The 72,089-nt window shown below is 44.6% G+C and overlaps 1 protein-coding gene and 2 long non-coding RNA genes across 3 annotated transcripts; all 3 read right to left on the bottom strand.

Annotated features, from left to right (window-relative positions):
• Positions 1–33,748: 33,748 nt before the first annotated feature.
• LOC124952243 (protein escargot-like) lies at positions 33,749–37,724 on the bottom strand. Its single transcript, XM_047501793.1, has 2 exons — positions 37,134–37,724; positions 33,749–36,960 (listed from the first exon to the last, which is right to left on the bottom strand). Exons 1-2 carry the CDS (start codon positions 37,252–37,254, stop codon positions 35,444–35,446), a joined length of 1,638 nt encoding a protein of 545 aa, XP_047357749.1. The 5' UTR covers positions 37,255–37,724; the 3' UTR covers positions 33,749–35,443.
• Positions 37,725–43,222: 5,498 nt separating this feature from the next.
• On the bottom strand, positions 43,223–49,392 carry LOC124952681. The gene is made up of 3 exons (XR_007101975.1): positions 49,279–49,392; positions 49,061–49,187; positions 43,223–45,022 (listed from the first exon to the last, which is right to left on the bottom strand). It is a non-coding gene; the product is annotated as an uncharacterized LOC124952681 (long non-coding RNA).
• Positions 49,393–49,511: 119 nt separating this feature from the next.
• On the bottom strand, positions 49,512–63,944 carry LOC124952682. The gene is made up of 3 exons (XR_007101976.1): positions 63,717–63,944; positions 52,553–52,973; positions 49,512–49,563 (listed from the first exon to the last, which is right to left on the bottom strand). It is a non-coding gene; the product is annotated as an uncharacterized LOC124952682 (long non-coding RNA).
• Between the last annotated feature and the right edge of the window lie 8,145 nt (positions 63,945–72,089).

The raw sequence follows: 72,089 nt of genomic DNA, 5'->3' as shown, positions 1-72,089 counted from the left end.
CTTCGTCTTCTCGAAAACTCTTCGGGATCGTTAACGCGCCTACTCTCTCCATCGAGAATCCTCTTCTTATTATCATCTTCGCGTTAACAAATGGAGAATCCTCAAGCTCATATCGCTCCCGTGCATGCTTAAGTTCGCTCGTAATCGAATTCAAATACGAATCCTCTATACTGGCTTATTAGGGCGAGTCAGAGAGAGAGAGAGAGAGAGAGAAAGAAAGAAAGGGTGGGAGGGAGATGAAGACAAAGAAAGAGGGAGAGAAACGTAGATAGAAATCCCAGAGAGGAGGTACGGCGACGACGTTAACCGATCGGAAGATACGATAGCTCGATACAGTCTTCCACTTCTCGCATCGTGATCGATGCGTCGGGTATATAATTGGTCGCGCTGCCTTTCGAGGAAGAACCGTTGCAAAAATGATGCCGGCTTACGTTCGCCGACGATAATTTTATTTAGAATCATGGAGAAGGTCAACGTAGTCGTGCACTAGGTATAACGTAGTCTCGGTAGATGAAGCTATTTCCCCGTGATTTATAGAGACTCGGCCGGAAAGTAATGAGAAATCTCCAAGATTCTTGCAAACTTCTCGAGAAAAGTAGATACGTTCTTACATCTCTCCCGTACGAACGAAAAATATATATATATATATATATATATATAATAACATTACGATCCATGGGATTTCTTGATACGATATGGCATTTGATATATATCTACGAAATATAAGCGACGAAATAATTAACCGTGCGATCCTGGCCGAGAAGAAAAAGCAATTCTTAAAATACAGCAGCATCTCGACAATGAGAACGGAAGCGTTCCCTAGTTGAACGAGGGAAGGAGAATCCACGACGAATCGGACGATTATGTCTTGATTTGTGAAGAACCGTCCCGAGGTGGCCGACCCTGACTAGACGACCTTTTCTTTTCATGCTTTGCGTCACTCACGATCTACCGTTGGTGCTTTGACTCGCTGCACGATTCGAACATTATCGTATATTACGGGCAAGCTATGGTACTCGGACGCATCGCCGAAAAAAAAGTTTTCATGACTTACATACCAGCGCATGTTTTTGTGAAGCAACAATAAGATCGTGTTAATAAACACACACGTCGTATGGAACAGATCGATCTCGTTGTTCGAACAAGGAAAAGAAAAGAAGATGAAAAAGGAAAGAATGTCGAGCGATAAAGAGAGAAGGATAATAATAATAATAATAATAATAATAATAATGAGAAGAAGAAGAAGAAGAAGAAGAAGAAGAAGAGCGAGAGAAAGATCCCCTTGGGCCCTTTGAAGGGAGAGGGATAAATGGAGTACACGGGAGCTCGAGTCGGTAGCTCATCCGTAGGCACGCGCGGCCTCTGGCACGCGCACACTCGCGCGAATACGCACGAACTCTCGTGGTGCCTTTGCTCGTATTTGCGCGTACGCAGGCATACACACCACTCGCACACATGTCTAACTTGGTACGCGGCTTGGTACGGGAGATTATATCATCAATGTCGTTACCGCATTACGCCTCTCTTAGCCTCGGGCTCCCGCCTTGTAAGAAACTCACGCTAATATCCCGCCACAAGACGATAACGACGGATTCTAGCGATATCGCGTGATTATGTTCGCGCTGGAATCTACGTGACCGGAGTCCCACGAGTTATCCTTTCTCGTCTTCGTTCCTTCTTCCTCGTGAAACTCCGTTTCTTCCTTCTTCCTCCTATCTATCCATATTAGTATACGTACTTACATTATCTTACACTACCACGTACCATTTCGAACCGTTTCTTTTTATTTTCGTTGGACGATCGAACGAATCGCTTTATTCTATTATTTCGTTTACCATATATTTTTCATAGAGAGAGAGAGAGAGAGAGAGAGAGAGAGAGAGAGAGAGAGAGAGAGAGAGAGAGAGAGAGAGAGAGAGAGAAAGTTCTATCAACGAGAACAACACACGATTATTTCAATACTCCTCCTTATTCGTGCTACGCTTTCCCGAGGTAGACATAAATTATTCCGAGAGATCGCATCGATCTTTATATAATCTAAGTATAGCCGAGTACGGTTAAAAATATTCGAATAAACGTCGAAAGGGGAGGCGATTGCACGATGGAAAATATTCGCACGGTATATACGTCTTATGCATATGTTCGATAAGAACAATTGAAGGATTAGATAAGAAATTAGATATCCCGGACAATTTTCGCCAAAGTAAATGATAAAAGAAAGGATATTTCAGGTAGCCGTACGTGGATATAAGCGATATCGATGACTCCCCCCATACAACGAGAGTACACCTGCTATAACTTGTGACCACCGAGGGCCAAGGTCCGGTGACCTCATTTCCTTCCTACTCACCTAGACCCCTTTAGATCGTTTCCTCTTTCTCTGTCCTCTGTTCCTTCTTTCGTCTCTATTTCGATCCATTCCTCGTCACCTGCGAATTCCCCGGCCACACTTCCTTGCAACCCCTTTTTCCGGTCCTCTCCCCCCCCCCTCTCTCTCTCTCTCTCTCTCTCTCTTGCTCCCACTCGATCGAACGATAGCTCTCGAAGAATCTTCTCTTGTTTCAAAGTACCCCCACGACCTCGTCGTTACACCTCGATAGATTCGCAGCGTTTGAACGACACGCGATGGCGTTCTTGTGGTTATACAAAAACGAACATGTGTTTACATCGGCAAGGACAATTCCTCGCTCTTATATACTAGAACGTAATTATCTTTCCGTAGGTATATTTTTTTATCATATTGTTATATCCAGCTCGTAAGAAAGAAACGATCAATAGAGACGCTACATACGTTGATCTTTGTAACGCGAATGAAAAGTTCGTATAACAGTATTCGAAACATTATCGTATTCTCTTCCATTCAGATCCACGCAATATACTCATATATTATTCTCGAATAATCAATGATGTGCTTTCTTTAGTATTCTGATTAATACGCGCGTACGTAATTATAGCAGTGGCACGGGTTCTATTATCGACGCATGAAACATCGTCACGACGATGCGATGGTACGTTCGTATAAAGAAAAGGAATTAAAAGGAGGTAGCACGCGTCGGCGATTCGTCATCTGGCATGCATAAACCGAGTTTACCGCCGCGGGGTGGCGAACTTTAGCTTTACGTGGCACCTTACTTTAGAACGCACCTGCGATTATTCGAAATAGTCAAGCTTATAAAATATACAAAAGTTTTTATTAACGTGTTATCATTGAATCAAAGAAAAATCGTTCATTCGAACTATATCGAAAGATATAGAATTTACGAAATATAAAGTTGATCGATTCGGCTTCTATTGAAATACTCGTAGATTCGAAACGAAACCGCTCGTACATTTTTAAGCAACGATATATGGGGGCTTCGACGTTCGGAAAGCTACGCGTAAAAACACGCGAGAACGAGACAACTCTATATAGATCTTTTCGAATACTCTCGCGGTAACGATCGTAACTTATACGATTATTTCTACGAGTACATCTTTGTACGTACAATGAAAGGGGTACGCGCCGTAAACTGTCCCGAATATTGGCTCGCGATAAAAGGGAACTTTAAGAGCGTAGTTTACGAGATGCCGAAAGGATGGGGTCCCTCTTATTAATGACGGTTTTATATTCGCCAAAAGGATAAATCGGTTCTTCCATCGCGTCGTTCACTTCCGGGACGCGCATTGTTGTTCGCGTGTGCTCCTTAAAAAGTAACGAGTAATTTCTCAGTTCACCTTTAAAGGAGATTTAAAACTTACGTACCGCGTAGCTTTATAATCTCGACGTACGAGAGGACACGCGGCAACTTCGCCATGGTGCGCACGAGTTCCTCTCGTATTTACGATCCTAACTTTCGCATTCTCAAAGAAATATAAGCAATTTCAAAATTCGACGAACGTGCAATTCTTTCGTACGATAACGTCTTTTGAACAATAACGTTCGACGAATGACGGCAATTTGTATTCGCGTTAAATTCGATTTTCTTTTCTTTTCTTTTTCTTTGTTTTTTTTTTTTTTTTTTTATTTCTTTTTCCTTGAATTTTTCTTTTTTTTTTTTTTTTCCTTGATTCAGATCAAAGAATGAAAGAACATGTAGACGGGCGACCTCGTTCGGCCCTAAGTCCTGTCCCCCTTTTCCTTCGGAAAAGGATAAGTAAAACGTAATATCGGTTCAAGGATGGGGAAGAAAATATATCGAGGATATTGTCGACTCCGTCATCGCGCCCCGTCTCGTCGTCGCCGACGCGCTCTTTATCCCGCGTAGAATCATTTCCGGGTGTGGAACGTAAGAACCAAATACTCACCCGCATTTTCGTGCGCGACATGCCGCGAACGAGTACGGCGATCATTTAGACTCTCGACTCCTCTCGACCCTGCTCGAAGCGCTTTCTTTCGAGGCTGGCGCCATGCGTAGGCGCCGTTTTTTCTCGTGACGTTCGAGAGAGAGAGAGAGAGAGAGGAAGAGAGGCCGGTGATATAATCCGGAGAGATCGAAGGAGATAGAGAGGATCGACGATATTTGTGTTACGCGGTGAGTACCGCTACGCGACCCGAAATCCATGTCAGTGAATGTTTCTCGTGAAAAGCAATAGTAAAATTGGTGACACTGATAATGCAGAGATAATTGAAATCCGGTTCGTATCGCAACGAGACGAGCTTCCGACGGCACGTGCGGACCAAGAACGATCTCTAATACGTTTTAATATTGTTTACGACAATAGCAAGATATCTCGATTCGTATTATTGTTTTAATAATAATGGAACCTTCGTTGATAAGAAGATTATAAAAAAATCTACGAACGTACAAAATAATCTCTTGAAAATTGATTTAACTCATTTGTAATAACTCGATCGATAAAGAGTTGAAAGCATTATTGGAAAGAATAAAAGGAGGATATGTTTACGGTACTAGATATTCAATGTGTTCTCTTTACCGTAGCTATCGACGCTATCGTTCTCGGAGGAATGCCAGATCGTTAAACGATATACGCTCTCCGCATGCCGTATTCCTTGTTCAGCAATTGTATTACACGTCCTGGCGAAAGAAGGATCGATTCGAGTTGAGCAATCGCTCACGATGACACCGACTCGTAAGTTTGTCAGTGCCCGGCGCGCTTCCAAGTGCTGCGATAAATCGACTTTTACCCGAGGACCAATTTCTCTTGGCCGATCTTCTCGCGATCTGTGACGCCGAATGACGCCGTGGATCGTCACGAGGAGATTTATGAATCGTACGAATCTTAAAGATAGAAAGAGAGATCGTTTCGTCTCGCTTCGTCCAAATGCGCTCCCGCGTATATCGAACGAAATGGACCGAGTCTTTCTATTCGTACGAGAAGATTCTCTCTTTCGATTCTTTAGTATTTTTACAACTGTACAAACTTTCTTCGAGATAAGTGTGCTTCGGGGTTGGAGGTCGAGGCGAGGATAGTAAACGATATACTTTCTCTTTCCGATACGGCGAACAAGGCCGATCGCGTTGCCCGAACGTGGACAAAAATACGAATGACACGTAATATCGTCAGAATTTTATTTAATTAATCCCTCTCCTAAAAATTACATTAAAACGTGTGTAAGATGGGTGTGAAGTGAAAAAAAAAGAAAAAAGAGAGGACGAAAAGGAGATAGAAAGAAAAAAAAGAAAAAAGAAGAAAAATATGAGTCTAGTAAAAACCTGTTAGCTCAGAAATGTGGAAATTATCGTAAGCCCAGCTGAAAGCCACGAAACGATTCACGTTCTCCTATCATAATAGCGACTTATTATCGGTGGTACGGCTAAAAGCGTTGCACTTCCTATCACTAGATAAGACCGTTTCCTCAATGGCGAGGAACAATGTACGGACGTAAAGCCGTCCGGAAACTATGCGTACGAAGGCAAGTCGACAGGTAGCCAGCCACAAAAATTCCCATCGGCTCTGCTACGAATACTCACCTGCCATCGGCTTCGTCAGCCTGGCACCATATGTCGACTCGCAATCCGAACATTTCCCAAAGGCGACACACAGCGTACGACTTATTTCGTGCCCATGTTCGCAGAGTGTTTGGCAAACATGTGGATATTCAGCAACGAACATTGTCACAACAATTCGACCATAGACCCAACCTTCCTCGTAGATTTTCTCAAGCGTTGGAAAAGCGTGCACATGCATAAATCTCATAAAGTTTGACCTTGCATTCGTGAAACATCTTGAAATGTATAAAACTTAAAAATACCTGCTTGAAACAATTTAAGTAAAAGTTAACGATAATTGCTTATTACAATTATAAATACAATAATAATGGTTAGTGAAAATCAACCTTGGTCCGACCATTATTTCGATTGAGGACGCTTTGTAAGATTTGAAATTTTGTTTCGAGCACGTTTAAGGTATTCCATGTGTCTGCACTTGGTTACCTTAACTTTATTAAATGGTACCTTGTGGTGCGTTACGGAACTATACCAAATTGGCCGGTCTATCGTGCAAAGTCCCTTAATCCTGCAATATATCTCAGCAGGTATAACGGAATCTAAAAAGACAAACGGAAAAACCAGAATCTTCAACCTGGTTAGTTTTCAACAATGCCCTTAAGAAACGACAAGATTATAAAAATAAAATATGTACAACTACTCAATATAATCCCGTTTATTAGGGATCGTTTAATAATCCATTTAATTATTTTTATATCATGAACATTTGTGCATTTTATATATAAAATACGATGCTAGTGGTCATCCAGTTCTCCTCTTTCTCGATAGCCTCGGAAAAGTTTTAAAAGTACAAAGGGAGAATACGAAAGGAACTTTTAAACTCTCTGTCACGTTCGTGGTAGAAATCGAATTGTCTTAGGAATCCCAACGAAAGATTAAAACGCACAATGGCGATAACATTTATTCCATCTTTTTAAGATTCAATTAAAGAACGACATATGAGAGTTACTTATATGCTCAAGGACTTTCGATATATAATCATCGATATTCTAATCACTATCTGAAAGGGTAAAGGAAGGAAAAGGAAGAAATCGGCGAGCGTATTTAACGCGTTTTAATTCAATCGTTCGTATGCGGCGAAGTGAGGCGCGCAGGGTCACTGCGCAGGGTCAATCGTATGCTAATTGCCGACGAAAAGACGAGCTCGCGCGCGAGTCAGAGAAGGTGGTAAGGGGGTGGAGAGAAGGAAGGAAGGAAAGAAAGAACAAGAGAGAGAGAGAGAGAGAGGCGAGAGAGAGAGAGAGAGAGAGAGAGAGAAAGAGAATTTCTCGCGTCCTCCGACGATCGTGCCTATATTCTCGACGTTCGCGCGCGCGCGCTTGCTGTGTGTGTGCTGCGAGGTCTTTGAACCGGCGCCGCGCGCGCACGCTCCGTAATGCACCGTCGTCGTTGAATTGTTCTGCATAAATTGATGATGAGCGAATGTGAGACGCCGCGAAGAAGGTGCACGCACCGTAGGACGAAGACGAATCGTCTCGGAGAAAGAGAGACGAGCCGAGGATGCCCCCGAGGAGGCCACCACGCCTCCGTCGACGTTAATTACCGGAGATCTCGCGCGCTCTCGAGAGTCAAAGTCTCGAACGATGCCCTCCACTTGCGGCCGATCGAACGCTCTTTCTCCTATCTTTCCACTGGGATTGAATCTTTCATACGTGTCTTTCTCCCTCTCCCTCTTTCTCTCTCGTCCTCTTCTTTCTTCCTGCACTTCTATCTCTTCGTCTTCGTTCATCTTCCAATGCAGAGTACCGTATCGCTGATGGAAATGCGACGTATTTCGCAGTGGGAAGCCACCGTTGCCCGCTTTCACGAGATTAACCTCTGCGCCCTCGATCGCACGGTGAAAAAAAGAGCTATGAATTCGAGACGTAAATATGCCAATATGAATGGGCGTACGCGAAAAATCGGCATTCGAGAGGAAGAGAGGATTGTAGATAGGTAGGTAGGTAGGTAGGTAGGTAGGTAGGTAAGTAAGTAGGCAGGTATAAGGTAGTGGTCGATTATTAGGACGTATGTAGGTGTGGTTTGACTTTCTACGTTGAAACGGTGCGAACGTTTCATCGCACGAGCCATTAATATTAATTAAAATCTTCGCTCTGTTGATTTCAAGACTAAATGAAGATTTTGCTTCTTCTTCAGCGCAAACGACATTCTTTGGAATCGACGGAGATTCTTCATTCTCATTCTCGAGAAACGTTCAAGTATCGAGAATCTTCGTCGTGTTCGATGGACTCGTTTTTTCTTTTTTTTTCTTTTTTCCTCTTTATCCTTCGCCGATGCGCTTCTCTGGAAACGTGCAGCACGCTCACCTTCCACGCGTCCTTGGTGGTACGTGCTCGAACGCGAAGCCCGAACGAAGCCACGGCCGGAGGCTGGCCATCACATGTTTTTCGGGCCCTTACCTGTTCTCCTCTCTCTCTCTCTCTCTCTCTCTCTCTCTCTCTCTCTCTCTCTCTCTCTCTCTCTCCCTTTCTCTCGCTCTACCCCTCTTTCTCCCGCTCTTTACCTGCGACACACATGGCGAGCATACACCACCGTCGAAATTCTCTCGAAGCGCGAGCTCACGTTATGTACCTGCACCTGCATTAATGAGCTGGCCAGGGCCACCGACGGTAACGGACACCCAACCTCTGTGCTGCTCCACCATGTGGACAACATACGTTTGCGACAAGAGAAAAAGAGAGTTTACGTTCCTGGACACGTTCGAGACGAAATCGAGTCGGCCGAAGCGATTCTCAGAAATATCCCGATGGATCGACTCACAGAAATGAGATCACCCGAGAGAGCTGATTTCATTCCTCGGAGACGACGAACGGATCGTTCTCGTCCGTTCGATAAGAGAATCGACGTCTCGAGCGTGCCGAGTACGTGAGAAGCTGCCGTCAACAAGTGACGATGCCGAGTAGGTTCCAATCGCGCGACTTTACTCAGGGCTTCCTCGGTTGACGCATAGTTGTACGTGCTCTTCGACCGTATCACGATTCTCGCGATTGATTCCACAACCACGAGATATCGCAACTAGGTCGAAAGTGCGACTTATGAAAATCAAACGAAATCGTATGATCATATGAAAATGTGATCGAGATAATAATACCCATTAACATTCTCTTAGTGGAAATAATCTAGTAAAATGGAAAGAGTTACTTTTACGTAGACGATATAGGAAAGTATTAAGCAATATCGCGCCATTACGATATTCCTTCGAGTCTAACAGAGCCCTTTGCTTACTTTGAAATTCGATACGACGCTATCGAGTAGGTATTTACATATATATATATATATATATATATATCCGCTCGCACAAGTCTGTGTGCGTCTATGTATGCGCGCGTACGTACGTCTCTCTTTCTAATCCGCAAAGATTCTTATATTCAAGACTTCTTTTCTCGAGTCGCTATCTGCCGCGAGAGAAAGGTCGTCGCGAAGGGAAGGTTGAAGAAAGAAAGGATAAAAAGTAGAAGAGCGTCCATCGACGACACCTGCTATCGAAATAGCCAGCGCGTGCTGCATCGGCTGCAAGAGGATACGTTCGAACGAGCGACGTCATCGTTGCGGGGACCGTTTTATCGGTGCCTCCAGCACTAAAATTCTCGCGTAACATCGCCTTGGGACCGATGCGTGCGCGCGCTCGAGCGGGTTCCTAGCTCGTTATCGACACCACGACGCTCTCGCGAGCTCCCCATGTTAATATTATTCAAATATCTTAATAGCTCGTGCCCACGGGCTTGTCGTCTCTCTCTCTCTCTCTCTCTCTCTCTCTCTCTCTTTCCCTCTCTTTTTCTTTCTTTTTTCTCAGGTCCAGGCTCGCTCGATTGTGCCACGCTCGTAAGCACGTACTTTATACACCGTGAATCGTGAATACGTTGTCGGGTATATTGCGAATAACCCCACGAAGTTGAGACTGCCGAAGCTGATCTCGAGAGTCGCTTCTCTCTCCTCTCTATCTCTCTCTCTCTCTCTCTCTTCTTGCATTTCTCTTTGGGACCACTCTTCCAGAACCCGTACAATCGTGTAAGGCCTTTAAACGGTCTCGAAGTTGCTCGTATGCGTCGCTCGGAGTCATCCGTATTATCAAAGGAACGCTGAAAACGCTCATCTTCCTTCACAGAACGCTAAAGACTAAGTAAGGTTAACGTTAGAATCGTTTCTATTATTCGCGTTCCAAAACGCAATCAAACGGAATATAGTTGTTTTCGTTCTTCGCTCGACATAACCTTGAATAGATCGAAAAAGAAGACTCGATCGGAGTCACGAGTAGATTCCGAGAAACGAAGCGAGTTCGAAGAGAAAGTACACAGGGCGAGTTCTCTCGCACCTCTCACCCACATAAACGCACGAGCGCGCGCGCGCGCGCGCGTACCGCGAAGATATCTCACGACTCATCGACGCCGCTCGTCCTCTTTATTTCGTAACGCCGAATTGTGTACTTTCCGATGCCCCACGAATATTGCATTCTCGATGTAATTTTAATAAATGACCCTCGCGTAGATACGTAATTTCACGATCGGCGTGAATCTTATCGTACGTCACTCGTAAACGATATAATTTAACGCTAATTTAAAAGATCACAGATCGGGCTTGGCCAATCCTCACGAAATAGTTTCGATGAACTAGTTTCGTAGAAATTTCTCATCTCACATATGTATCCACGTATATATGTAGCTATATATATTATGAACGCGCGTGCGTACGTATTATAAATCAGTCGGCAAACTTCAATAAATTTGATCGGTCGATACGATTCAACGTCGAAATCGAAAGGCTTGGAGCACGGTCGAAAATAGAAAGGGCGATGTAATTTCTTTCCTCTCCGTTTCTCCGGTTCTACGACGCGAAATCGCTTCTAATTAACCACCCACACGGTCGGATCCCAACGTACGTAGCGCAGTCGATGTTCATTGATTTCAAGTGCGAGCCGGCGTATACGGACTCGTGAGCACAGCTAATTCGTGCGCTGAATCGAAAGAAAAAAAAAAAAAAAAAAAAGAAAAAGAAAGAAGAGAGAAAGAGAATTGAGCGGCGCGCGCACGGGTGGGCCCAATGTGCCACAAGTCCCACGCGGAGAGAGCCTTACTCTCCTCGCACCACACACGCACCGGCATTAACACCTGACCTTACGCTATCTACGGAGTGCAGGTTCATTATCGGGCATAAATTACAGCGGAAAAACCCGAAGGAACTCGATGCGCTTTGCCAACACTCGGTTTCGATGTATCCTCTTTTTGTAAACCAGCTGCCTCCCTCGCACACACCTATCGTGTTTGTGGCAGCTTTTCTGCGAATCCTTCGAACGCGACGCCCGCGAACTTTTACTTTTGTTACCTCGAAAGCGATACCGAGCTTACGACGGACGAACTCATCGAATATATTACTTTTACCTCTGCCCGTTCTTCTGCAATTTTATTGTGCCAAGGGATATTATTTGTCAAAATTATGTTTTTCCTTGTATCACAGTCGAGAGGAAGATAACGATATTACGATATACAGGGTCAAAGGCTATATAAAAATGATGTATACCTAACGCTAAACAATAGCAGATATCACGAATGAGAGTGTCTTTAAACGTCAGGTAGGAAGAAACAACTTAATCTCGAAAAGATATCGCACGGGCACAATCGTCGGAGGATTCTCGATCTCCGACATTCGACGTTTACATATATCGGTGGCCGGTCGAGATCGGCCAAGAGGGGTTCGCGTTAAGAGGCGCGCTTTCCAGAAATGCCCCTCGTCCGACGGGATTGAAATTCAACCATAAAGGAGAATGATCTTGCTTGTAAAGGCGCGATTGCCGTCGTCCGTAGAGCCAACGGCGCCCGTCAAAGTAATAAAACTGACGGCATAAACGCCCACGTCCTCCTAACCAACACACACGTCAGAAAGAAAAGAAGGAGAGAGAGAGAGAGAGAGAGAGAGAGAGAGAGAGAGAGAGAGAGAGAGGGAGAGCCACCTAAAGCTCGCAATGATTTTTCAGATATTCTTTGCATTTCGAAAAGTCGAGCAACTTGCTAACGTTGAATTTTTCTCGTCGTTTTTTCATTTTTATCTTTCCACGAAATTCAAGACATATTAGGTTGCTCGATCTTACCGTAAAACGACTGGCCGAATTAAAATATTCGTAAATCCTTTGGAAAAAAAAATTGTCCTCGATATCAGATATGTATACGTAAGTACGTACATAAACGTTCCGTTAAACTTCGCTCGGTCTTGGGAATTTACGAACGTAGGACTTCATCGTCCGGGTACTTATTTCAATTTTTATCGACGTCGTTCCACGCCTAATACCTTAAATCTTCCAAAAGCAGAACGCGGATGCGACTTACGAAACGTATCGCCAGAATGTATTTCACGGCGTATGTGCACGCGAGATTACATATCTCTTTTCTCTCTCTCTCTCTCTCTCTCTCTCTCTCTCTCTCTCTCTCTCTCTCTCTCTCTGTCCTTCTCTCTTTCCATCGATGTCATTCGAATATTCTCTCCCATAAAAAATGGTTTTTCGTTCCTGGAAGAGCGCGTCGTTTCTCGCGCGGATGACCGCGACACGCCGGTTTCGGTGCGGGTCAGAGCCTTTCGTAAAATTTTGCGAGCAATAAATCCTTGCGTGTAAATCACCTGTCGGACGTTAAGAAGGAGGAGGAAAAAGAGTGAGGAGAGATGGAGAAGAAGAAGAAGAAGCAGCGCGGGAGGATGATGCTCGAAGGTGGAAGGGAATAAAAGAAGAAAAAAATGAAGAAAGAGAAGATGGGGAAGAAGATGAAGAAGGGAAGAAGAATAGGAGGAAGAAGAGAAAAAAAAAAGAAAAGAAAAGAGTGAAATCGGTGATACGTAACGGTCGCGTTTGGATTCTACATTTTCAAAAGAAAAACTCATTTTGCAATGTGTGCATTCCGTATGGCGAACACTCTATGCTCTTTTCGTGACACCTTCGAAAACTCCATTTTACGCTCCTTTCCTCTTCCCACGAAGAAAAAGAGAAAAGAAGAGAGAGAGAGAGAGAGAGAGAGAGAGAAAGAACGGTATTACACGTAAATTCCATTATTCTCGGTAGTATCTGGAGAACACATGGACCCCGCGTGGTGTCTTAGACACCATAAAACTTTAAGTCATGGACGGGCCGAACGTGCTTCTAGCTTGCCCTTCGCAACTAGACAACTGGGTAGGCCCACTGGATAGTTTCCGTTCGACCATAGCAAACTCTTTAACCGACTTGAATATTTTCGAAAAAAGAGAAATTTAAGACGGTAAGAGAACGAAAAAGATCGATTTCTTAAATCGATCCATTTCAATCTAGATTCTTTAGAAAAGTATTTCAAACTCTCGCGATCTCGACGATGGGAATGAAGACATCAGAATCGGGACGATGGTCAATCGCTCAATTATGTCACTCCTCGCAACCGAATCACTTTCACTATTATTTCATTCGGTTGAGTGCATATACTTAAATATCTATGCAAATCGAGTTTCTCTCCGAGCATAAATCTCAACTAAAGGATCACGATTCTCTATTGGCTAAATTATCTTAATACGGATAACTTGAAAAAAAGTGCGACGATTCTGATAATAGACTGTTTTCGTTCGACGGATATGATGGAGATAGGAAGAGAGAAAGATAAAGCGAGTAGAGAAGGAAAGAGTAAAAAAGGGAGAAGGCTGAGGATGAAGGCGCCGAAGATCGATATCGGGGTATCATCGGTTCGACGAAGGCCTTCTCTCGATCGAATCCTCGCGGAAGAAGCGCGACGAAGACGCGAACGCAGAGCTTCGGCACTGGGAGGCACACACAGGAGCTGTCAGCGCCGTAACGCGCTCGGCTACTCGATAACATCTTGGCTTTTAGCATAAATTTGTGTTTGACGTGGGCGCCAATTAACATAGTAAATAACGTGAGAGTTTTATGGGGCCTCTCTTCTCTCTCTCTCTCTCTCTCTCTCTCTCTCTCTCTCTCTCTCTCTCTCTCTCTCTCTCTCTCTCTCTCTCTCCCAAGCCCTGCCTCTACAACGGCGGTCGATAAAAGCGAACGAGCGGCCAACTCTGCCTATCCTCTCGTGCTGCTTCTTCTGTTACTTCTTTTACTTCTTCTTCTCTCCCCCCCCCCTCTCCCCCTCTGCTCCTTCTCCTCTTTATTCTTCCTCCCCGCCCCCGCAGCTGCGATTCCCTCTGAAATGAGGGCCCTGGCGTCACGAAAAGTGTATCGCTTCGATTACCGTGCCGCGATTTAATGGAGCCGATCGATTAACTTTACGATCGCTCGCGAAATCAAGACGTTTCGTCGAGTCCGGCCCCTCGAACCTGTCCAGGCTCGTCTACCTCGCTTAAACGCGCTCTTGAGAATTAATGCGACGATCGATACGACGCGCGATTAGCATGGAAATACGTCTCACTTCGATCACCTAAGGAACGAAAATTTATCTCCCTATTACGTCGAGAAATTACGTTACTTTTTCACAGAGTATATACGTATGTTTAAATTCTGATATCATCTTGATGGTTTTGAAAAAAAGAAAAAACAAAAATAAAGAGAGAGAGAGAGAGAGAAACGTTCTTTCCGCGCTCCGTCGACGATATCTTATCTTCGAAATGAACTAAAAAAAAATAACGATCGATCAAATTAAACGTTTCTAGGGACGTTGAGAGATCAGGTGAATTCGTTCAAGTGAACAGGAAGTACAGTTATTCGGGTTTGACAAAAAAAAAGCACTTCGTGTATGAAACGTCATGCGTTATTAACGCACCGACTAGCCATCGATATTCAGGGGTACGTAAAACTAATGACACGATGCGATTCCGAAATCCCTCATAGTCGTCGGGGCTATGGGAACCACCGTTGAACTTATGACAGGCAGGTGACGTGAATCGATTTTTTACCCCGCATAACACGAGAACGTATCGTTTAGGTGACTTGTAGTTACCAATGATGTTCCCTCGCAAGCAGGTGTCATTGCGATAATTGGGATAATTCGACTAAATAAAATAAATATTTCGTCTAATCGATTTTGAAAATATTCCTCGCGGTCTCTTCTTTCGACGACTTAAAATAAACTGACTTGGAAATAAATCTTATATAAATTGTTGACCTCGATAGATTTGAAAGTTTAAATATAAATTGGTGGCAAGGTCTGGGCTTTATTATTCAAACACCTGGAGAAGCGAGAGACGTTGAACGAGGAAGGCAAAACCTTGGGATTAAAATTCACGAGGAACTCTTCTCGAAGATTATGCGACAGCGCGACATCGTTTACGCCCTCGCGCGACCTTCCGCGGGACTTTCAGGGTGGCTTATAAATTTGCGATTAGACGTGTGGCAAAGCGCGCATGGACTAATTAGCGGCCGTGAAATCAAGCAGAGCCGATGCGGTCGATCTCGGTTCTCCTCTACAAGCGTCTGCGGTCGCAGTGCGTCACAGTTGTTAGCCCTTAACCACCTTAACCGCCGCCGTACCAGGGCCGTTCTCGCCCATCTCGTTACCCCTGTCTATCGCGAAATTTAAACCGTTTCACCCATCTCCCGTCTCTCTCCTTCGTGAATTCTTTTTACTCGACGAAATTAACGTCGCGTTCATTGATATATTTCTTCGTTGCGTCCTTCATCCCGTCTCATTCAAAACGATATAATATATTCAATACCGTAATATATTCTTGAACCATTCAAATATCAATGCGCACGTTAGTGGTTTCTTCGGCGAGACGTTAATATCGTTATAAATTCGATCGTTTAAAATCAAGAATAAGGTATGAATTGTTGGTCGACGGGAAGAAAAAAAAATGTCGAATATCTTCGACACAAAGTTTGATCGTTTCATCGAGTTCGTGCAACGTCCTTTTTTTTCCTTTTTCTTTTTCTTTCTTCCTGTTTTTTTTCGTCTTTTTTTTTTTTTTTGTCACAGAGAAATCTGATTCGCAGAAAAGCAATGGGGCCAGCTTGTGCCGTACCTGGAACTGCGAGGAGACGTCCGAGAGTACGGGGATACAGTAAACTCTAATCCCCGCGGACGTTGACTGATTTACACCGGCGACACATTCCCCGCGTACGCACTCTCCAAGGAATGAGAAATAAAAAGAATAAAGAGATTTGCTCACGCGCCCCCGCCATACTCGAACCGGAGGAAGGTGCGAAGGACGAAGTCCTGTAACTAAAAAGACAAGATACCCGGAGACAAAAAAGGAAAAAAAGAAAGGAGGGAAAGGCTTCCTTCGCGTCAGGACTGCGATGAAGTTCCTAAAGAGGAAAAGAATAAAAAGTCCGGGATAGAAGAAGAAACGGAAGGGCGAAGAAGAAAAATAAGAAGAGGAGAAAGATCGAGCGCGAGGAAAAAGAAAATTCAGCGGTAAATCACCCCGCTTTTGCTTACTCTCGCCAAACGAAGAGAACGAATCGACGAACGTTTCGACGTATGCGCGCATACACAACGAGCACGGCAAAACCGATGGGCACCTTGTCGTTAAACGACTTTGAAAGTCATCGTCGGTGGTATTGGTGGTAGCTGCCGTCAGTGGTTGTTCCTGCCAATGTGCCGCTAGTGTATTGCTAGTGTACTGTTAGCGCGCTAGCGCGCTTACACGGCCGAAAACCGCAGAACGAGAAGGGGTCTGGTTAATTTTTATTGGGCATAAATTTGCCAAAATATTCGAACGTGACATGGATGGTCCGTAACTCTCCGAGTTGTCCCACCGCCACAATCCTCCTCTCTTCTCTTTTCTTACTTCTTTTTTTTTTTTTTTCTTTTTCGTGCTTCCACCGAAATTCCATTCCCCTCTTCTACACTTTTCACGCTCGTAAGGATGGAATCTAGTCGACGAATCGACTCTTATCGGATATTTAAATTGGCAACAATGAAACGTGGTGTTAAAATTTGTCTGAAATTTTCGTAACAACGATACGTCATAAATTCAATCTACGTGCGACTGAAATTCTAATGACATAGGTCTGTCACGAGAAACATTGTCGAACTATAGAGATACTTGTCTATCGTTAAGTACCTGCAGAGTTTACTGTACCCATAACATACGAAATTTATATAGCCTATAAATCCCGGAGCGGACTTTAAAGTTCCGAACCAATCGGTGTACCTGCGAACAAGCGTCCCTCTCTTAAAACTTTGTCACACCCACGCCCCTTATTTGTACCTTTCAGAGTCTCCAAATTATCGAACCACAGATGGGCCGGTCGAGCAAAAATGAGGCCGGCTAGAAAATTTGAAAGACCGAAACGCGTTCTTCGCCGTAAAAATTTCGCTTGAAAACGAGAGTGCCTCACGGGGTAGCAAAGTCGAGACGAGAGAGAGAATATCGAATAATAAAGAAATAAGAGAAGAGAAGAGAAGGTAAGAGAAAGAAGGGAAGCGGCTTTCAGAAGCGAGTGGAACGTAAACGAAACGATCCAATAGCTCTTCTAGGTTGCTGTTCTACTACCACGCCAGCACCGCTGGTGGTAGGTGGTAAAATATGAAAATCAATAAGCATAAAAATTAACACGCCCCTGACACCTATAATTTCACCGACGGGAACGTTACCGCGCCGTTAATACCAACATTATTACCATGGTCGACTACGTCGCTGCATTATGGGTGGCCAGGTACTGTAATTTGGCAGCTATATAATCCCCACCCTCGCCTCCCTCTTCTTTTCTTCGTCTTCCATCCCTTCTCGATCCTAACTCTTTTGCGCGCGCTCTCTCTCTCTCTCTCTCTCACATACACACACACACACACACATTCTCGTTCTATTCTTTTTTTCTGTTCACAAAGGTGGACGTCTCGGAGCGTGTCCACTCGTCGTGTCTCTCCTTCTCAAAAAAAAGAAGACGGAACGTGTACGTTTGCAAACGCATGTAATACGCATGAAAGAGCGAGAGAGAGAGAGAGAGAGAGAGAGAGAGAGAGAGAGAGAGAGAGAGAGAGAAAGACACGCCCGTAACAACGACGGAATGTACTTGCCACGGATATTTATACCCTTAGCGATTTAACCGAGAGACGCGTAGCGTCAAGATATCCTTTTTGACGTAGTCGAACCACCAAGAGGAGAAGGCCCAGCGTGTCCTGCCAAATTATACGGCTAAACGGCCTGATTTACGTCGCACTTTACAGCCATCCATGTTGCGAGCGGCGTTCTCGTGGAACAACGAGATGACGACGAGGAGAAGGACAAACGAGGCCTCGACGAAATACGATGGCTCGCGCGAGCCGCAAAAGAAGAAGGAAGGAACGAAGAAAGAAGAAAAGGAGGCGTCGGCTCTGCGATAAACGCCAAAGAGCACTACCTAACGCGTTGCTTCTTCTTACGACCTTAATTACGCGAAGATCGTTCTTCGGCTTTTGTCTTCCGAGTCGGGATAGCCGACATCTTCGGGGTGGTCCCTCGAACGATCCGAATTTTATGGAAGAGCAAGGGTGTAAAGCCGTTTTACGCGATTTCTTCCTGGTAGAGACGTAAACGCTCCTTCGATTTCTCGTTACCTACTCCACGAAATTCCAACCTCGAAAAACTCCAATGTTATCGAACGAAAAGTCCATGTTTTCCGTTCTTTCTAAATAAAATAAATCGTATCTCATTGTTGTTTACATGTATAGATCGAACCGTAACGATCGTACGAGTATACTACGTAGTATACAAATTGTTATATACAAATATTTTCTTTCACCTATCGTAAATGTATGTACATTCATTGAATGTCTCTTTTTTGTCATAGGATTAAAATATGCGTCGCGAATTTTTGGACCCAAGGTTAAACAAGGGAAGGAAATAGAAGAGAAGAGACTCGAAAGACGCTTGTAAATAGAGAGAGAAAGAGAGAGAGAGAGAGAAAGAGGGAGGGAGGGAGAGGGAGAGAAAGTCGAAAAAACGTGGGGTCGAGGCTTTGCCAAGGATCGTAAAATACGTATCGTTACAACCGTTCGCCCCTCGTCGTCGTCGTCGTCGTCGTCGTCGTCGTCGAGCGCTTGTATCTGCGAAAGGAGTTCTTGTCGTTTCGCGCCTCGCACAGCCAAACGAACACGACGCGTTCTTCGTATTCGCTCGACTCGTTCGTACGATTACGAGACGAATTCCACACGAGTGTTGCGAGCGAGCAAGTTGTTACGCGACTGACGCTTGGAACCAGGACTTTCAGAAAGTCATGAAAAAGCAAAAGACCATCTCTCTCTCTTTCTCTCTTTCTTTTTCTTTCTCCTTGGTCTCGTTACCTCGAACACGCGATCGCGGTATGCCATTATCCTGCCATTTCGTCGCTTTATCTTCGCACTCGACGGGCAACGTGATGAGCCAATAAAAGCGTACCAACGGATACGAGCGTCGAACACAAAAATGTCGTTCTACTAATTCATGCTTCTCTCGGGCAACCAAAAATTTCGTCTTGGAAGAAGGATGATGATTTTGTTGTTAAACGAAACGGTATCGTGGATAATCGTCAGTCTCAGAAAGAGAGAGAGAGAGAGAGAGAGAACCATCGAACTTTTCTGTTAGAAAGAATGAAGATATCTGTAGATCGCAAAGTTACATTAAACAAAAGAAATTCCTAAGGATCAGGACGGGTCAATAAGAAGGTGATCGAAGGAATGGATCGGCTTGGTGGCCACCGAGCGACTCGATCTTTTCATAATATATAGGTACGTATACACTGCACATTATCTTATCAGCTAATCGAGTAGAAGGAAAAGACCGATAGAGAGATAGAGTGGGAGAGAGATGCGCGATTCTTCCTCACGGATGAGAGAGAAAGAGAGAGAGAAGCAAAGTTTCCCGTTGCAGTTGCATTAAAACGAGCGTGCACGAGGGTGAGATGTATGTACGACCCGGCGATCTTGCCGCCGCGGGCAACGGTGATCTACATCGGTAGTGATCTACCGATCTTGTGTATAACTCCGCGCAAATCGTGATCGGCCTTTGGGCATCAGAAGTGCAATCGTCCGGAATGGTTCTGGAGCCAGTGCTGCTCTATACGCTCGGCCCGGGATGTAACGTTTTCTCCGAATGGAAATCCGAGATAGACGATACGTATTCCCACAGGCTCGTTGAAAGAGGAAGAGGGGGGAAAGGGAAAGAGAGAGAGAGAGAGAGAGAGAGAGAGAGAGAGAGAGAGAAACAGAGAGAAAGTGGAAGCATCCGTGTACACGAATAATTTTCCAATTCCGAGTATTTCACAATAACAGATACGAAATATATAATCTATAATGGCAACTATATTCTATTCGAATTATTTTATTTAATAAAGAAAATCGTCTATTTCATAAAACAATGTATTCTAAAGCCGTATAAATTGCAACACAATGATCGAGATTATCGAGAATCGATGTTCACTCCGATCGCCGGAGATAATGTTACGTGGTAATATTACGATCGACCCTTATCTCGCGAGGAACTGTAAAGTTTAAATTGTGAATAACGTTCGAGTCTCGAGGCGCAGATCGTTTGACGAAAAAGACGGCCGTGCGCTGCTGCGCGAAATGATCGCCTTCGAAAGCCAATGTAAACGACGTAGCTCGGTTCGTTCGATATCGAAACAGAGAGAGAGAGAGAGAGAGAGAGAGAGAGAGAGAGAGAGAGAGAGGGAGGGAGAGAGAGAGAGAGAGCGGAAGAGAGAGGGAGCGAGAGAGAGAGAGAGAGAGAGAGAGAGAGAGCGAGTAAACAAACGAGTCCTCGTAAGCGAGAGATTTAAATTCAACTCACGAATGATATATACCGATGTTTCCGAGATAAAAGTACGCGGGAGTTACGAAAGAAGAACGAAAGAGAAGACGGAGTAGGATGCGTACGATTATAAATCACGAAAAGTCGAATAATTCCCTCGAGTGACGAATAGTCGCGATTTCGTGCGATCGATCGATACGTTCTCGCGTATCGATAACGAGAGTCAAACGCGCCTACGCGTATAATTTATAAGAAAAAGGGGGAAAAAGAGATGGAATAAGCGAAGACACGTTTGTCACTTTACGATCGGAGAAGTCACGTTGCAAAAGAGTGATAGTGGTCCACCGAGACCGAAGAAGAAGAAGATGAAGAAGATCGTCGTCCGGTCGTCATCGACGTGCGACGCCCGGGGCAGTGAGATGCGAGGATCGACTTAACGATCCATCGATCGATCGATCGTGACGTAGTCGGAGCCCCCACGACGACGTTTAACAAATCGCCGAGGGAACGTGGCGCCATAGGGGAGCGAAGAGCACCGAAAAATGAGTTCCCTCGAGGGACAATTAGCCGACGACGTCCGAGGCTTTTCCTTGGGCGCCGCCAACAACGTCGGTGGCTGTGCTCTTCTACGTCGCCGAGGAAGGAAGAAGGAAGAAGAGAGGAACGGAAGACCGATCCACGCTCGAACAGTCCAAGAGAGATAGAATGAGAGGGAGAGAGAGAGAGAGGATAGAGCGATGATAATAAATGACGCTCATCAATATAGAATTAGCATGAGCCAGTCGATGACGGAACGGAACACGTGTGTATCGAGTGTGGGAAGCGTAGGACGTGGACGACGAGGAAAGTGTCGGTGGACTTATCGACATGTCTTTCTTTATCGAACGGATAAAGCTATTTTCCAAAATCGGGAGCGATCCTACGAAATCTTGCCTCTTCTTTCAAAATCTTGTCTTCTTTCAATTCTAATATTCTACTCCTGCAATCTGTTCTGTACATAGATTATGTACATATATATATATATACATATACAGACATATCGTTTTGTTAACGTTGCGTCAATAAATGCGATAAAGATTAAATCGTACTCTCACTCGTCTTTTCTTCGATGGATCGATAGAAATTTTTTACGGCTAAACGTTTCCACGTCAGGACGATAATTACCAACATTTTTCTTCGAGGAGTCGGACAATTAGAGACGAGCCGAAAACAAGTTCGTTGGCTTCTATTTCTCCCTCGCAGAAACGAATTCGTTTTGAGATCGTGACTGGACGGTGCCTCATCGCTTAATCGTCGTTAGAAACTGCATCCTCGCGTCGTCGAATGACAAATCAGTCCTTTTGTCTCTTGCACGCTCGCTCGTTCCGTTCGCGTTACATGCACCATCACGAACGATTAAGTGGCGTAATTTACTTGATGCGATGAACAATGCCCCGTGCTGTCTTACGTAAGAATTCGTAAGAAGAAGCCCGTCTCTGTCTATCGCGAACATTAGAGAGAGAACTCGAGCGATATTCGGATATTAGAGTAGGTAGAGTCAACAACGGAACGATGAAAAGTATCATCGACGAAGTTTATTCCTTTCGAAGTTTTCGAATCCTTCCGCCATAATCCGTTAAAAGTTTCACCGCTGACGTTCTCGCAAAATGAATATTCAAAAGGTTGCTCGATCTAATGCGAGTAAATAGAAACATCGAAGGACCGTATTTCCACGTCGAGATATTAATATGCAAACGAATCGATAGAAAACGAAGGTACGCTTTCTTCTAATAACCGTTAGAGAATATACCGGTCTCTCGCCAATTAGGACGCATACCGTGGAAGAGCGCGCGGCTGATTGATCGGTCGCCATAAGTCAGCTGCCTTTTTGACATTTTTCTCGTTGCACGCGGGAAGAAGGGAGAGTAAGACGAGAGTCAAGGGCCTTTGGGACTCCGTTGCGACAACTACGACGGCTCGAAAGACTAAGGAAGAGGAGAAAGAGGGCGAGGAGAATGGGGAGGAGGACCGCCTCGAGTCTCTTCGAGAGACATTAGTCTCTCGCACCGCGAAGAAGAATACGGGCGTTCGTGTTCTCAACGATAGCAGGGCCCGGGAACGCAGGACGACGGAAGGTTCGTCGGAGAGTCGGCTTTGCCCGCGAGGTGCAAAACAATTCATTACCGTGCGACCTCTGACCCTGGAGCGCGAGCCGCTCATTATGGCGCACTTTGATGATCCCAAGCTGGCCCTTGCCAGCCTACGTTCACTGGTACCACCTCGTCCCGTCCTTGGTTCGTAGGTCCAGGCACTTGCCTCTCCGAAACTACTATTCAAAAGGAAGGGGTGAGAAAGCGTTGCACTCGGTCCAAGTTTATACTTTCTCGATCTCGCGGTATCCGTCTACGTCTAGAAATATTTTATCATGAGAGAGAGAGAGAGAGAGAGAGAGAGAGAGAGAGAGAGAGAGAGAGAGAGAGTAGCATTTTGTCTTGTTGATTCCACGAAATATAAGTCGAGCAAGGAGATGAGGGTCGGACCGATCCTGGTTGTAGTTGGGTATATGCAACGAGCGCGATAACGGTACCGGCTCTTAAACGCCACGTTATTCCGTCAAATGAAATCCTCGTGACCCTTGGGTCCGGCATTCTTTATCCTTCGTCCGACCGTCTCTCTTTTTCTCCGTCCTCCACCCACCTTTCCGGGCCGTCCTCTCTTCTTTCTCTTTTTCTTCTTACCCTTCGCTCTCTTTGCCTCTCCTTAACCCTTTTTTCCTTTCTTTCTCCCTCTTTCCACCGGTGCTCGTGCCTTATAACATTACAATTGCTAATTCCCCCGCTGCGGTTGCACTCCGACGCAATAAAGTTCGACCGTCGTAAAAGCGAGGGCGATTCTCTCCGTCCTTTGCTCGTTCGCCTACGGTTTTTAGCGAAGCCGCCGACGGGACTTTAAACGAGCGCGCTTTCTTCCTGGTGCACCGATAGTGGGTCAAGTTAATATGCCGCATTGTGATTTTTAATATTCTCTCGCAGTCCTGTGCGCCTTATGGACTCTTCTCTCTCTCTCTCTCTCTCTCTCTCTCTCTCTCTCTCTCACTCTCGCTCTCGCTCTCGCTCTCGCTCTATCTCTCTTCGCTCCATGTATTCCTTGCAAAAAAAGAAGGAAAGAATTCAAGTACCGCTGGAACGAGTCGTTTTGCAAAGAGGGCCAGACGTTGTAAAAAGGATCGGCGAACAAAACGAACGATTCTTGTTTTCTATGCAGCTCCGAAGGAGATTTAAGGAGGAAATAATGTCGAAAAAGGAGACGTCGTCTCTAAGATCGATTCGATCGAACGTGGAAGTCGAACGCGAAGCGCGGCAGATTATGTTGGTAATCGAAAGGAGACAGAAACGAGCGGTATTCGCGGTAGTCGTGATCGAAGAGAAGCGATTCGATGGCTAGCTCGAGATGGTCTCTCTCTTACTCTCGGAGTCTCTTAAGTTTCGAAGACACGTTGTACCTCGACAGGTACTCACGCTGAAGGAAGCTTATTAGACGCTACGGTTGCATAACCGGGGGCGTTTAAGCGGACCTATCAGAGTCGACGGTTAACCCGAGGAGGCCCCACTTCTTCAGCATTCTGTCCGCAACGCTCGGAGAGCCGTGAGGCCCACGATCGTGACCCAACCTGCTGTCCGATCGATCGGACGATGTTGCCCGTTCGCCACGAATCGTGCGATATTTCGCGCTCCCCCGAGATTACCGAGATCCACCGCGCACTTCCGCGCTCCCCTTTCGACGTCTTCGATCTACAAGCAGTTAGAGTATACTTCCAAGTTCTATTTTCCTTCACTTTCTGTCGATAGAAAAGTATTTCCAACTCGTTGACCTTCTACGGATAGAACTCTAAATTATATTCCGTTCTATATAAGTCTGTTTAGACAGAAATAAAGTTCTCCGATTTAACCGCGTACACGGATATATACGATATAATCGATCAGCTATCTTGTCCAGCAATCATCTCGCACTTAACGATACTATATGCTTTCTACTATACGCAGGTAAGACTTATGTACCGTACATATATCCCTCCTTATCCCGTCGATTCTCAAAGAGAAACGGTAGCGCGGTAACGTGGGTGCAGCATTAGCGCCCCTGTCAGGTCAATGAATCATTAGAGTCACGGACAGGTCGGTAAGGCGCCTATCGACGACACGAATAAATACCGATCGCCATAATTCTCCTCCTGCGTACGCAGCGTGCATTATCGGGAGCAAAGACGGGGCCCAATCACCGGTATATACAAACTTCGACCGGGACGAGGCCCGAGTAGTCTTACCTTTCGAGAACTCTTTCGCTCGGAGAACGGAGAATAAGTGGGACGTTCCCTGACAATGAGACCGACTTCCATAAATCAGCAAACGCCCGTCACGGCAGCGCGAAACGGCAGCAACGTTGCTACTCGTATCGAGCAAAAGCTCGCCTATACGCCAGACGGGTTCCATTGTCAGCCGCGTAACCGCTTGCAAAACTCTTTCGATCGGTCTTACATTGCTCCGCTAATATATCGCTTCCGCCTTGTCACGTTTTATACTTCTCTTCGCGATCGCGATCGCAGAACGATCACTTTGATATGCTCTCGTTTAAACGGAATTTCAAATCGTAATAAACTGTCAGAACTTTCGATTCGTCATACTATTTTCTATTATTCCCTTCGTTGGTAAGACCGCGAGCTGATTTCCTGATCGCAATACAACAGACGTCGGTGTTGACACACCGCAAGGAAGATATTCTTAATTTTTGTTACATGCGATAAATCAAAGACGATGCATTCGCAACAAATCACGTTATCTCACAGAAGATACCTATTGCTTTTTAAGGACATCTCGACGGTGACCCGCTTGGCGAACCAAAGACGAAACTCGACGCCCATTCTCTCTCTCTCTCTCTCTCTCTCTCTCTCTCTCTCTTACTAACCGAGGCGGATGAAATTGAAAAATGACGTGCGGGCAGCGGCTAACGGAATTAAATGGAATTCGCGCGTATGGGCGGACGCAGGAGAAGCGTAATTGTCGGTATTAACCCACTTGGGCGTCTCCTCGACTCGGCCCGCATCGAGTGCGCTCGCGTGTTCGGGAGACAAGCGCTCCGTATCGTCCAATCCCAAGCTTTGCCTCTTTCGCCCTTCGGAACGAACGAAGAGCGAAAGAGAGAAAGACCACTCGCAGTTTTTTCTCGGTGCGAACGAGAAAGAAAGAGAGAGAGAGAGAGAGAGAGAGAAATGGGGGGGAACTTCGTGCGCATGCTTTCTCCGTCCTTCTTCCTCGTTCCTCAAGTGTAAACACGTGCGGACATCGCCAAGGAAAAATGCACGCGTGCGACTGACATGAGAAATGTTCTTGCGACACGCTTTCGATGGACTCTCTTAACACGATGAAAAAATGTTAAAGATTACGAGGAAGTGCGCCAAGACTTTCTCTCTTTTTCTCTCTCTCTCTCTCTCTCTCTCTCTCTCTCTTAATATACCACGACTCTTTTATCACGTTCGATCTCGTTGTTACGAGCTATCGAACATTTACCGTAACCCCTAATAAATAAGTTCTCCCGTTGTATTCGGAATCGATCGAGTCGATGTAATTTGACGGTAATGAACACTTGAACGGAAATTTAACATAAAATAGGTCTTAGTTGATATTCTGGAAAATTCGTGTAAACTATTCTTATCTCGATAGGTAACGATCGCGGCACGCAACTTATTACGCGGAGTAGCAACAGGTGTTATCGAACTTGTTGCGCGTACGCCAAGCGGGAAGGCTAACACGAAGGCTTACACAGTTAAAAGTCGCATAGTTACTCGAGAGAGTCTAAGTTATGACTATGCGCTGCACGAGGCATTGCACCGTTCAAATATTTCATTATGATCGAGCTTATGTACTTGATTCAAAGTCTAAAGAAAAAGTATAGAAACTTGCCCTATTACCTTTTTGCGATTTTAAGACGGACGATTAACGATCGCAGGGGTTCAACTTTCCCAACATCGACGATAAATTTCGTTTCCCGAATCGATAAGCAAAATTATCGCGTGGATAAGCGTTTTGCAAAATAGATACCTAATCGAGAAAGGTAAAGAAAAAAGACATTACGAATGCCGATCGAAAAGTATCTAATATTAACTAACACCTACGACAATAGTTGCAGCGAGAATTGCAAGCACCACCCAGTATCGTTAATATGCACGATGGAAAAATATTCATAATGAAGTATTCGCGTCGTATCAATTCGCGATAAATTATCACCGCGTCGAGAATCGTACCGCGCCCCGTTTCGTACCGTATTTACAGACACACCAAGCGATTATTACCCGATCAGCAATTAGTACCACCCGGTGATAGATGGCCTCAGCCCTGAGAATTCCTATTACCTCTATACCTACTTCTCACGTTCGCTATCGAGAAAGGAACGACCGATCAGATTTTTATTAGTATCTTCTTTCTTTTCCTTTTCTTTCTTACTTTGTTTTCCTCCCCTTAACAAATTAATAAAACTCTTCCTTTCTACTGAAAATCAACAAAAAAAAAAAAAAAGAAAGGAAAAAAAAAGGAGAACTAAAGAAACACGATCAAATATGAAGATTCGAGATGACCGGGTACGTTGTTTATTCGAGATCCACAAGATAAAGGAAGAATTCAAGGAAAAAATATCGAAAGATCTTGTCGCAGGTGTAAAACTCTTTCTACCGTGGCATTGCTCCCAAGGTCCGACAAGGTGCACCGTCGTAAGAGAGCACGAGCTCGGAGTTCCGATCGACGGAGATATCGTGCGAGATTACGAAAGCGTTATCTTAATTGCCCTCGAGTGAAGGAGCTACGAGATCTCGGGAAGGGTAGAAAGAGAGAGAGAGAGAGAGAGAGAGAGAGAGTAACGACGGTAGATCGCCCGTTCGCGACGATTCGATCGATGACAAGATCGACCACGGACGATCACCGTGACTTACTTTAATTACCGATGGCTGCCTCTCTCCCTCTCTCTCTCTCTCTCTCTCTCTTTCTTTCTCTTCCTCTTCCTCTTATAGAAAGAGGAGTCCTTGCGAACGCCTTATGACCGGACCACCGGCCTCACAGTATGCGAACTATGCGGCTTCGAGGTCGACTCGTTAAGAGACGAAATGCCGAACGTAAAATCGACGCGATCGGTATGGATAATTAAAGACGATTCTTCCTCTATCTTACTCTTTGTTCATGAATTTATTCAATCGAGGAATTGGAAAAAATATAACGAGTAATAAATTTAGAGCAGACGCTCTTGTAGAAGAACTTGTTTATTTTTCCAGTGTAGGATGTCACCCTGAACGAATAAAGAAACTCGGAAGAACGTAGAATTTGTGGAATGCAGAAAGACACTTGCCGTTACCACGTGTCCCTTCGGAAACATTCTGGCTCTTTCACGAGACACTGTCCAGGTCAACTCTCAAAGATCATTTTTCCTCTTTTGCCTTCTCCACTTAGCTATTCCGACCGTCCCTACCGATAATTCAGAAATGCCACTCCTTTTTCAGATACTATACTAGTCTTGGCGATAGCACGAACAAAACTAATCTCGATTATTCGAGACATCCTTATGCGTCAAAGAAAAAGAAAAAAAGAATGAATGTCCGTCCGAAATAAAGCAAAAAAAGGATATAAAACGAAAAAAAGAAAAAACGGAAACGTGCTCAGGAAAGGGTCGTGTTGCGACCTTCCAATGGTCGCCGATCATTATGCTAACCAGTCATCAGTTGGTAATCAACAAACCCGGCTGATTCGCCGCGCACTATTATGCGAGGTGTGGCGCCGCTGAGAGGGACATTGGTGGGTGGTCTGCGAGCGAGTCAGGGAATCAAACGTGTGAAACTACGATTTGGACGTGACGACGAAGACACCGAGATAATTCGATGCATTTCGACTGACAAAGAGAAGAAGTCGACCTCTTTCTGAAATAAAAATTACGTTGACGCCCGTCGATCGCCATCTGTTTAAGTAATTTGGAATAAAAAAAAAAAAAAAAGAAACAAAAAAAAGAAACAAAAAAAAAAGAAAAAAAAAAAAGAGAAAGAAGAGCAAGAAGCGTTACCGATACTAGAAAGGGACGAGCAGCGAAAGGGCTACCTGTCCTTGCCACCTTCCAATATCGTGGACGGATGCTCGTCGTCTGATTTCTCCCCTGAACTTCCTCTCAGCAATTTCTGGATATTAATCTCCGTCGAAATTAATTAGGTTCACCGTTGCGTACCGACGCGTTTCTCGAGGTGATGGATATTCCAACATTTGTCCGCGACACCGTAACTCTACGCAAGGTGTTCGACCTTCCTCCTCCTTTCCAACTAAAAAGTCTCTCTTAGAATTACTTTGATCATTCGAAACGCCTACGCTTTTATTTCATTAGGCTGAGAAAGCTATGCGATGAAACTTTCTACGTCGTACTCGGGAACGCAAAATTAATCGATATGCTTGTAAATACGATAGCGATGATTGAAATATCAAAAATCTAAAGTTCCCTAACGAAACGTTACAAATGGTTAACGAAAGTCGAAGGAATATCAACGATGATGTCACAAGATTCTACGACTTGCGTTTTCGAGCGACGTTAACTCGTCGGCCCTTTGGGATCATTTAAGGAAGGTGCGAAAAGTGCGCTAACGTGGATTTTTACGTGCGAATAAATTCATAGCCGTCGACCAATTTGGGTAGAAAGGCACCGACCTTCTCGTTCCTCGAAGATTCGAAGAAGACCTTTTAAGAAGTTAGTGTGGGTGGATGGAGACGAAGTGGGACGTTTTCGCGAAGGAAGAAGTTTGGAATCCGCTCGAGAGCGACAGGGAAGGCAGGCAGAAGCAGAGAGAAAGAGAGAGAGGCTTCGATCGTAGCCCGCCCTTGCCTGCGAAACCGGCAGGTGGAACCTGCCGCCCTGTCCGTGAACCATCTGTTGCGCACGCAATCTTAAAGCCTTACGAACAAGGCCTGGGTAACAGGTTGCTCCTGCTCCTGCCACGGCCGAGAGCAAGCGGAGATTGTTTTGTCCGCGCTCTTAAAGGTCCTCCACGGGCTAATGAGCCATTCTGCCGGGATATTGGCCCGATGCCCGAGAGCCGCTTTTGATCGTTGCCTCCTGAAATATGGGCCCCATTTGTTTCTACCGTGTAGAGAACGAAAGAGAGAAAGAGAGATTCGATGCTCTTCGTCAAATTATACGAAACTCGATGCGAGTTGTGTTTTACGTTCTCTTACCTCCTTATGAATTTATTAATTACCCACCTACGTTTTTTCTCTCCTTTGCTTTTTATACAAGGTGTTCTTTTCGTCCAGCACTTTCCAGCGGGATGCCCGGTGTACATAAAAGAGAAAAAAGAAAATAAGGAAGGAAGGAAGGAAGGAAGGAAAGGAAAAAAAATTGTCCGTTAATATATTAGGATCTCGTAATTGTCCAGAGATAAAGGACTTTTACAATTGGTATAATAGTGTGTTTAAAATGGTCACGGTACGATCGAGGACTCGCGATAAAAGAAAAAGTAGAGATCGAATAAGGCAGTAAATAAGAAAGGAAGTAAATCTCGGAGTTAGTCCGCTGTCATCGTTGATCGTATCGTCCCTTCTCCGAGACACGCCGGTCTCGAGTGATCGGCATTGTGAGAAGAACGAGGAGAACATGGTCTCGCGATCGGGGCCTCGCGAGCTTCTTCTCGTTATCGACGATCACGTTTTTCGAGGAAGAAACTGGCGCGCGGGCGCACTCTTCTCCGTACACCTGGTGCTACCAAAAGCACCGATCTCCGGCGCGGCACACACAATGGGACACGTACCACCACGGTGAGTAAAGGGTTGCAAGAAGACGAGAGTCTTCCGGGAAGCGATGAAAGAAGCTCGCTTCGTCTCGCTCTATCTCGTGGCAGCTTCTCCGTGTGGTCAGGTGTGCCACATCTCTCCATCTCTCTCGAAAGGTACGCTCGATTTTAACCGGGGTCAATATCGTCTCGACTTTTCTGTATCGGTCGATGTCGAAGGTCGTGGGATTTCTTCTTCGCGTCTCTTGCTCCGATCTTATGAGACCTACCGTGTCGAAGTAATAAAAAAGGAATGAGGAAAAAAAAGAAGAAAGAAGAAAGAAAAAATAAAACAAAATAATAATAATAATAATAATAATAATAATAATAACAATAATAATAATAATAATAATAATAAAAATAGAAAGAAAAACGACACAAAAAGAAAACAAAGGAATGCATCCTTTTTATTTTAATATGGATAAAGACTTATTATTTAGGAATTATATTTAGGAATTCTTTCATTTATTATATCTATCGTAATTCCAAGAAACGGTAGATTTTTCAAAGAGGTCCAACTCTCGATCGAGTCCAGTCCCTTTTGTCGCTTGAAGAGGTTCGAAGATCAATGAAGTCGGGCTTTCCTTATTCCTTTTACTCTCCATTCACAATTCCCCAGGAATATCTTTTCTGGAATCGTATCCAGCTCGTTGTTCGAAAAGAGTAGGTCGTTTTGAAACGTTAATTTCACGCTGGAGTTAAACTAACTTTCAGTTTTCTTCGAAGAGAGAAAGAGAGCGGTGTTTTACGGTTGGTTCAACCAGAAAGAACGTTTCGATTTTCGCGCTGCTACCTTATGATCGTACCCTCGAGTATAGGGAGAGGGGAGAATTCTTGCAAGAATCCACTCTCTTTCTCTCTCTCTCTCTCTCTCTCTCTCTCTCTCTCTCTCTCTCTTCCTTTCGGTCTCGACCCCCTTCCCATTGTGTGTCGAAAAATTCTCCGTGGCCTGAGATCTCATTTTGCCGCGACGGAAGCTGCGACGTTACGATCTTTTGTCGTCGTTTTGGCCTTTTGCGCTCTCCTCCGTGCTTTGCTTTCCTTTCGCAAAAGTTTTAAAGCACGCACGACGACCGAAAAACGCACACCTCTCGTACATTGGACTACGAGACTTACTTTATAATAGAAGCTTTAGCCGAGAGTACAGACGTACCGACGCACCTGTTCGATCGGACCACTCGCCATAAAAGCCCAAGGATCGAGGTAGCTTTTGCTTCCACACTTTCTTGCTTCGTATTCGTTCGAGCCGGTATGTCGCGTACGTGGATACACATCGCTATCGCGGATTCGACTCGTCCGCTACTCGAAAAAACGAGAACACCTGTCGGTCAAACGGAGATATTTTCGAGCGTGCCTCGAATTCTCGATTTTTATGGCTCCGAAGGTATATATATATATACCTATATGTACGTATATATATATATATACCTATATGTACGTATATATATATATATATATATATTCGAGACAAATCGAATTCCTTCGCGCAAAAATTCAATCTCTCGTTTACAAAAGAATTTCTCCGCATATAAATTTCCTATCATCTGTTCGCACGATAGGATTAATACGCACGTATTTCCACTTCGACTTCTGCCACATTGATTTCTTACAATGCGACTGCCAATGTCAGTTCTCTCTTTGAAAAATCAATGAGGCCCTGCGAGAGTCCGTTGGAAACCTAGTAGCTGCGGGAGCTGGAAAAGATGTAAAGGGGGAGATTTTGAAGAAACTCAGGAAGGAAGGGGAAGCCGAAAATCGATGAATCTCTTCTATAACGTTTTCTCTTTTGCCGGAGACAAGCATGAGATCGTTCGTATTTTTTCAGGACGATTATGAAAATGGACATATAATTGTAAATTTATATAAACGTTTTGTAAAAACAGAAAGCGTACGATTTAAAATTGTTACAATTTTCCGATTACCTTACTCAATAGATATAACTGCGTTTCCACGAAATATTTGCCAATGGAGCCTGCGGATATTGCTAGTACCCATATGGGCGAAAGATCGCAGAACAAAAAGGTTTCCCTCCTCTCCCCTCTCTTGACGAAAAGTCTGGCACGGCCGATTGAATCGGCAAATGCGCGCTAAATACGCGTGGGACTTAATACGTGGCGCAGGTAGCCCTGGCGTACGAACGATTCAATGCATTTCGTACTACCATTTCCACGCCATATGTTGTTTGCTTCGCTAAAAGTCCTTTGTGTGTCACGTTCTACGCTTTCTACGCGCCGTTATGAACGCGTACGAGCGAGATAAATTCTAACGCGAAGGGATCTTCGAAACGATCCTCGAAGCGAGTAATCGAGCTTCGTCGATCTTCCTTTGGTTCGCGTGCCAAAATGTAACTATCGCGAGATTACGGCTTATTTTATGTTAAACTACCTGTCGTCGGTTGGTTTGCGTTGTAATTTTCACCGCATAATATGGGTAGCCGTTTACGACGTCCTGTCATCCTCTATCGATATTATTTTATGTACCAGCAACATACGCTCCTCGCCACCCGGATAAATGTACGACCTTGCTTTATGCTGATAATAAATCTTATGCCTGCATTAATGAGACTCGCCGAATTGTCTCGCCTATCGTTAAGTGCTGAACATATAAGTGAACGGATAAAAATGAAATGAAATTTTAAAATTTGATAAGAAATTGAAAAATACGATTTAAATCTTTCTCCTATGCTAGATAAATTGATAGATAGATAAATAAAATTTTGATTTATGCCAAACTATTTCATTAGTATTTCGAAGAAATCGATTCTAACGAGTTAACGTTATTGCAAGCGTATTATGTAGATCGAATCTCACGATCAATTAATAATGGTCTCGCGCTATTACGCCCCTTTCGATTCCAACGAACTCCGCGAATATACGCGAGTATCGTACGCGGCCGTAACTCTCGTTGAAATTATTTAGCAACCAACTATAACCCGTCCCTTTCGAATAGATGTAATTACTCGGTTGCATACGCACGTGTCATACAACGCGATAGATATTTTTAAACGTTCGCTGATCGTTCGCTCATCGAATCTCCGAATCAAATCGAATCGATTCGTCTCGATACGCAAATTCTCTTCTATTATGGACAATTGCATCTGTCGACGAACAGCCTAAAGGCTTCCTCGAGAATCGATCAAAGTTTTCGTCTCTCTTTAACCTTGATCGTGAAATCCAATATTTTTCACATATGTATTATATCGAAAAACGACTCTATGTACGAGGTATGCTTTATTTATACTGGAAATATATTTCTTTTTCGCAATAAACAATAATAAGGTAGAATTTTAATTGATCTTGCGTGAATGAGATTGGAGGAAGAGGAGAAAATTGTTAAGAAAAAAAAAAAAAAGGAAATTATTTTCAAGTTAAAAATCCATATTATTTTATTTCGTATAAAATATCTCTATATATAGCCAATATCTATATCTCGATAGTAGTTTATTTTCTTTACAAAACTAGAAATAGTGGTACTCGCCTCGAGTCGCGCTCTATTAATTACAGGCACAAAGATTAACGAAACGACGACTCGTCTTTCAAGCATATACCGTGGTCTCTTTCGTCTTTTCACCTTTTACGGATGGAAAGAGAAACTTTCTATTTTTGTTTTCTCTCGTACGGCGAATAGCTCTCCTTCCTTCTAGTTACACATACTATATGATACAATGACTAGTTTCTTCGAGTAACTTATGAGTGAGCTGTGTGTGGCTTCGGACAAACGTAAGAATACAAAACGAAGAGAAGAGATGAACAAACAAAAAGGAGAAAAAAAAAAAAAGAAAAAAAAGGAAATAAGATCAAAGGCCGACGGCGTCTGACACCGCCCGACGTCGGCCGTTGAATGATCCTTAACGTTCCGTTTACGCATATACGATATTTAATACTCGATATGCATCTTCCTCTTGTTGTCTTACGAACTAATCGTTGAACGCTTTATTATATACAGCGGAACGACGGCTTTTCATCGATGGCACTTTGGTGCGCTACTTAAGGACGAAACCAAAAAAAAAAAAAAAAATAAGATACTATTATTTTACGCGTATAAATTAATAACACCGCTTATGCACGCGTTCTTCTCGACGAAGCAAAGAAATATGAGACACGGTCTTTTTTCCAAGCTTCTTTAATCGTCGATTATTTTTTTATCGCGTGTGATCTCTGAAGATCCGATCGAACAAACGAAAAGACAATGTAAAGTAAGTGGAAAGATATAGAAAAGGAAAAAATAATGGCACGACGACTTCACGGGACCGCGTCGAGCGGTAACTTTGAACGCTTTCTTCCCGTCTTTTTTTTTTTTTTTTTTCTTTTTTTTTTCTCGTGGCCAAAGCAGAAGCGAGCTTTGGCCAGGATTCCGTAAGAGAAACAAGCGTACGCCGCTACCCTACGTACGGGCGCAACTCCGATTATTCTTTTACACACGCACTCGTAATAATACTCTCACTCGTCGCATACACCCATCTTGAATATATTTACAACGCACAACGAATGACGATCGAAGAAGTTTCGAGGGGAAAACTACGCTCGAATCGAACTACAAAAAATACACGTGGGATCGTGCCGTTTTCGGCAATCGATTTCGGCTTTTCAAGTGCATTGCAAAGATTAGGCATCAAAAAAGAGGGAAAGAGAGAGAGAGAGAGAGAGAGAAAGAGAGGGACGAAATAGAGAAAGGAAAACTACGATCGTTGAAATACTACACGGCACGAAACCGTTTGCCGACCGCTCGTTAAAGTCTCTAGGGACTTCGATTAAAATCCAAGTCGTGAAATCGAATCTTGATCGAAGCAAAGTTACATTCGTATTAACTTTTTAGATGACTCGTCTTTCGATTCGGCGTTTTTCCCAAAGAAGGCACTTTCAGAAGAAATAGAAAATGTAAAAAAGGACGAGCGCGCAAGAGTCTTTCCGTCGGTTCTTTTTTTTTGCTTTTTTTTTCTTTTTTTTTTTTCTTTTTTTTTTTCTTTTTCTTTTTTTTTTAACGCGTCGCGTGCTATCGCACTTTTTGTGAGACGCAGGAAACTCTCGGTCCACTCCAAATTTCCTCCGTTGTCGATGGCACTTTAGCAACCGTATCCTATTGGAACGGGTACACCAGGGCAACCGCCCTCCTGATGCTTCGTCAGCAGAGACATTCGACTGAACGTTTTGCTGCAGGACGTGCAAGAGTACTTCTTAACGTCGCTGTGAGTTTGTAGATGAGCCCTGAGATTGCTTCTGTCGGCGAACGCGCGATTGCAGTGCTGACAACTGAACGGCTTCTCTCCGGTGTGAGTCCTGATGTGTCCTTGAAGTAGCCATGGCCTCGAGAATGCCTTGCCGCAGAGATGACACTTGCATGGCAACGTGTGCGTTCGAATGTGCATTTTGAGAGCACCGAGGCTGACGTAAACCTTCTCGCAGTATTTACAGGAGAAGGACTTTTTCGTTTGACCTTCCGCCGCGGCACAGTGAAACTGTTGATGCTTCGACAATCCGGAATACGTGGAATATGATTTTCCACAATCTGGACACTGATATCTTGGCGATGTAGCGGAGGAGGAAGAAGAGAGCGACGTGGAGGAGCCACTCGTCGCGCTCTTCTCGATCTTGGCGTTCACAATCGTTGGGCCTGCTGATGTACTACCGGCGGAAGATCTACCACTGTCGCTTCCCGGGGAAGATAGGTCTTCGGGAGTGACCGGTGGAGGCGACCTAAGGGATCCCGATCCCAAGGAACTGGTAGGCGATAGACCGCAGTGATCGGGACTTGCCCAGTGAGCGTAGCTCCTGGCGATCGGTCTCTGGATCGTCGGACAGGTCAGAGCGGCGTGTGGAGGCGGCGATACCGACGAATGATGTTCAGGCGAGGAATGTGGATAAGCTGGCATCGGATAGGACGGATAGAGTTCCGTGCCCGGATGATATCTGTATGCCGCTGGATAGGGCAGATAGTGAGGTGGATAAAGAGGCGCGGAACGAGCCCATGCCGGTGTCGCGTAATGAGCAAGCGGCTCGACCGGAGTGTTCAGGTTCAATGGCTCCAAGGGCGCCTTACTGGCCATGAAATGAAGCGGTGCCGTACTACTAGCAGAAACTGCGGCCGTAGCCGTAGCCGCCGTCGTCGTCGTAGCCGGTACCACAGTCGAAGAGGAACTTTCATGCTGTATAACTTCGACGCGAGCCTTCTTTGCAACAGGATGGATCGGTGCGATTCCGGCCGGCGGCGTGATTGCCTTTGTGGGATAATGATGGTGATGATGGAGATGATGCACCGGATAAAGATGATGGGGATGCAAATGTTCCGATGGCGAGACCGGCCTAGGTGCGATCACGGGAGAAGGTGGTTTTATCGGAGGTGACGGCGACCTTGACGGATACTCCCGTTGATGCGTCAACGGTTCCGACGATATCTGATGCTGCTGCAATTGCTGCTGTTGCTGCTGCTGCTGATGATGATGATGTTGTTGTTGTTGCTGTTGTTGTTGCTGTTGTTGCGGTTGATTCGAATGACGTTCCGCATTTCTACTTAGATCTTCCGGTTTTGTGCTCAAATTTTCGGGCTCGGGAATATCGTCCACCACCACGTCAATGATCTCTTCTGAAGAAGAAAGGAAAAAACACGCGTTTAAGCAAATGGATCGAAATATTCGGAGGAGCGAAAGAAAAAGAAATAATTTTAATTTACGAAATCACGATTTGTACGGAAATGATAAAATCAATGTTGATGTATTTTCGCACGAAAGAAAAAAAAATGCGTTCGACGAGACTCACCTTTGATTACCTTCGGTATATCTTCATTGAGCAAGACGTGCACCGGCCGCTTCTTAAGCGGGCAGTGACTGTAGCTGTTGTTTTTCTTGACGAAGCTACGAGGCATCTCATCTATAAGCATATTTGGGCCTTCGAGAGCAACGATTACTGATAGATAATAGTTTTGCTCTTCGCAGGTAGTCGACACCGCGAAGGCACTGTCAGTGTTAATCCAATTTGTTGAGTAGCACGTAAACTCGAATTACTTCTTCTATCACACTATGTCGCGATGCGTTCATGAGTAGAAGACCAAATAAGGAAAAATTGCGAGAAATTATAAGAATAATCCTTGATAGCGTGATAATGTCACTGCACTATTTCACACACCAACTTCTCTCTCTTCCTCGTATGGCACTACGTTTTTTTTTCTATCTCGTTACGTGATTATTCGAACGGATGAAATGAATCGGACGATTGAAGAAAGAAAGATTGAAGAATGAATTAAGAACGAGTAACTGGACGATCGTGAAAACGGTTCGGCTGCGAGCCGGTCTCTGACTGGTAGGGGGTTCTCCAACATCTTTTATAAGAGGTCGCCCCACCAGGCAGGTGCAGGTGGCCCGCACGTGCTGCCGAACCAATGCGGGGCCAGGGGCCCCGTACAGCTCGCCAATGGGGGACGGCCAGTCGCGGGCCGTGAACCAATCGCGACGAAGCCATCTGTTCCGACAGCTCGTGCGTCCTTCCCCACTCTTTGAGCTAGCCGAGCTACGCTCCACGGACGGGAGGTGCAGGATATTTGTGAGCGCGACGCGATTGTCCCACTGCTGCGCTTCCCTCTCTTTTTTCCCTTCGTTCTTCTCTTTCCGCTCTCTTAGTGACCGCGTGCGCACGCGCGCGCTCACGAGATTTTTCTCGCGCGACACGACGCGACGCGACGCGAAACAGAGCAGATGCTGGGCCTCTTCTCTAAACGGCCACCCACCCTACCTCCCTCTCGCTGTCGTTGCTGTACGCGACTTTGCGCGTACGCCTTTTTCCATTCGAATTTCCGTTCGATTTACCTGGCCCCCCTCCCTCTTTCTCTCTCTCTCTCTCTCTCTCTGGACTCTCAGGAACATCGCACGTACCGTTTCTTTCGTCATATTCGAGCCTGGTGCGTGTGCGTGCGAGGATACAGCGATCCGTCTCGTTCCCCTTGCTGAATTTCAGGCCTCCTTCCCCTCGCCGACCGGCAGCGTGCAGCGCCAGTTTCGAACGTAACGGTCGTGTCGCGTGCCGCAGCATCGCCCACGCGTGCTGAAACCCACACGTACGGGTGGATCCCCCTCTTGTTAGAAGGAGAGCGTGCCAGCGTCAACGAGCGCTCGCGCGCGCGCGCCTACTCGACCACGTTGGATTCACGAGCCCAGAGCACTGCCATTTTCGCGACCAAGAACATTTGCTCTCTTCGTGATCTCGCCACGTGACCTAATACTTATTTATCTCCTCGAAAAAAAACTCAAGATTCATCTCCCTGTTTATGATTTTTCTTGTACGTTTCAGTCAAGTACGATTTGCTCTTACGAAAAATTCAAGAAAATTTCATGAAATATCACGCCTCGCGGATACGTCATTCACAACTTTTCCCTTTGAATAGTATATAGTCTTCGATAAAGCATCGAGCAAAACATTGCGAGCCGCACAAAATTTATCCTAGATAATGTATCCCCAAAAGAAAGTTCCTATCGCAGCACGTACATTTCAATAATATTGAGATTTTCCTTTTTATCCTTCTTCGATTGGCAACGAAGCGGGTTATCACAGTGAAACGAGATCATTCGAATCGGCCGATCGTGAAACGATAACCACCGGGAGACCGGTACGACGACGGGGCACTAAGAAAGGCACGACTAAAAAGATTTTTGACGAAGGACCCTTGTACTTGTCGTCGTAAACAGCTCGTTCGCGTAACACTTTATATTCTTTGGACTAGTTTCCAATGCGCGGTTGCGCGCACACGAGAGAGACCGCCCGATCATTTCGTCCGATCGTTTCGTAATAAAGGAGAAACAAAGAGACAGCTACCGAAGCCCGCGACATGCTCTACGACAATTTTATGATAATACCTTTTGTAACTCTATATTCCTTGTTCGACGCGATCGAATGAACGACGCTCCGTCGACAATTCGACGTTTATCCCGTATTAATTAAGAAACTAGTCGCGATTTATAACACCCTCCTGTAGGTAGCTATAAAAGCGTAACGCGTTTACGCGCCCATAAAGATCATTTTACGTATACGTTTTCCTCGCGAAAACGACGCGGGGATCCACGGCTGAATTCCAACGACTTTGATATACCTGCCGCTTCCCGACTGGCCTACATTTTATTAACGCCGTAACTTATTCTCTGCGTGTGTGCGAGATCGTACATAAAAATATTCTTCCTTCCCGAAGGAAGAAGGGATAGAGGATCGATCTCACCGACGTCGCCGTGGACCTTTTTTCTCCTTCTCATAATTTGCCACTTGCGAAGCGTCCAACCAAAGCAAAGAAGGAAGGAAGGAGCGAATCTTCGGTTATACGTGCGATCTCTCTCTCTCTCTCTCTCTCTCTCTATCTAATTTTAAAAAAGAAGAGAAGAAAGGATGAATCGTGCACCGGTCGCTAGTCGGCGAATAATCTACCTGCCTTGCATGCTTGAAAGTACGCTCTTAAGAAAGGTACCTTTCGTAGCAGCTATCTGTCTCTTCGACTAGGCATACTATGCAAGTATCTATCTACCTACCTACCTACCTACCTACCTACCTACCTATCTACCTACCTACCTACCTACCTACCTACCTACCGTGTATCCCTATCCTCGTGCGCTCGCGCTTGATCCGTCGAAAAATATTCCGAGGGAGAGAACGAAGAGTACCGAAATAAGAGGGAGAACCGCAAAGAGAGAAAAGGGGAAAGAGAGGGGGACGAAGCAGACGACGGAGAGACCTGCATCTCATCCGGTTATTCCGGTAAGCTACCACTGGTTCCGGTGAGCTATTCCGTTTCTTTCTTCCTTCGTTCTCTCTTCATCGCGAAAAAAAAAAGAAGGAAAGAGAAAAAGAGAAGTGGCCTCGAAAGGTGCTCCTAAATTATACCAAATGTTGGGCGCGTTAACTCGCCTCGCCTTTTGTTTGGTCGTATATTCTATACGTGCAAACCTAGCGAAATAAAGAGAGAGAGAGAGAGAGAGAGAGAGAGAGAGAGAGAGAAACGACGGACGTCGGCTTTTCTATTCTCGGTCACCCTCCAACTAGACTGGTCCCAAATTCGGACAGGTTGCTACCAAAATATGTACATTTATATCTGTCCTTTCTCTGACAAGTAAAGCGTCGATATCACGAGCAGGTCTCCTCGAAGAACCCTTCGAGGCAGTTGCGATCTTACGCAGTACGCTTTGTCACTTTTAAAAGGCTAGAAAGAAAAGGCGTTAACGTGTCCGTTAATTTATAGACTATACCGACGAGAATCCTCTTCTCACCCCTTTCTCTCTCTCTCTCTCTCTCTCTCTCTCTCTCTATTTATCTGTCTGTTTATGACGATTACCATATTTTATACGTTTCAAAAGACATTTTTTAACTTTCGTCGAATGGACAAACTTAAAACAGATGCTACCCTTGTTAGAGAACTATATCGAAGAGAATTTACGGATAATCCTTGATACCTATATCCTAGGATTCGTATAATTTACTTAACGGGCCTTTCAAAATGGAAAATTACACGGTAGGAGCGAAGAGCAATGAAAGGTGTGACTCCAACGATCGTAGAAGTAAGTACGAGTTTCCTCGAGTTCACGAGCGTGTTATATGTATTTCGACGGAACGTTTAACTAGTCGATATATGTGGTGGTCGTCGTAGTTGAGCCGGCCCATTCGAATAAATCTGTATAATTATTACGGCACACCTTGTCTAGGTGTGCGCATGTGTACGGTACGTATACCGTGTGGCTCAGCCGATGGGAGGTAGCCCCATCGGAAGGAAGCTGGTTTGTTTTTTTGTTCCGCCGCCTCTCGAGGCGAGGAGCACCCCATCGCCTCACCTTTGAAACACCTGGCTATTACCGCGAGATCTTCTCTGTGTGAGTGCCTGTCTACGCTCGCGCCACATGCGTAGTTGCCACCATATGCGAGCGGCCCCACTGGGACTAGCTTTACGGACCCATTTTCGGGGCCTCGTAGATCCCTAGACATGTGTAAGGTACCCCTCTCTTTCGGGGGGAGAGAGAGAGAGAAAAGCAGGGTGCCTCCCCTCTTCTCTCTTGCCTCCGGATCGTTCTCTTTTCTCGTCGCTACGTACGACGACGAATCAAATGTTTTTTTTTCGACTCACAAATGTTTACAAATTATTTACTATCTATTTGGAATAATACCGACATATCACGTATGCATGTATATTTAGAAGTAAAAGAAAAAAAAAAAAAAAAAAATAAACAACGCATGAAAATCGCATAAATCAACGGAGCACTTTATCGTAATCTAAATTATCTATCGATAGTTTTAAATCCATTTCAAAGTTGAGTCCATATACAAGTACCTAGTGACATCACATATTTTTGTCAGTACGTATACCGATTTCTTCGCTATGTGTCATTGTTTTTCTTTTTCTATCGGATTAATAATGACCTTCGTTCAATGGGACAAGGATTTATGATGGCTTTTGTCAAATTATTTGAAAGGCCTTGATAATAATCTTCTTGACAATAATATATTTTTAAGTCTTGACAATAATATATTTTTTTGATAATTATATTATTATTCTGCAAGTAATGCGTAATTGAAAGTTTGTACGATAGTTCAATCGCAGTAAATGTAAAAATACAATAACAACTTTCCCATAAATTTTCCCAAATAGCCCGCAAAGATTCTATTGACGGACGATTCGTTTCATCTATCTTATCATTTCTTATCTTTCACTATTATTATTTTACTCATCGCATATATATATATATATGCATATTGTTATGGTCCGACAATGAGATGTGTCACTCGTTTCATTTACTATGAAACTTTACTTTCTTATTTAGTTTTCCAAAGATCTCGGATAGTATATCAGCAATTACGTACTTGCATGCATAAAAAGATAAGCAATTATTTACATTACTTTTTGATTATATTCTCGTAATGTCAATAGAAAATTTGACCTATGATTTATATTATCATCGTTATGTACGCGTCCACTCCTTTTCTCATCTCAGAACGTTTATAAGGTTATTAACGACTCGAATAATCAGGTTTCAAACAATGTATTCGAATAAGACGACACGACAGTAAATGGTGCTTGCTTCCCAAGAACCCAAAGACCCTTTGTCCCGCATCATGTACCTGGCCTACGAATCTTTCTACCAGCACGTGAACCCATGTGGCATTCTTCTTCAAGAGCTCTTCCATCGTTTATTTTTTTACCAATTCTTTTTCCCCCACCATATCGTAACGAAAGAATACATTGTTCGACTGGTTTAACGTGACTGATTCGATCTAAATGAAATAAATAGCAGGTACGTTTCAAATTTTCTTAGATCTCGTCTCGTGGTCGTTACGTTTATCGATAATTACTAACGACAAAGAATTCATCGAATTTTAACTTTGCAAATAATATGTAGAATTATAATAATCCCGAGGAAAAGAACAAAAAAAAAAAAAAAACGATGATTGAACCGGACATTCATTCAAAGATGTTCAATGGAAAAAGGTCGTCGCGAGGAGACCACAGAGAATATCCATGACGAATTACGAGAAAACTCCTTTGCAGGGGTTCCAAAGTATCTATACCTTTCCTAACCAAAAGGTTTTCTTAAAGACTCTTTAAAACGCATTTTCTAATCCACTCGAATCCTTCGCCATTCATAGTGGTGAAACGGATACGGCTAGGTTGTACAGGTGTGCAATTCTTGAGGTGCCGAAAGTTCTTACCACATTTTACATTATGGTTAGTACCACGTAGAATAAGCGAGCTCATTCATAATCACACAGCATCATTTCACGTTCGAAAGATTACGAAAACGTTTTTGAGACCTTGAATTCTTCCTGGCATTGCGTCATTGCGATATGCAATGATTACAGATGCACTTGTACGTATACTTGTACTTTGTTTAAAAATGAAAGCACCATGAAAATTGTCGATCCCTCGAGAAGTAACAGAGTTTCTCATTTTGAAAGGAGAAAAAAATGTAAAGTTTGACGATTAAGAAAGATAGGTCACGTGGAACGATCGAGAACCTCTGTGCACGCCCTCTCACAATGCACGCTATTTCGTAGATCGTGAATGAGACTGGTGCGCCGGAGTTTTTCCTCTTTTTTCATATAACAATGAATGGCCGCTGCGGCGCGTAAGGTCTCTCCCCATTGTACGAAAATCTCAAAGAATCACTGCTTCTTCTCAAGTCCGCTCTCGCTCTCGGTCAGAGAGACGCGGTATATACTTGCCCTTTGTCCCTGCGAGACCTGCTCCTTGGTTCTACCGCCTTTGCCATCCCCGTTGTAATTTTTTCCAAAGTAACGCCGCTCGCGTTCTAACCAACTTCTTCTCCGCGACGTATCTCTTGTATTCCTACGAATGTTAAGGCGTAGAAATGACGATGGTTGCTCGACTGGACGATAATTTGCCCGGACTGGTTTCCGTGCATGGCGAGGATTTAATAAAAATCTCATTACTATGCCAAAAATGTGTGTATTTTAAGTTCAGACACGTTTCGAGTCGAAGGGTCGTTTTATACCCTTTCCTTGCGTGCACCGTGCAGAAAGTTCGAGTTGCTATATAAGTTGTTATACAGCGTAAGGGCTGAAATCGACACTGAACTCGTATAACCTGTTGAGCGAAGAGAAACGTAAAATAGAGAGAAATAAATACTGGTCGTACGAGTAGACATGCAATACGAGTCTACCGATTTACAAGAAATATCGATTTCTTCTCTCGAGTCTCCCTCGGGCAAGCTCGAACCTGCCGCGATGCGTTTCTGCCAGCGCGGCGAAAGAGCTTTCGAAAGGGAAACGACGAGGATGGGAGCGGCGCCCCGTTCACCTGAGAACACCAGGTCGAAACCTGGAAAAATCGTTGAAAAAAGTATCTCGAGGGATATAAGAGGGTACACAATTTCGAGAAGCAATGAACGCGAATACACCGCCTAGCGGACGGTGGTAACATCTGTCTGGGATCGACGACAGCTGATACACCCTCTTTCTTTCTCTTCGAAGTCTCGTGCCTCCAGCAACTTTTCATTTTTCGAGAAAACGTTCACGGAGCTCCCTTGCTTCTCGAATTTAGTTTCGAACGGATCATAGGGCGTATTATTAAGCCGGAAAATCAAATGTTTCGCTTCTCTTTCGAACCTCCGTTCGATCGCGTAACACCGATCCTCGTGTTGAGTAAGCAATGCCTTTATTCATATAATGAATGGAAATTACCTCTGTCAGTTTGAATCTTCCTTTTACTTTTCTTACATAGTTTTTAGTTTCTTTCTTTATTCTCTTTGCAAAATACAATGATATCTTTGAAAATTCATAGACCATTGAGAAATCTTTATATAAATACGATTAAGAATATCGCAGTCCGTTCCTTTTTCCGAGAAAACGAGAGCATATGGTCAGTTCGTCGAACGATTTTCGTATCGTGGTATGACGCGTGCCCAACAGGGGGTTGCTTTATAGAGACAGGCAGGTGACGAGATGGACCAGATGACCGAAGCTTTACTAAATTTCGATCTTCTAAATATCCCTATACCTACCATAGGATACTTTTCTACGGTGCGAAAGGTCTGCGTCGTTTCTTTTTCTTTTTCTTTTCTCTTTCTTTCTTCTTTTTTTCTTTCTTTTGATGAGTCTGCCGAAACCTATCTCCGATAAGGAAATCCTATCTCCGACCGTTGTAATCCTTTAGAAATATGACTCTCCACCTTTAAAAGAATATAAAATGGAAAACTTGTAAAATTGATTACGCGAGAAGAATGGAATTTAGATATGCTCGAAGAAAGACTCATTTATCGTTTTCTCTCGCTTTATTTGTCGTTGGCGATTATGGAGATAAAAAAACGTCCGTCCCATCGTAAACTTGTTCGCTCGAGCGTATCCTGTCCTTCATCGATGAGAAGTAAGCGTCACGCCCAAAGTCCACGTTCTCGTTCGGACGATATTAGTTTCGACGTTTCCTCGACGAGCACAGGGCCCGTTTATAGAATCGGTTCGGCGTTATAATGACATCACGAGATGTGTCACCGGGCGCGAGAGCGTGCGAACGCGATAAGATCTCTCAGGACGACCACCGGACAAGAAGCTCTTATCTGATCGGCCATTACGGGGAGACGCTAAGCGCGCCCTATGAATCACAACCCCTCTGACTTTTATATTTTCGGGATGTGACTTCGTTTCTTTTTCGGTCACGAACGAAAACAAACGAAAACCAGGAGTCCCTGCCGATTCGAAGCAAGATTTCTACGAGACCTCACGCGTTCTTCCATAAAAAAAAAAACTTAAAGTTCAACAATGAGCTACAAATTGTTTCAAAGCATTTACGATCGCTATCAAATTCTTCCATATTACTATATATATATATATATATATATATGTATATATACATTATGTATCGAACGAACGATCAGGGAAAACTAGCGTAACGTTTATCTATTCTTGATTTTACAAGTATACGAAATCCAAGCGATAATATCCTTATCTGAACGAATAGACGAAGCGAATGCCTGCGATTCCAACCCTATCGCTTATTGCCGCACGGAGTACCGTCCATGCTCGAACAATCTTTCCGTTGTCCTGAGACTCGCTACCTCGAGTTACTTCCAACTACGCTGTCGTCGTCGTCGTCGGTGTCGTTCGATGAACGAAGGAGCTTGCTTAATTAAATTAATTTCAATTGAGCTCTTGTATCGAGTCGAATAGACTTTCACTCTTGCGACAGACAGACCGAACAGCTATCTCAATCCGATACAGGTCCGAACCAAGCACGGCGTACTACTTGATAACAATGCCGAAGACGCCCTGGGGCCATTTTGCGGCTGTGTCCAGAGCCAGAAAACTTTTCGTCCCGCGTGAACACGCTCATACGTACCATAAGTATAAGTATCTACATTCAACAAGTATACCACTAGCCAACTCCGTTACGCGTCGCGCTTCGAAATTTCAACGATTTATCGGTTGGGAATTGGAACGAGACTAATACGCCACCCGTTGGTCCGCCCGTAATTTCTTATCGTTTATTTTTCTGTCGGGATGATTTGTTACGCGAAATGAGATCTCCGTTGCAGGCAACGAGAACACGACGTCGGGTTACTTTTTCTTTCCTAAAGTCTATACCATTTACGATACTTTTATCGTTTTCTTCTGCGATTACGGCAAGGATTATTATAATTGGAATGGAAATATCAAAGTGCTTCGTCGAATCGTTGAAAAAGACATGCCACGCGATAACTCGCGATAAGATCTCTCGCGTCTCATCGAGACGTGCCGATGACCGAGCGAAATTCGTTTCATCTTTGAGATCGTTCGCGTCGAACCTGCGAGCTTGCTCGCTCGATCGCGAGATATGCCCGTGTTCTACCCCCAAGAAGGAAAGAGGAAAAGGGGGAATAAAGAGAGCAAGAGCGAGCGAGCGAGCGAGCTAGAGAGAGAGAGAGAGAGAGAGAGAAAGGGATGGAAGAAAAAAGTCCTCGAGCAGGCCGTTTAGGGTTGAACGACCCTGGGCAGCAGCGCGTCTTTCGCTCGTCGTCGTGTTAGCACGATGCCGACGAAGCTTACGGGTGCGTTCATAATCAGCGTCGACAAGGCGTACACGCATCTCGTCGGCGGTACAATGAGTCGTTCCTCTTCGAGCAAAGGAGAGGAAGAGAGAAGGTAGAGAAGAAGGAAACCGGACCTGTTGCCGATTCAGGGACGTCTTCACGGCGTTGGAAGTCTCGACTAATGTCGAGAAAAGAAAAGACGACGGAATCTCCTCTCCTTTTCTCTCATTCTTCGCTCCCTCTACGAATCCGTTTCTTAAAGAAGTAGAGGAAGAAGTAGAAGAAGAAGAAGAAGAAGAAGAAGAATCGGAGTGCACGAGGAAACCATTTTCTCACATGATCGCGGCTCTAAGACGATCTCTGACCGGTCGAGCACGTTCGGGACCGATTCAGCTCGCTCGTCGTTGTTCACGGAGAAAAATTTCGAGATAAAAGGGGGGCGGAGAGGGTGAGTGCGAGAAGAAGAGGGTGAGGAGGAGAGAAACCGGGTTTTAAACTCTTTCCTGTCTATCCACAAGACGATCGCACGAGACTACGTACAAAGGAAGTGCCGGACGTGCTACCGTCGACGCGAGTATCGTTTCGATTGTTTGTAAGGAAAACAGATTTTAGTTCCTCTAAAAGCCTTACTGAAAGGAGTTCGAATGCTTCTTCGCGCTTTGATGACGCCGCGTATTCCTTGTTCTCAAATGAACAAATCCTTTTCGAAATAGAAAAAGAATATCTCTTTTGAAATCCATATCTTTTTCTTTAGGATTAATGCAATATAAATAATTTGCAATATAAATATTTAACGGTTATATATATATATATATATACATATATATACGATTATAATTCCATAAGATTAACGGGAAGAGAAATCTCTGAGCTTTCTTTCATCGATAATAAAGATGTGCGAGCTTCCTTCGAGAAATAATAATAATAATAATAAAAAAAAAAAAGCACTCGATTCCAAACCGGCCGATCCCGTATCCACGAATCTATCTACCTCTTCAGCCTGCTCAACAAAATGGAGCATCGGGCGTACCCATGCCGCGGTTAATATTTTATCGCGCGAGGCGAAGCAACACTTATCTCCTCGATTCGAGCGCGGCCTCGGTAGAAAGTAAATCTCCGACGGGTCGGTCCGTACCACGAAGAGGAAAGAGGGAACATGATGAAGAATAAGAAGAAATGGAAACGGAGAAGAAAGAGGAGAAGAAGAAGATGGAGGAGGAGGAGGAGAAGGAGGAGGAAAAGAAGAAGAAGAAGAAGAAGACGAAGAAGAGTACGACGACGACGAAGGGCCGCTCGCGCTCGCTAGCGAGCATAAACATCCTTACGTATACGACCTGGAATTCTCGTTTGATTTACTGCCGCCATCTCGACGCATTAGTCTTTGGTCCCCCGGGGGCCGATATCATCTGCTTTAAAAAATGCTGCCGTCAACGCGGCCCGCCAACTACCGTGCTACCCATCCTCTCTCCGCGGATCGTCCGTCGCCGTTCCGCACCGTTTATGGGCTATCTCTCTCTCTCTCATTCCCTATCTATCCATCTATCTCGCTTGCTCTCCAACGTTGCACTTTCTTCTTTCTTATTTTCCCTTTTCTCGCTTCTATCGTTCCTCGTGCGTGTGTCGTTCTCCTCATACTCTCAGTGCATTTATCTATTCACCTTCTTTTCCTCCACCTCCGTTTTCTGCTCTCTTCAAGAGAGATAGCCCAATGGCCCCAAAGGGGCGACCTCGACAGGTAGCAAAACGCGCTGCACTTCTTATTCTCTCTCTCCCTCTCTCTCTTTCTCTCTCTCGGTACCATTGGAGTTATTGGCTTCTTATCAAACGACATGCAAAGGATCGTACGATATGACGATGTCGGACAGTTCTCCGATTCGTTTGAATATTCGCGAACAACCACGCCGCGGTCTTGTTACGAGCGAAGAGAGTAGTTTGGGTTTAAAATAAGCTCGACGATGCGTCGGACTCGTGTGCACACGATATCTTTTCTTCTTAATGTTGTTCACTTTGAAATCGATTCAACTTCTCAACGTCGAAATATATGGCTTCGCGACATTTCGAAAGAGAGGGATAAATAATTGTCGCAAGATTTTTCATTTCAAATGGATATCACGCTCGATGCAAATTCACAGGGAGATATTAGAAGCTCCTTGAGAGAAGAAACGGCAGGAAAAAATGAAGGGAAAACGTGTTACGCTTTATTACCTGGAGCGTCTTTGCGCTCTCTCTTTCTTCCTCTTTCTCTCAGCGATACGTCCGAAAACGAAATTAGTGCGTGAGCTCGCGGATGGGTAGCTGGTGCACCCTACTGCTCTCTGCCGGTCGGTGGTCCCTGCCGGGAATACATTAAATAAATAATCTCGATCCTCCTCTACCGATATAACGTGACTGCTTAGAACACCGGTGAGAAGCTACTACCGGACCTCCTCCTTACGCAACTGTCGGCCGCTCGTTTTAATTAATTAGCATCATGGTTTAAAAGACGAGTCCCATCATCCGCTTCTTCCTTCTTCTTCTTCTTCTCCTCCTCTTCCTCCTCCTCCGCCGCCGCCGCAGCCGCCGCCGCCGCCGCCGCCTTCCTATGCCTCTCTCGCGTTCAGATTATCCGAGACGACTTTCATGTGCATGCTCGAGTAGCGCATGCTACTACTAGACACGGACATTAGTTATACGCTACGCGTATCTCGCCTGCTTTATATCCTGGAATACTTATCGGAAATTCATATGTTAATACGTTTATGCATTCGGCGCATGGAGAGACTCGTTTAAACTTTGCTCTCTCCCTATTTTCGACGTCCAAACACGTTCGACTTACGATCGGAAACGATTCGTAATTTTAAAGTACGACTAGTATACGATTTTACGAATTTTTACTCGCGTGCAGTCCCGATAAGGAAAGCGAGTTACGATTCGTTCGAACTCGAAAATATACAAGGTGTTAATGAATTATAATATCTTCGGAATAGTCTGAAAAATCTCTAAAGATCCGATATATATATATATATATATATATATATATATATATATGTATATATAGCTGTTAGGAGCGATATCGTTCGAAAAGAGTCCTTTGCAAGAATATCGATGGAGATAGAACATGGTGATCGCCGCCACGATAAAAGAAAAGTCTCGACGAGTTTCGAGCTCGTGTTTGGGCGAGTGGGTGCGATGGCGTATGGCGATTGGAGCAGCGCGATTCCTCTAATCATTCCCCCAGCTATTAGGGTCACACTTTCTCCAAGCGCACGAGAGACAATGGCCGGGAGTTCGATCATGCGAGTGCGCGCGAGTTGCGTACGTGCGTGCGACCACGGGTGAAATTGTTATTGCGAAAATCGGACGATGAAAAAAAAGAAAGAAAAATAAAAAACCGTCGAGAAGGCCCAAGAGTAGTGACTAACGGGTCCCGCCATCGCGGAGATTCGAATCAGAAAGAGAGAAAGGCAAATTAATAGGTGGATTGAAAAAGGGAAAGGGTCCACGAGATACGAAAGATTCTTGCACGTTACGTCACGATTACGTGCATGATCTTATAAAAGAAAAATATCCTTTAAATTATTAAATATATACGTGTATATATATATATATATATATGTCCAGTAGATTCGAATCTGTAGAAACGATATCTGCAAAAATCAATGTATATACATAATACGAGTTACTCCGAGTTACGTAATTTCTTTCACCGAGATCATGATAGATCTATCGACTTGACGCTCGCGTTCGACCGTTCAAAGTTCTAGTCGTGAGCGTAAACACATGTGCGTAGGAGAGCGGAGAAGCGTTCGAAGGAGGAGGAAAAGGAGGAGGAGGAAGGAGTCTGAACCGCTCTCTTCGCCGCTCGGGACAGTACGGCGCCGTAAGTGAGTGGTTATAGCGAGATAAGTGCTAGGACAGAGAGAGAGAGAGAAAGAGAGAGAGAGAGAGAGAGACTCGGGGACACCCTGGAATGCGTTCTTAATGAACCCACCGTGTCTGCCACTTGCCAACTAACGCGACACCGTGTGTACACAATGCTCGTGGGACTGTCGCCTTGATCGTTTACTTACTCGTGCTTTTCTTTGTCATCGACCGCCCTTCCCCGTCCTTTCTCTCTTGGGATTATTAATCGCCCCGATGCAATTTGGTCCCACGATCTGCGACGCTTTATATCGAACGTTCTTCGTTCGTTCGTGTTTATATTCTTCTCGAGTTAACGCTACGACACAACGATTGTATATCCAATACTCGATAAACCGTACTAGGACGATCGAAAGACGGACAGTTTGTTTTGATTTCACTTTCCAAATCCCTCGTCCCAATCTTTCTCATTCAATTTGCATATATATATATATATATGTATGTATGTATGTATGTATGTATGTATGTGAGTAACGTTGATTACAAGGATCAAACTTACATAAATAGTTTAGTCGATAAAGAATTCCTAAGCGATTTCTACGATACCGTTATCGCTTTGTTGGGTCTACGCAAGGAGAAACGCAAGGAAGGGAAGTCGGATAGGAAACGAAAGTATCACGAATGATTTGTACGAAAGACCGATCGATCTATCGATCGATTCGCAAACTGAGTTTCAGGTCGATCGAGGTGCGAGCCTACAATTATATTCTCCTTATCGATACTCATACGTCTGTGTATCTACCAATCAAGGAGAGAAGAGAAATGGAAGGATATCGGTCGGCCGATTAGTCGTAGTACGAGTTATTATTGACTCGTTGTTATTGGCGGTGCGCGTGCAGTCGAGATAAATCTTGCACGATTATTGCCAGTGACCGACGTTGCATCAGACGGCGAAAATTATGTTTCGCCGAAACGTATAGCGTTAAACCTGTTGTCTTTGATCGTTCCACAGGCTGATCACAAAGTCGACGAATATTTTCTACGTTACGTGGAGACCCATCGACGACCACGCGTTTCCGCACCCAACATAACAGCGGATCAAATCGGAGAAATTATTAAACGACTCCTCGATAACGCTTTGTATTTGCTACGTTAAATAAATATGTGTAATTATCGAAGCATTTTTTAGATTAGATATATTTCAAAAAATCACTTAATTAAAAAGATAAAGATATCGCACGATATTAATACAGCTATGTTTCTACGTTTTCCCCCACGGCCGGTTCTTATTCGATGATTTATTTAATAAACTCAACGAAGCGTTGAAAGAGAGTGAAATCTCGGAGGGTCGAGTTTCGTCGTTTAATTACGAGCACTCGCGATCAGGTGAAGTTACGTCGCACGTGCGCACGCTTAGAAAAGAAAGAGGGAAAGAGAGCCGGCGAGTCTGGACGAGCCGGCGCCTCGTATCGTTGGCCTACGGCGATATTGCAAGAAAATTCACGTAATTTACGGGCGACAATGCGCCCGGTTCCACCTCATTGAAGCGCGATCCGAATGCTGAACCTCTAATCGCCGCCTTATCTCTCTCTCTCTCTCTCTCTCTCTCTCTCTCTTTTGTGTGTGCGCGCGCACGTGCTCACGCCAACGAGTGTCCACTCTTTGGGCGCCCCGTTGTTGCTCGCCTCGAGTCTATTCGAGAGAGGTAAGCTTACTTGAATTCCGCGGTACCGGCGCTCCTAATTGCCTGGACACTCTCTCGCGCTAACTTCGGTTAGCTTATACTCGCTGACACGCCAAACTATGGCACTGTGTCACGCGAGAGAACGTGAAATTTACGTGTACGTAGGTACTTACGTACTCTCCTCCTCCTCCTGTCTCGTGGTCTCGTTCAGCTGTCACGGTAGCTATCTCGAAAACACACACCGTACGCTCGCGTAAACTATTGGCCAGACGCAAATCGGCCAATCTGTTAAATCGTTTTTAAAGGGGCCTTTAGAAAGACCTAAAGGATAACGTAACGTGTCGTAGTAAAATCGCGATTGCCTTCCGAAATGCTACTGCCAACGATATCGCTCCCGTTCTCCGTGGCTTTTCAGCTCCTAGATCTTGCTTAAACTCTCTTACGAAAGCTTCTTAGAAGATTGTAAACGCGATAGACTACGAGTTTCGTTTTCTGCTTCTCACGTGTTCTCTTCTTTTTCCTTTTTCCTTTTTTCTTGCTCGTCGATCCTTTGAACGAGAACGTTTGACGAGCCCTTTCTTTGCGGTGGGTATCCTGAAAGAGAAGGATATTTTAAACCGTGAAATCAAAAACAACGCCGGCTTTCCGGTGTACGCTCGTTTAACGAGGCCAAACAAATTCTGCTCGCGAGTCAAATCGCCAATCCTTCCAGTCACATCCGTCCATTGCTCCTTCTAATGCAGAGGAAAGGAGGAGAGAGAGGGAGAGAGAGAGAGAGAGAGAGAGAGAGAGAGAGAATAGGCGCCGTCCCTTCTGGGCAGCAGGACGATCGACGGCGCGACCGATCAATTAACGCGCCACTGAATCGTATAAGACGATGATCGTTTGGAAAAGTTCCCGACACCTGGCCACCAACACCCACGGCTATGCCACGAGCAGATGCACTCGTAACCTTACTCCTTCCTTCTTTATTGTGATTTTACCGACCCTATACATCAGGCACGATATGAAAAAGTATTATTAAGGATACCTTAAATCGATATTATTCTTCTTGGAAGTAAAAATCATTTCTATCGTTTGAAAATTGGGTAAAAAAAACTGAAAAACAATTTAATAAGATTCCTTCGAAAGAGTAATACTTGCACGGATTATCGTATACGTTTTTCACACGTCTAACGGTCTTTCGAAGGGACCAGCCTCAACCTGTCTAAGCCTCAACGGTCATTCCCACAGTCACCTGTGCCTGCGAAGACACTCACTGGCCCATTATAACGACCCCTAATGCGCGTTATCCCTTCAACTTTTCTCCCAGTCTCTCACCTTTTTCCGCTTTGCGTTTCCGACCGGTCCTTGTCTCGTCTTAGGCTTCTTCCAGAACCCTTCCTCTCTCTCTCTCTTCCTCTCTTTTAGCTCTTAGCGACGACGATGATACCTCTCATCTCGCTGCGACGCCTCGCTCGCGGAAGACAAAGAAGTGTCCCGCGGTCGTGGTTGTCGTTGTCGAGCTTGAAATGTAAATTTCAAAGGGTAAAAGGGAACAGTGACACGTTCTTCCGAGGGATGGTGAAAGCTAAAAACGAAGATGACTGTGTCGGTAGGAACGTCAACAAAGTAGAGAAAAGAATAGATGGAAAAGAAGGGAAGGTCTGCGTGAGCCGAGAACCAATGTTGCACTACCCAATCACGGGACCAACTTCATTTTGTCACTAGCCGGATATGCAGAGAAACGGCCGAAGTAGAAGAAGCAGAAGAAGAAGAAGAAGAAGAAGAAGAAGAAGTCGGCATGGTAGAGCAGCAACCGTCGCGTCTAGTTCTCGAGCCAGACCAGTCTTCCTCCCGTTTCTACGAAGCAACCAACCAGTTCTTTGTACCACGATATGCAACCGAGTTGCGCGTCGACGAGAGAACGAGAGAGTGAGTGAGAGGGAGGGAGGGAGAAAGGGAGAGAGAGCGACGACGTAAAAACAAGAAAGAGCTGCCGAGTTCTCCCTGAGTTTCGTGTGAAATCTTTGTTTGCCTTGCCATCCGTCTACCAAGTATTAGCATATTTCCGCGTTCACGCTCACGGTCCTTCCTTTGATTTATATTTCCAAGCTGATTAATACGAAGAGGAGTAATGTATTATTAAAAAGAATCTAACGATGCGACGTGCTCGGATGGATGGCTTTGATCTATCGAATTTTTTTTGCTACTTTTATTTTTCATTTATTTAAACGATCGAGAAGATGGGACAATTTCCTCAATTTCTTCGACTTCACTCGCGAAACATATTACGTACTCGTCAAATTCTCAATGGCATTATTAAGACGCGCCTCGTCTATCAGTCCGGTTGACCGACGTTTCTCATGAAAGACCAACGTCCTATCTAATGCCAACGATCCATCATCTTCCTTTGGCGGAGCGCTCCTGGTACCGACCTCGGCTATGCCGAGAGACCGTTCTAAATAACGTAATGCCGTTTCCTTCGTGATTCTTCGTAAACGAGATCGAACGTGTTCGCGAACAAACGGAGCTTAATTAATCCGGACGATCACCGCTCTGTTTTCGAGTCTATTATTCTGAGTATCCGAATGATATAACAGATAAAATGCTTTTATCTGATCCAAATCCTCGATCTTTTTCTCTCGTTATAATCTAAAGGAAACGATAAAATACATTTGATCCTCTTTGTTAGATCGAATACTTGGATAGAGAGAAAAAAAAAGAACAAAGTTGGCCTGATACTTCATTTTTCAAATATTTCCTGGCGCGTGCACGCGCTGAACGAGAATATCGCGAGGCATGAAAAAATATCATAAAAGTGGGTTCAACGTCCTCCGAAAGCATCGAGTTCCGGGAGTTAGGATCGTGACAAAGAGAGCGTGATCGAGGAAGCCGTTGGAGAAAAATTGGGCCGTCGTAAAGGACTAAACTCGCGCAAACAAGGCTCGTTTATTGGAATCGCCGATCTCGTTCGAGCACGTTTCGTCGTTTTACAGTGATGCCTTTATACCTTTCTTCGTCGATAGGGCTGCAGAACAGTAGTATTTTTGTCGAGGTTTCGAGCACATGCCGCGCGATAAAAGTCTCACGAGCGTCAAACGCGACTGTGCGTTATCGAGCCTGATCGATAAATACCGAAGCTGTCATTCCCGTGAATTATTCGCTCGTCACGTACGGTCGTGCACCAGTGCACTTCGACAAAATATCGAAACGTTGATGATTCGAAACGATTATCGACACCTTTTATAATGAATACTTTTCTAACAAGATTCGATTATCTTCAACGGACGTTTGAGAATTGTACCATTTCGCAAGGGTCGATAAACGAATGTAAATTGCTCGATAATTCGAGTTTTTCGAAGTTCTACAGGGGAACCGTCTAATTTGCAAGGATTCCGAAAATTTCGCTGCTGGAATCAGCGAATTCTAACGATCTTGGAATTTGTATAAATATATATATATATATATATATATGTATGTATGTGTATATATATATATATATCGATTTGAATTCTAATGCGCCACCGAAGAAAACCACGTCGATGAAGAGCCCTCTGTCCGGGCAGGGTCATTAGAGAACTTAAATATACGATGGTGGGTCATAAAATGGACCGAAGTAAATATTAAGTCTGCGGTTTTACGGTTAATGCCAATGTTAGCACGAGCGCACGTGTATTTTATCCGTACCAGACGGAGATTAGGATCAACATTTTTGGAGCCATCGACGACGAAACATCGTAGCGCGTTTCTCTCTCTCTCTCTCTCTCTCTCTCTCTCTCCCTTTATCTCTATTCCTCTCCTCTTTTAAACGCTTTATCCTGTTTCTTGCCAAACGAGGTACGCCGACCGGTAGAGAGACCAACGATGAGCCGGGATTAATGCGCTCAATCTTGCGGTTAGAGAACAAACAGCGAGAGGAAAGGTGAGAAGATAGCTGGTTGCGGTTGAAATCACAAAGAGGAGGGTAGTAAACCTTGCGGTTTTAGCTAGCATCTTTGAATGTACGTATCGATGACACTGGAATCGATCGATTCGTATGTTCTTACTGCTTCTTCTTGTTCTTTTTTCTTTTCTTTTTTTTTTTTTTTTTTCCTTTTTTTTTTTAATACCTACATTAAACGAGTTTCAATGAACAAGACAAAGGACATTCGATTGCAATCGATTTATCAGCGATATAAGTAGAATTGTTTCACCTTACGGAACTGTCAGTTGGAATGAATAGACGTTATGCATAAAAGTAACAAATCGATATTCATCTAAACGATGCGAATTTTTATCTCGCTAGAGATCAATACGAAAAAATCATTTCTCGCTAGAGCATATTGTCTCGTGGAAACAATGGACGAAGTGAGACAGAAAGGCGTTCGATAAAATGGGGTCTTTGAAAATTGGAATCGGTAAGTCAGGTTCGTTCCGCGATCGGATAGTTGCGAGTACCTCCAGAGACAGTGCTATCGAAAGTCCGATCGTTTAATACACGCATTAGTTAAATGGTCGAAACCGGTTATTAGAAACATTGAGCTATTATACACAGTGGCATATCTTTACACCGAGCGTCTAGCGCGAGGCGAGGATTATAGATTTTTTTCAATGACGAAACCGCAATATACATCATACGAGGGCCGCGCGTAATAATAGTCCGTATTATCGCGTTTAATCTGCTTGACGTTAAAATTCCCAGGCATTGGTTTCTAACGATATTCGATGCCCCTTCGCGCCTCGGCCGCGAGACGGTTCCCTATTGCCGCGTCACCAAGCTCGTAAATAAGCCGTAGTATAAAACGTGTTAAACGTTCATCGATACTCTACTTTTCTTTTCTTTTTTTTCTTTTTTTTTTTTTGTTTTTTTCTTTTTTCTTTTAATTTATCCCGCGGATTAAGATCGTTATCGACGCGACTATGACTAATTTGTCCCGACCCCGATCGTAAATTTAGTTTTTCAATATCTTTGAAGATTAATATTTGTAATTATACTTAGAAGAATGAGAGAATAGGACGTTATCGAAAGAGGCGTCGCATCGAAGGAAGCGTTCGCAGGAAACTCCCTTCTTCTTCGCCTTATCTCACGTTCACCGATATCCGAACGATGCTTGCTCGATATCGCTAAGAGATAAAGATTCCGACGCACGTTACGTGTATGCACAAAGTTTCCCTCGCATTATCTATGCCGATTCTCATGGGATCCGCTCTATATTTACAAATGCCACAAGGTGTGCTGTCGCTATATGCGCGATCCTCACCGACGCGTCACCTACTTTGTCACCTGCCAAATTGGCAAATAACGCTATCTCCGATCATATCGACGGCAACGTAGAAGCACCGTTACCGTTCGACGAAACATCTATCGCTACTATTCGAAAATAATGCTGATTTTATTACAACCGTGACAATTTTTTTATTAGTTTTTATCAACAGGCAAAGAGGAAAATACGATTTTGTCCAAACTCGTTGACTTTTATACTTTGTACTTGATTTTCGCTTTTGGACGCGTCAATCTCTGTCGCTTTACGGAACACGTTTTTCGGCCGTCGTATTTGTCAATGAGTCCTCCGACCTGTTGTATGACGCTGTTTATCACAAACCGGTTTTGTTTGTTCGTTATCACGGCTTTCACCCTCGAGCACGTACAACGGGACGTGCTCTCTACGTAAAACCATCCATGATATTTTTATCGTATCCGTTTGTCGTGCTTTCGGATTAGTCCTTGTTTAGAGACGATACGAGTGAGATCTCGGGATAAAGATTCGAGAGCGCAGGTCGGTTTTTCCTTCCTTCCTTCCTTCCTTCCTTCCTTTCTTTCTCCCTTTCTCCTCCTGTCCTTATTCTATCTCAAAGAATTTTTGAAGGACACCATCCGCTCTTATCTACGTTACGCGTGTTTACAATATGCGCGCGCCACATTCTTCCAATTGCCTACTTTTTTTTTTCCAATACGTATTGATCGCCACAATTGACTTTAACGACGATTGGCTCATAGACAATTGTATTAGAGTTAGAACTTTTCGCAGGAAATGCGAATGGTTCGTGACTAAGGGCATAAGGTGTGGAGAAGGAGGAGAAAAAGGAGGGTCGAAGCGCCTTTAAAACCGATTACGAAACCGGTCTTTAGTCTCACAATCGTAGCTCGACACCGCGAGCGAAACGTTGGAACGTCGAGAGGACCGTGATGGAGAAGCCCTTCGAGGCAGTCAAGGTGCCAGTTACGTCGGTGTCAATTAGGCTCAACGCTCGGGGGCGTGATCGACCGTAAAAAAGACCGCCATCACTTTGTTGGATCTTGTAAATCAAATCTTATTGATTCTACGTCTCTTTTTTGACCGATTCTTTGTCTACCAAAAATGAGCAACCCTTTTACCTTTTCCCTATTCATTCGTATTAAATACCTCGCTTGTATTTTCTCGAATGGAAAGCCGTGAAACAAAATATCACGTTGGTTATCGATTATACGGCAAACAAAACGTTTTTATTAAAAAGATCTCACCTACTGCGAAGAAATAGAGAGAGAGAGAGAGAGAGAGAGAGAGAGAGAGAGAGAGAGAGAGAAGGGAAGATAGAGTTCACCACCTGCCGGCCCACGCATCGTCTCGGTCAAAATAATCAGGTACCAGTCCATTGGCCATTAGGGTGCATGATACATCGTATTAGCCCGTGGCAAGGAACACGATGCCATTAGGAAGATTGAATCGGTTCGCCTCGTGCGGAGAACGATAAGGAGGGAGAGAGAGAGAGAGAGAGAGCGAGAGAGCATGTTTATCCGCGTCATGTAAGCATACGTAAGACGGGGGTTGGACCGTCACCCATGGGTGTAACCGCGGACCACGTGGCCTAAGAGCATGTGTTTTTTGGAGTGAGTAGGTACTTTCGTGCCATCTGCCTTATAAAGTTTTCGGCCTATTGCCTATTACTATGGTTGGAAAAATATTTAACTGGTAAGTGCTTCCACGCTCCAAGAATTATTGCCGTGAAATTAAATGACCCTTTGATACCGTTTTAATTTCGATCAGATCCGATAGATAATTTCCAAGGTAATTAAAGTTTGGCTTTGCTTTCGAATTCGTTGATTCACGCGTAAATATCTTGATCTTTAATTACCCAATAGGAAAAATAACTAAAAGGAAGTATTTGTCGTCTCGTTTGGAATCCATAGTAGTTGAAGAAAGTTCGTAAAGCGTTTTTTTGCCCTTTTATCTAAAAGTAAAGGAACAAACAGGAAAAACATTTTCCATATCGGAAGACTCTATTTCTGTACGGCGAAGAATTACTTTCTTTGCGAACATAAACGTCGTCGTTGTCGGTGGCTCAAAGAAAATTCGAGGAAGAGGCGAGTGTGTTGATGTTTTGTCGAAAATCTCGAGTTTGTCGGCAAAAGTAGGAGTTCTCGTCGCGCACCCTTCTCCAATTCTACTCCAATTCTGGAGTGTCCCTTTTTCTAAAAATAATACTAGAAACTGTAAATTATTTCCAAACTTTCGTCACCACGAATAGATCTCGAGAGAAGTTGATCGAACATTGAAATAAGAAACGATGCTAGGAATATTCTTTGAGTATTCGAATCCTTGACGTACGACGTTTAATTACACGCCAGCAAAACGCCAGTTTCGTCTTAACGCTTACCAACGACTCAATCGCGTGAGAAGAAGTTAGGAGGCTGTATTTAAGGTATCAGTTTTACAGCGTCGGGTCCACTAAAACCGTTGATATACTACATAGATTCACTTTAATTAGTCGGTCATTCGATCCTTTCAACCGGGCACTTACAACTTTCACGTCTGTCATTAAACTCTTCGCGCGTCATTCACGAAGGGTGCGTAGAAGGCAATTATTAACGTCTTAGAGTCTCAAATCGATAAATAAGATACCTATCTTCTTAAATTTATCGAAAAACCTAATTTTTACTTCGTGATATAAATAATAAAAGGACGTGTAAATCGGTTTAGCGGGTGTCGATCGCAGATGTTCACCCAATGAGACTTTATGAGAAATACTTTTTGCATTCGCTACGAGGATCGATACAAAATGCGATTCCCACGTCTTTCAGCTGCCAAAGATCGCCTCTTGCGAATTTGAGAAAGCTCCCGTGTCAACGCCTTCGCGTGTATCCTACGATGGAAATAAAACATAATAAAAAAGAGAAAGAGACAATGTGGTAACTTCATCCTCGTGAAACGCGCGATCGTTGCACCGCCCATGAGCTCGCACGTTGTACAGTCAATTTCTTTTTGGTATTGTTCAAAATATGAAAGAAGAGAGAACTGGAAAGAAAGAGAAGGAAGATGAAGGTTTAGGAGAGGGTGTTTAGAATTTCATTTCCGGGCATTCGTCGAGGCGGTCTCCCGAACGAGTCGACGTTCTCTCTCTCTCTCTCTCATTTCGACTCGTCTGTCGTCTCTCTTGTGCGTCAGAAGAGAGAAAGAGAGAGAGACGAAGAGAGAGGACGACGCATCTGTCCGCAGATGCGGAGCAGATGCACGCGCGCGACACTCGAAGGGCCAATGCGCGTGCGCTCTAATTGCAACCCTTTTCTTGGGGGTGAATTTGCATTGTCGCGAAACTTCATTCATTGCCCTTGCCTCCGGCCGGAAGAAAGGAGTCGTGGTCGAAGACCGGAGGCATCGGCCTCTTCCGGAAATTATTCAGGCCGCGTTCATTCGCATCGTATTGTCTCGTCCGTCTGTCCGTCTCGAAGCGTCAAGTAGTACCATTTATTGTAGGCCCCTCAATACAATTACTACGAGATTAATAAACTTTTTCCATCCTTCTTGTGGAAAAATATCATGGTAGTCTTGGCGTTCGTCGGAACGACAGGGTATATAGGGTATAGAAAATACCTCCCTGAAAGATCGAAGATTCTTTAAAAGACGAGGATCGAATCTCGTGGCACGCTTCTCGGAAAAGTAGGTCCGAAGATCAAACCACGGGGACAGATGCAAAAATTCGTAGGCGAATCAATGGGGGCCGTCGTCCCCTCACCTGTCCACACATTTCTTCCGCCTTTATTCGAAGAACATCGTTCCTTCTCCCTTTTTCTCTCGCTAGTTCGCCGAAGAAAATTCTACGCGAAGGCAGTAGACGGACGGCATTTTGTGGCTGCACGATGATCGCGTTCCAGGGAGAACGAGATTCCGTCTCTCGATCTTCAGCACGGCAGAGGAATCTTGGCAGACTCACCGACTCTTTCTATCTATGCTCTCTGTGTCACCTCGACTGCGAGACCCTCCACGACAAAAGAAGTACCAGGCTCCTTTGTCGGTTTCTTTGGCCGCTTCTTTGTGAAATCTTCTCTATTCAAGTCCGTCGACCATTCATGCTACGCGTACCGTATAAGGACGAAGGAGAACGCGGCAAGTGCGGAATGCCTTGCGCAAACGGCAAGCACAAGTGTACCCACCGATACGAACACAGATTCCTCATAAAAAGAGGATCTTTAAAAGTATCTCATCCCTTCTTTCTTCTCTTGGTTCATCCTCTACGTTAATCGATTTTTTCACTCCGACTACGATTTTTTTCCTTTTTCATTCTCTTTTCCATCCTTCTAAGTAATAATTTCTTAAACGATCGCTCCTTCGAAAAAGCTCACGATATTATTTCTTCGAAACTATTTATAAAAAGGACTGGATAGCAACGTTTCGAATAATATTTTAGTCCGGACGAGGGCGCGGTCAGACTCACGCTTGCAGATCTCATCTTCGAGTGGCCAAGATCCAAGAGGATTTCTTCGGATCGTGTTTAGTGACAGGATGCTTTCTAATTTTTGTGGGTCCTTAAAAGAAAATACTTTTCTCCCCTCTGGGATGGATCCTCGAGGAAGGGGCTAGTCGCTAATAGTACAACGGCAGGGGGCAATAAAGCCACGTGTCTTCGCGCGTGCCGGAAATGACCAACCGGATGCAGACATCCGAGATGCCTATTCTTTTTCTCCTCGAACGAACATGCCTCCAGTTGGTTTTGTTCTTGCGGATTACAATACCGATCTCCGTTCCGTCTTCTCGAGAGGGTGGCTCTTCGAAAAGGAGAGGGTTGTCACGAAGAGAGATGTACCTTTCGATAAAGCGACATCTGCTCCTGCCTAAGAAATCTTTTCTCGTTATGGCGAATCTTAACTCTTCGACGGATCTTTTTTCGATCATTCGGATCTACGAAAGAAAAAAAAGAAAAAAAAAGAAAAAAAAAAAAAAAAGGAAAACGTTTCGGTAACGTTTCTACTATCATTCGTAGATTCATCGTATCGTCCAATTGTCGTCGAAAATTCGTAGAAAAGTCGTAAAACAAATTTCTTTCCTTAAGAAACGTTTCCTTCGAAGCGTATCACCGTGAAGAAGGGAAAAAGAAAGAACGCGGTTGCTGTTTGGAGAGGAGAGAGAAGCACTTTTGAATTTCGGTACGATCCTGTAACACGATCCTGAGCACCGGCTGTTCCATTTTTGCCGGTCCTTATTAGCAAACTACTTCGTCTCGAAGGCGGCTGCACTTGACCGCAGGAAGCGGCGATCTTTTGTTTCTTTCCGCTGGACAAACGAGTTTCCTTCGTAACCGACATTATCGATACGTAACGTGCGTTCAAGAAAAGTGTCCTTCGAGAATGTAAAAAACATTGTACCTAGGAAATTTTCTTTCCAGTTATAAATCTTGGAAGTTAATCGAAAGGGAGAGAAACACATTTCAAGGGAAACCTTAATGTTTTTCTCTTTCGTAGAAGAGGTAAAGAATCCTCCCGCGCCACTCGATCTATTTTCATCCTAAGCTCGCCCTTCTGTTTCTTCGTCCTGGAACGACTTTTAGCGTCGATGGCACGCGTCCGTTTTGAAATCTCAAACGAAAGGGGAACGTAAGCATTCCGCGAAAGAGCACATGGACGTTTCTCTTCTCTACCCTTATTATTCTTCGTACACACATGCCTTCACCCCGGCATCCATCCTTCGAACTCTCGTTGGCGAGATGACCGTTGAGATATACGAGAAGGGGTGCGCGCGTTTCTTCGATCGAACCTGGAGTTTCGAATGAAATGGAAGAAGTTTGGAAGAGAAAAGGAAGAAATAAAAAAGGATGAAAGAAGGAAAATAGACACGTGGTAGGTAGACGCCTTTTGCCCGACAAAAGGGCATTTCTAACGAGAGTAACGAGCAACGCCGTGCGTACACCCTGATATATCCGGTGGTACTGCTTCTTGGGGTGGGCCCTAAACGATAGAGAAAGATAAAAAGAAAGGGCTTGGCGTGGTTCTAACGCCGCCCTTCAAGAAGTTCCAAAGCTAGCGACGACGGAAGTAAACGACGATCGATCGACAGGAGGTTGCATTTCTTTTTTCCTACACGCATACGTATAAAGGTGTACACCTATCGACATATATGATCGTACCTACATACGGTTCTACTTCTAACCCTCTTCGAAGCAAGAAGTCTCCTCGTCGTGTTCTTTCAAAATGGTAATCGGATGCAAGGGCCGCACGTGACGTCTTTCCGCCAAGGTCTTCCGGTCGTCAGCAGCAGCAGCAGCAGCAGCAGCAGCAGCAGCAGCAAACAGCAAGCAGCCTCCTCCTATCCCAAAGACGAAAGAGCATCCCTTCGAAGACGTTCGTAGGGTTCTCTCCTCTCGAGGAAGAGCTAGGAAGAGAAGACGAAAGAAAAGGAGAGGGAGAGCGCTTCAAGCCCGCCCCCGCTCGTGTGGGGCACGCGCCCGTCACGAACGGCCGAAGGGGAATCCACACCTGCCCGTGCGACTCATTGTAAGCACGAAACTCAACCCCTCCTAGACAAAACTAGCAAAGCCCTCTTCTCCCCTTCCCTACTCTTCTCTTCTTTTCGTCCCTTTAGCCCCGTACACTGTACGCCAGCATCTGCTGGAATCTGCGAAAGAGAGAGGGATGCCGCGAGGGCGATAGATTGGCATTGTGCCAGAACCGGCAACCACACCGACCGAGCATGTGTGTGCATGTGTGAAAGAGAGAGAGAGAGCGCGTGCGTCGATGGACCTAAAAGGTGCAATGGCATCTGTCCGCGTTTTACGTGCATCGCCACCCAATCCTCCCCGCCTCTCCTCGAAGGCCACAGTAGGCTGTCCAAAGACCTCCCCATTGATACTCGGGCTTCGATGATATTTTCGATCTCCCTCAATGCTTTTAACGGTTTTGTAATCGCCGACGCAACCTTTAATGCGACGTTATTTAGGGAGCCTACGGATTACGATGTACGTTTGCCCTACGTGTTGCGCTTTTCGCTACGTTTTGTCCTATTCTCGGAAATTATTGAAGTTTTTGAAGAAATTAATTTCGTTAATCTTTTTCTCGCTCATACAATACGTAAGGTGTAGCTCGCATTACCAATATGGCGAATACATACGCGCGTGTTGGAACATGTGCGATAAAAGTGCCAATGGATGCAAGAGGTATATACGCGCATCTGTCCGTGTATCGGTACGACGCTAAAATTCTCCCCTCCGACTAAACGGTTACCCCCTCGATGGTGGAATCTCTCGATGATCTCCCCAACGATGCCAAATGCATCGGACTCTAACGGTTAAAATCGTTTTGTGATTCTCTTCCATGCAAGCGGTCTTTCTTAAGGGCTGCCTCGCATACAATTGGTACACATTCGTGTACACGTTGAATATGGTAAAAAAAGAAAGTTTTATAAACGCATTATGCGTTCGTTATTCCACTAATTAGCGATGAATAATTAACAATGAGTCTTACCGGAAATTCGAAACTTTAAAAGTCCGTTAAAAGTTATCCTACGAAAAGAATACTGACGTCCATCGTGCGTTCGGAGTCTATTCATCGATGCAAAGCAAAGAATAATATATGCTCGTTTCTAAAGTAGAACACACTGTTAAGAGTGGTAGTTAATAAGGAATTGGTCGATCGAACGGGGGAAGTAGCCTCGCAAGAGTAGTAATCGCTAAGAGAAGGACGGCACTCGACGGGCTCGATTCTCACGAGCGGGGCCCCTCTTGTTCGCTCCAAGAGGAGAACCTGAAGTGGCCTTCTTCGGGAACGAAGCGAGACTCTTTCTCTCTGTTCTACCCTTTTCTTTGGCCCTAATTTGATCTAACGACGAAACCAACGACGACAGGTAAGCACGAAAGCGGGTATATTCGTTTCTATTAGCACCCAGCTTGATTGGCGTAAGTACTTTGATTCTTCCTTGGAAGAAGAGGCGGAGGGAGAAGGCGTTTCTTCGTTTCCTTCGGGCCGACGAGGACGAATTTAAAAGAAGAAGAAGAAGAAGAAGAAGAAGAAGAAAGAGAAGGAGAAAAGAGAAATGCAGCCCGTATGTACGCGCAAACTCCGGTCCGGAACTCTAAAGTATCTACATCACAACGTCCATGGGCATATAAGCCGGACTCATTATTGTTCTTCCTGCACCTGGGCACTTGAGAATGGGCGCGCAGGCAAGAAGATTTGTAATCACCTTAGCCTTACACCGCCCAGCCCTAACCGCCTTTTGTGATCATGGCTTCACGGGGGTCAGTGCAAGGAAATCGAGATTTCCGTTGGCAATCGTCCCATTCCTACCGTGTTCTTATGCCGATTGAATTGTACACCTCCTTGGCTACCAAGCTAGATGGCTTTGTCGTGTTATGCGAGAAAGTCGTCCACTCCCATAGATATGATTAATAGCCACGAAGTAGAATTTTGGGTCAGCATGCATTACACCGGACTCGACGGTCCCTTACATAAGTATCGTTTGCTTTAACGTCCGTACAAGTTGTTACCAGACGACTAGAAAGAACGAGTGGATACGTCGTAAGGTACGTTTAAGACTATGTTAGATAATAAATTAATAAACGCGTTAGCAAGTCGATTTCCTTCTCTCGACTTTTACTTCCGACATCGTAAAACTGTTTACCTGTAACCTCCTTGCCACGGCCATGTGACTGACATTATCGTTTTATCTAATTGCTCGGTTGAATATCGAAAAGGACGTGTCTCGTTATGGATAGAAATTCTATCTGGCTGGACGTTGCAGAATATGGGTCGCGATATTGTCGTCGGTCAAAATAATTTCAACATCCGTGATGTTTGAAACTAATGGTGGTCATTCGTCTTTACGATCGTACTTGCAAGCTTTCCCACATTCGATGTTAGACGCGATCTCGTTATACAAGAAAGTCTTTGGCGGTGGTGGCGGACACGCGGCTATGATTGATGGCCGGGAAGCGTATTAGGTCAACGTGCGCTACCATGGTAGCGGCCCCGATCAGCTTAAGCCGGCAAAGAGAGTTGCCACCATCGCGAGAGGAGAGAGTAACGCTGCGAATTCAGAGGCCCCCAGTCACTTTGGTTCGCGAGGCCGCCGTTAAGGACCGTACACACGTGCCAGATCGCATTCTGATCGATTGATCGCTCCATTAACGTGTCCGTGACTCGTTCCCTATCGGAGTCGACTCGAGCTTAACCCGCGCCAAAGAATAAAGGGCATTCTCTCGCAAAGATTCGTTTACGCAATCGATTGTCACGTATTACGCGAATCCTTTCTCCAACCTGCTGCGCGTTCCCAATCGGCTCCCGAGGGATATCTCGAGGAGATGCTATCGAGAAAAAGAGATCCTTATCTTTAGTTCGCCACGTTCTCGAGAATAGAATCGAAGGTAGTATTAACATTCGACTATACCCACTTTCACTTCGATTCGTTCCGAAGATTAAATCTCTTAGGTTAAATCTGTGGAAACGCACTCCTCCGTATGCGAAAATATAGATTTTATGTATAAACCGCCGGATCGGTTTCTCCGTTAAATCTTAATACCATTGAAATTTTACTACTTTTTTCTCTCCTTCTATTTCCTTCCAGCAAGAGATTGTATATCTGAACGGGAAGAAGGCGTTGTGTACGTCCAGCTCTTCCGCTTATGGGCGAACCTTAAAGCGGTTTTGTCGGCTAGACGCAAGCACGCGATCACGAGCACGCAACAACGATTCTTCTCAGAGCCTATGTTTGACTATTACGGTGGCGCCGATAGTAGGATTGTCTTGCGCGGTGTTGTCTCGGTGTTTAAATTGACGCTATTATGTTTCTTCAAGAGAGAGGAAAAAAAAAGAGAGAGTAAAAAGCAAGACTGTGCTTCCACTTGCGAATATCGAACCAAAGAGATCTAACCGTTCTAAACAATCCTAAGATTTTTTTTTTATTCTCCTTTACTTATCCGGTATTTCGCTTCGTTAGAGTCACGTCGATACTTATATGGCCAGCTAGAAACCAGAATAGATTTCTCAGGGTGTCTACGATGCTCTTTCAAAAGGACAATGATAATACATTTTCAAAAGGAAAAATATCGGCCTTCCCTTCCCTCCCCCCCCCCTCTCTCTCTCTCTCTCTCTATGCCTTTTGATGATTCCTTTAATTCATCCGTTAAGATAAGATAAATAAGATGCTCGAGGAAGTTTACGACCATCTCTCTTCACTCCTTTTTATTTTTCAAAGAAACTGAAGAAGGGTCTTTCTTTTCGTCGAATTGTTTTCACGCGAATGCGAGAACGGGAACCGCAAGAGTGAACGAGCGGATAGCTGGAGTCGGCTCAGAAGAACGTAATCTCATTGGCCACGCCAAGACGGCGGTCTCACTGATCTGCGTTGATCTTGCCACGCTTCCGAGTCGGATCGCATTGTCGCTTCTTTGCGCGCAGATTTACTGCGTTTTCTCGGATTCAAGCTTTTCGTCTCGCGTGATACCACCCCCGTGTACTAGCCGAGACGAAAGTTTTAAGAGACAGAGAGAGAGAGAGAGAGAGAGAGAGAGAGAGAAAGAAAAGACACAACACGAACAGAAATAAATGGAGGCGGTTTTATTCTTTTTCTCCCAAGAGATTTCACTTTGTCCCAAGAAACCTTCGTTGCGCCACGACCTGTTTTCAGGATTTACGTATACGCGTTTACGGTCTCCGGAACTAAATGCCACGCAAATCCGTTCTCTCTTATAAGAAAATACATATCCAATTGTCCGTACAATCTTTCCGAACGATCCGGTTATACTTGAATTAAAAATATATAATATATTATATCGATGAAGAGATATTTTTCTTTATGGGAAAAGAGTATTTTTTTTGTCTTTTCTAAAAAGATCCAAACCGTCTAACGATCGGTCAGCCTATACACCGTGTACCATGGTGCGTAAAATCCACCGCGACATAAAGAATTCATACGGTTTTTGGCAATAGCCGCTTGACCAGGATCTGCTCGTTCGTTTATTGTCATTGCGTAGATCCTCCACTCCAGCTGCGGTCCAGAGCCGTGACGAAGACAGCTGATGGCACGTGCCCTTTTTCGAGTATCGATACGAAGTGGGGAAAGAGCCCTCGCTCTTGTTCCGCGATTCACGATCGATCCTTGTAACATTACACATCGATTCTTTCATTCGCTTACGTATTCTCTCTTTTTTTCTCTCGATGGTTTTCAAAATCAATTATTTCACGTATATATTTTCTCGGAGAATGCGCTTATCAAACTTATCTGTACGATTAAGCGAATATGATTTTTTTGAAAGGATTCGAACATTTTGGTAAAAGTTTGAAGTGTAGTCGTCGAGCGAAGGTCAAAGGACGGAATGAGAACCATCGATGGAAGTCGCGTGGTAGCGACCGTTCTCATCACCTGCCTTTTTCACGTACAATGGAAGAGAGTGTGCTCGTTCGACTAGGTGAGACGAGGTGGGTTTCTCTCTCTCTTTCTCTCTCTCTCTCCCTTAGCAACCCCTCTTCTGCCACATACATCCTCATTATGTGATAGTTGCACCCCCTGAAAGTTTGCTGCGTGCGTGAATCGAATATGTACGCACACACTTGAAAACGGGGAGAGTCTTTTGAGTGTGCGTGGCTCGGGCCACATACGCGGTAGGCCTGGTAAGCAGAGAACTAGTAGGCAAGCCAGCCGAGCAAGCAGGCACGAGGTACAGAAAGGCAGAGATTGACAATGCAGGGGGCCCACCTGCCCCTACCCCAACCTGGACACGCGCCCCGCGCTAGCACCTGGTTCTCCTCTCCGTTCAGCTATGGTGTTCCAACGTTACCTAGGATTCTCTACCTATCCTACCGTCATTCACGCTCGCTCCCAAAGTCGATGCAACAAATGAATTACGCTTTAGGTAACTCCGATACCTGTTATCCCTATTATCATAGAGCCTGGTAAACCTATCCGTTGGGATGACTGCCTTTTTTTACATTCGAAATATATTTCTCTCCTTCGTCCCTATATAATCTCAAAGTTTGTCGAAATAACGTTGGAAATAACGATGCCACGGAGTTACGATGAGCAGCTACATACGTAACTTCCTTCCAGTTGATTTCTCGCGACAAAGAATCGTTAGAACGGCGGAACGTCGAGGTTGATGCGCTTCGGGCACTCCTCTTTCGACTTTATCTGTTGCTTTTTTCGTGGTGATGTATAAAACCGCGTTACCGGGTGTAGTATCGAGTTACAGGGGCCGACGCACGGCCGGCCTTCCCTTTTTTCCTTGTCCGTCCTCTGCTCTCCTTATTCCTTTCATCCTTTGCTCTTGCTCGCGAAGACGTCGACGTTGCTAGAGAGGAGTGCCGAGCGTTATGACGCTAATGCTATCGCGACGTCCATCAGGATTATTGAACCACAACAACGGCGATGACGACGATGGTGATTCAATTTTTATTAATCGATTTTTCACGACGTTAGCCAAGTTGAACGACGTAGATGTCGATTTATAACCGAGTGAAAATCTACGAGGTACACCTACATACTGGTAAATCAATGTATCTCAATAACAGTCAACGAGCAACAGAAGCAACAAGTTGAAATTGCATAATTGTGAAAATGTTTGTACGATCCGTCCGTCGTCAACGTCGTCGCGTTTTCTGGACCACCTTGATCTTTGCCGTGGCACAGGGAGAGAGAGGTTCAGGGTCGATCTGCATTCTTCGACTCGGTTACTCCCATTATAAGGAGATCGCGGCCTCGCATTCGTATCAACGTCATCTCACCTCGCTCGACAAGCATCGCGATCCGATGTCATAGGCGGCGATGTTACCGGAGAACTTGACGAAGCAAACGAAGTAAAGTTTACGAAAATTTTATGGAATCGAAGGATCCTTTGATCCCGCAAAGAAAAGAGGGAATCGACAAATAACTGTACCCGGTATATATATATATATATATATATATAAATTCTCTTTAAAAAAGTAGAACACGAAAAGAAGTAGGATATCTGATTCGTTCTCGATCAAGGTTTCCGAATACCTATCTACGTACGAAGCTAGGCGCGAATTCAAGGTAGCACGAGTTCCATTGAAAAAAGCCAGGGTACCGTTTCGCGAGGCCACGCTTCCTTTTTATTTTCAGGCACCCACACTACCGTTTTCTCGAGGAGGGTCGGACCTTTGGGGAACGTAGTCTCCTGTTTGGATTCGAACAGCTGGTACAGAGAAAGATGGAAAGAGAGACGGAGAGAAAGAAGAAGAAGAAGAAGAAAAAAGGAGATGGTATTTCGACTCGTGTTTGCTCGGATTCAGTTAATGTCGGCATATACGACGTTTTACCTTCGTCACCGAACGAATGCGAAGCATTCGGTCGAAGGACTTGTTATAACGCGACGCGAGTTCACGTGTACGCACAACCTTCCGGTTAGTTCTATCCTTATTGTTCCCCTTTCCCTATCACGTGTCCCGTACCATTGACTCTGCCCAAGAGTCCCAAAAGGATTAGGCGGTTACGTTCCTCCGATGACCTATCTGCGCCGTTTTGCCGGTTCGCAGCTTGCGCCTCTCTCTCTCTCTCTCCTTCTGTAAGTTTTCAAATTCCTTCTTTATCGAATATCGATCGCGAGGATTACTTTGCGCCAGGTGATGAAAGTATATAAAATAATTGATTTTAAAGCAGCCCTGGAAAATATCGATGATTCTTAGAAAATCAAGTCGATTTTTTATTCGTAGAGCGTGGCTTCTGGCGAAAAGTTGTAGTCATTTTTCTTTTTCAACTTTCTCGAACGTCATATGAACATCACCGGTTCGGTTCGTGATGCAGGACGACCGAAAGAGTTGTTAACGTCTCGCGAGAAGGCACAAAGAAAGACGGCTCTTCTTCTTGTGCTTCTTCCTCTTCTTTAGGAGCAGACGTCGCGACATCTTCAGTGTCTCCTCGGCATCCTGTTGCCGAGGGAATGACAAATTTGCCAAGGTGCTGTGGTAGCAGGCACACAAAAATCAAAAGTCTCCTTGCGTGCAGGTGTCCAGAGCGTCGAATGTATATACACGGACGGCAGGTACCTTTCGGCTCGGCTACCTTCATTGTGCTCGCGCTTCACAAAGTGCCTACACGAGGTACGATCTTGAATGGAATCGAGCTAAGGCCCACGAGGTTGCGTCTTTGACGATGCCAAGCCATGTACCGGCCTTCCACCGAAGATGCATGTGCACCGGGTATATATATATATACATATATACGCATGTATGTATGCATATACATACGTATGTACCCATGTATCCTCTATATACGTGCGTACGTATGCGTGTACATACAGACCGGTCGCTTTTAAAGTTTAAAAGGAACAAGGGAAGCGGGGAATATCCTTCCCGAGATTTTCATGCCCCACTCGCTCGAGCGACGACTTTTTTCTTACGACGCAGGAAATCCTGACGAACCGTTTCGGATATCTCTACCTGGATATATCTCTCCGCTATACGCGTTTAGATCCAACGGATCTTCTTGCGTAACGTTTCGGCGAATCTATCTTCTTTTCCCATATTCGTTTCCCAATCTAGGTCGACTTTGA

Source organism: Vespa velutina, chromosome 10, assembly GCF_912470025.1.
Source record: "Vespa velutina chromosome 10, iVesVel2.1, whole genome shotgun sequence".
Lineage (NCBI taxonomy): Eukaryota > Metazoa > Arthropoda > Insecta > Hymenoptera > Vespidae > Vespa > Vespa velutina.
Note: the sequence above shows the minus strand (reverse complement) of the source record. Positions and strands in the feature narration are given on the sequence as shown.

Excerpts from the sequence above, each read along its gene's own strand:
- LOC124952243 (XM_047501793.1), bottom strand. The coding sequence starts at position 37,254 with ATGCTTATAGATGAGATGCCTCGTAGCTTCGTCAAGAAAAACAACAGC. Across the intron at positions 36,961-37,133 it reads TATACCGAAGGTAATCAAAG|AAGAGATCATTGACGTGGTG; the intron begins GTGAGTCTCGTC and ends TTTCTTCTTCAG.